Source organism: Syzygium oleosum, unplaced genomic scaffold, assembly GCF_021117445.2.
Source record: "Syzygium oleosum isolate NSW1041296 unplaced genomic scaffold, Sole_v2.1 Sole_v2.14, whole genome shotgun sequence".
Taxonomy (NCBI): domain Eukaryota; kingdom Viridiplantae; phylum Streptophyta; class Magnoliopsida; order Myrtales; family Myrtaceae; genus Syzygium; species Syzygium oleosum.
In genome coordinates, this window is record NW_026607498.1 from 8,379,057 (window position 1) to 8,448,890 (window position 69,834).

General features: G+C 40.9%; 6 protein-coding genes and 1 pseudogene across 7 annotated transcripts; 3 read left to right on the forward strand and 4 right to left on the reverse strand.

The window, feature by feature from the left end:
• Positions 1-373: 373 nt before the first annotated feature.
• LOC115688506 (uncharacterized) lies at positions 374-1,084 on the reverse strand. Its single transcript, XM_030614331.2, has one exon. The coding sequence runs from the start codon at positions 986-988 to the stop codon at positions 491-493; it is 498 nt and encodes a 165-aa protein (XP_030470191.1). The 5' UTR covers positions 989-1,084; the 3' UTR covers positions 374-490.
• A 5,867-nt stretch (positions 1,085-6,951) lies between these two features.
• On the reverse strand, positions 6,952-9,708 carry LOC115688529 (high mobility group B protein 6). Its single transcript, XM_030614356.2, has 9 exons — positions 9,177-9,708; positions 8,716-8,838; positions 8,341-8,615; positions 8,135-8,240; positions 7,961-8,026; positions 7,663-7,833; positions 7,503-7,585; positions 7,315-7,399; positions 6,952-7,214 (listed from the first exon to the last, which is right to left on the reverse strand). Exons 1-9 carry the CDS (start codon positions 9,651-9,653, stop codon positions 7,083-7,085), a joined length of 1,518 nt encoding a protein of 505 aa, XP_030470216.1. The 5' UTR covers positions 9,654-9,708; the 3' UTR covers positions 6,952-7,082.
• A 793-nt stretch (positions 9,709-10,501) lies between these two features.
• On the reverse strand, positions 10,502-15,603 carry LOC115688460 (uncharacterized). Its single transcript, XM_056317617.1, has 5 exons — positions 15,216-15,603; positions 12,026-14,975; positions 11,899-11,959; positions 11,579-11,802; positions 10,502-10,981 (listed from the first exon to the last, which is right to left on the reverse strand). Exons 1-5 carry the CDS (start codon positions 15,331-15,333, stop codon positions 10,930-10,932), a joined length of 3,405 nt encoding a protein of 1,134 aa, XP_056173592.1. The 5' UTR covers positions 15,334-15,603; the 3' UTR covers positions 10,502-10,929.
• A 10,920-nt stretch (positions 15,604-26,523) lies between these two features.
• LOC115688479 (mitochondrial adenine nucleotide transporter ADNT1) lies at positions 26,524-30,877 on the forward strand. Of its 2 annotated transcripts, none has more exons than XM_056317730.1 (8): positions 26,524-26,914; positions 28,540-28,588; positions 28,892-29,055; positions 29,292-29,328; positions 29,754-29,816; positions 29,925-30,038; positions 30,178-30,522; positions 30,748-30,877. In XM_056317730.1, exons 1-8 carry the CDS (start codon positions 26,760-26,762, stop codon positions 30,829-30,831), a joined length of 1,011 nt encoding a protein of 336 aa, XP_056173705.1. In that variant the 5' UTR covers positions 26,524-26,759; the 3' UTR covers positions 30,832-30,877. The 2 variants fall into 2 exon arrangements, with proteins under 2 accessions (XP_056173705.1, XP_030470167.1); XM_030614307.2 differs by having other exon boundaries at positions 26,525-26,914; positions 29,292-29,329; positions 29,704-29,816.
• Positions 30,878-32,047: 1,170 nt separating this feature from the next.
• Positions 32,048-46,906, reverse strand: LOC115688467 (COP1-interactive protein 1-like). Its single transcript, XM_056317644.1, has 6 exons — positions 46,776-46,906; positions 45,223-45,333; positions 41,861-44,488; positions 38,687-38,788; positions 37,072-37,170; positions 32,048-36,890 (listed from the first exon to the last, which is right to left on the reverse strand). The coding sequence occupies exons 2-6, from the start codon at positions 45,305-45,307 to the stop codon at positions 32,341-32,343; spliced, it is 7,464 nt and encodes a 2,487-aa protein (XP_056173619.1). The 5' UTR covers positions 45,308-45,333; positions 46,776-46,906; the 3' UTR covers positions 32,048-32,340.
• An 11,302-nt stretch (positions 46,907-58,208) lies between these two features.
• LOC115688446 (uncharacterized) lies at positions 58,209-62,943 on the forward strand. The gene is made up of 3 exons (XM_030614263.2): positions 58,209-59,329; positions 61,209-61,866; positions 62,357-62,943. The coding sequence occupies exons 1-3, from the start codon at positions 58,441-58,443 to the stop codon at positions 62,541-62,543; spliced, it is 1,734 nt and encodes a 577-aa protein (XP_030470123.2). The 5' UTR covers positions 58,209-58,440; the 3' UTR covers positions 62,544-62,943.
• Positions 62,944-66,367: 3,424 nt separating this feature from the next.
• On the forward strand, positions 66,368-69,362 carry LOC115688490 (uncharacterized; annotated as a pseudogene).
• The last annotated feature ends 472 nt before the right edge of the window (positions 69,363-69,834 follow it).

The following is a 69,834-nucleotide window of genomic DNA, read 5'->3' on the forward strand; positions in this document are numbered from 1 at the left end:
TTTAGAAATATATGACTAATCCAAATGAATATGGTAAAAGACAAATTCGGCAAATCATAGTTTAAAATCTTCATGAAATGAAAGCTATAGTGGAGCTTACAGCAGTAACTTTTGTTAACGAAGTGGTGATACCACAACCCGAGCACCGATACACATCAATTCAAATTCTTCATTTTTAGCTTTTGTTTGTTCAGCAAGTATAAATACGAGATAGTCTGACCCGGATGCCGAAGTTAGGTGAAACTCCAAAACAAACGTGCCACCAAATTAGACTAGTATCAAGCAACAAGAAATTCCAGCGGACATATCATCATCTCCATGTCAAGACCTCAACCTTAGCGATAACCGATATGGTGGACATGATCAATCACGGTGGACGAAATTTTGGATCACGACTCGATAAATTGACTTAACCTATAGAATGTACACATCTCAAGTTCTCAAACCAGTAGGCACTTGTTTCACTAGATCATCTCCTCACGAAAACTAATTAAGCACAAGAAATACCGACTGGAGCCGCCGCGAATCTCTCCGACGCTGTTCTCTGCACGAACGAGCTCACCTCCGGTGACAACGCTGCGAAACACTCACTCTCCGGGACCTCCGGGATCGTCGAGAGAGCGCCGGACTTGTCGTAGAAGAAGAGGAAGTTGCCCTTGTGGGCTTCACGTCGTTCGACCCCGAAGATGGGCTTGCTAGGCTTGAAGACGGACCGGAGGAGCTTCTGGAGCGAGCGCGAGATCTTGGAGCCTCTCTTGGGAGGCGGCGGCGGCAGCAGCGGAGCAGACAGTGGCTGCGGCCGCGGTGGACCGGGCGGCTCGAGGCGGCGGCCAGGGAGGTGAGGCATGGAGAGAGTGCGGGAGACGATGGCGGAGTCAAGGGTGCGCTTGAAGGATCGGAGCTCGAAGGAGTCGTAGAGGGTGCTCCCGCAGTCCCATAGCTGTGACGACTTGGCTCGTTCCATTTGAGTTTGCTCATGTTGATCCATTGTCACTGTGTTTTGCGGGAGAGAGAGAGAGAGAGAGAGAGGAAGGAAGGAGAGTAAGGAAGGAGAGGAAGGGCTTTTGTAGAAGTAATTGGGTAGGTGATGGACGATACGCGAGCTCACGTCCGTCGCATACTGACCACGGAATTCTAGCTTTCGTTAGGGTTGTGGCAAGCCGCGCATTTATTGGAAATAATAGAACAAGGAGAAAACAAACTATAAAACAAAATATACCTTTTTTTTTTGTTGGTCGGTAACAAAATATACCTTTGAAAAGTAAAAACAAGAAGAAAAACTTTTAACTTTTATGGCTTCATTGATAATCGCTTCTCACAACTTTTTGTTGAATCTCTTATCGGAAAAGTCGGAATCGACCATGGCATTTCGGAAAGGGACACGGCTCTCTTCGTTCTTAGTTGAGGCCGGCAATTTTTTCTTACGGGAATGAAGACGTTTTGACACGATCATTTGATAAATTCAAAAGTTACACGACTTAACACAAATTTAATATACATAAGTTTCTATAGTATGATTAGCAAGAATAGAGGGCTTTTGATTTTTTCCCCCTATTACAAGTCGTTCTAAAACTCATTAGAAGGGATTTTTGCCTAATAGGCCCTCTCAAACCTGTGTAGACTTAGGGCCTATTTGGTAAGAGTGCGTTTGGTAACTTGCAAAATAGTGACTGATTATATTCTTTTGTTCCCAGAAATAAAAAAAGAATAGAAATCCGTTTATTAAATTTTTTGTTTCTAGGCACAAATTTGTTCCTATAATCAGTTTTGGAACAAAATCCAGAAGCAAAAAAAAGTTATTTCTTAATTCTAGGAACAAGAATCAGAAATAGAAGATGATTTTTTTTGCTTTTTCTTCTTTCCTTCCTAGTTGTGGCCGATTCTTCTTTTTTCCTGGCCTGTGGCCGGTAGCCGACGACTGGTCATAACCTAGTGCCGGCGAGGGCGAGGGCTGGACCCTCGCAGCTTGGGCGAGGGCCACCCCCAAGGCTCACGGACTAGGCGAGGGCGGCGGTGAGGGTCCTCTAGCCCTTGACGAGGGCTGGACCCTCGCCGCCGCCCTCGCTAGATCCGGCAAGGGTAGCCCTCGTCCAGGCCGCGAGGGTCTAGCCCTTGCCCTCGCCCTAGCCCTCGCCGGCCCTAGCCTGTGGCTAATCGTCGGCTAACCGGCCACAACCGACGACCTGGCCATGGCTAAGAAGGAGAAGAAAAAAATAATAATAATAATAAAAGAAATATTAAAAAATTTATAAATATTATTGGGTGCGTTTAACAACCATTCTGTTCCCGGAAATAATTTCTATTCAGAAATGATTCTTTTTTATTCCGTGCCCGGGAACAATTTCTAAGCATTTGAAGGCGTTTAGTAACTGCCCAATATTTCCATTCTTGGAATAGAAAAAAAAATAGAAATGCATTTCGTAACTGCACAAAATTTCTTTTTATTAATAATATTTTTGAATTTTTTAATATTTCTTTCTTTTTTTTTTCTTTTTTCTTCTTCCCCTTCCTTGGCCATGGCTAGGTTACCAACGTCGACGATCGACCACAGGCCAGGGCCGGCGAGGGCATCGCGGCCCTTGCCAGATATGGTGAGGGCTGGACCCTCACCGGCTTCGGTGAGGGCTGGCGCTTGCGACTTGGGCGAGTGCCACCCTCGCTACTGCCCTCACCAGATCTGGCGTGGGCACCGGCCAAAGGCAAGGCCGACGAGGGCGTCACAGCCCTCTCCTGATCTGGCGAGGGTTGGACCCTCGTCGCTGCCCTTGCCAGATCCGGCGAGGGCGGCAACGAGGGTCGCCCACACCAAATCCGGTGAGAGCGGCCTTCACCTACGCGGCGAGGGTCTAACCCTCGCCGACCACAGGCTAGGAAGAAGAAGAACAATAACAACAATTTTTTTTTTCTTTTCCATTTCTTATTATTGTTCCCAGAATCAAGAAACAACTTTTTTTTTCTTCTTGATTCTATTCCAAAACTGATTCTGGGAACAAATTTTTGCAAATTTGTACTCGAGAACAAAAAATTTATCAAACGGATTTCTATTCTAAAACTGATTCCGAGAACAAAAGGATAGAAATAGTTACTGTTTGACTGGTTGCAAAATTTACCAACTGGCCAAACAGTGCCTGATTCTATTATTTTATTTCAGGGAACAAAAAAAGAACAGAAATCCGTTTGGTAAATTTTTTGTTCCCGGGCACATATTTGTTCCCAGAATCAGTTTTGGAACAGAATCAAGAATTAAAAAAAAAGTCGATACTTGATTATGGGAACAAGAATAAAAAATGGAAAAGAAAATTTTTTTTCTTCTTTTTCTTTCCTAGCCTGTGGTCGGCGGTCGGCGAGGCAGCCCTCGCCCAGGTCGCCGCCCTCGCTAGATCTGGCGAGGGCTAGACCCTCGCAGCCTAGTCGAGGGTCGCCCTCATCGGACCCTCGCCATATTGGCAAGGGCGGCCCTTGCCCAGGCGGCAAGGGTCTAACCCTCGCCCTCATCGGCGAGGGTGGCCCTCGTCTATGGCCGGCGAGGATCGCGATGCCCTTGCCGGCCATGGCCCAAGGAAGGAGAAGAAGAAAAAAAGAAAAGAAAAAAAAAAGAAAGAAATATAAAAAAATTCAAAATATTATTAACAAAAAGAAATTTTGTGCAATTACTAAATCCATTTATGTTCTTTTTCTATTTCAGGAATATAAATTTTGAGAGGTTACCAAACACTTTCAAATGCTCATAAATTTTTTTCAGGAATGGAATTAAAAAAATCATTTCGGAGCATAAATTGTTTCCGGGAATAGAATGATTATCAAACGCATCTTAATCGGCTTGAAGAGTAAAATAGACTGACCCGGACAGATAATCGTTTTCTTATGTTAGTCCGTCCAAATTCTATATAATATAAGGATTTTAAACCATGGACGAGTCTTGATAAGAACTTTTCTTTTTATGTCCGTTATTAGGCCTAATCTGTCCAAGTCCTCTAAAAAAATAGGAAAATTTGAATAACTTTACCAAGTTCTTGATAGCGGATTGAATCTCCCCAATAGAGCATTTTTGAAGGAGAATTCAATATCAAACTTTTATCTAAAATTCAATGAGACCCATGTTGGTTAAGAAGCATGGACAAAATAGTAATTTAAAGTTGAAGTAAATACAAGGGCTTCGACTTTCTCAAATTTTCTAAAATTGAAATTTGATTACTTCCAATTTCGCAACAATTGAAGCCCATTTTTATAAAATAAAATAAAAATCTTTATGTACTATTTTACTTTCACTTTTATATAAAAGGGCTAAAAGCATGGAAGGTAAGTAATAAGCTGTTTCTTTGGAGAAGGTAAATATAAAGCTTAAATAGCCAACTTGCTGTATACAAAAAGGAAGAGTATTCATACAATGATTAATGAAGACGAACATACCATTCTCACTTGTTCACATTGCAAACTATATGAACTAAATTGGAATTTTCGTACCACCACGCAAGAAACTGTTGCTTTTTTTGCCATCTTAAGAAAAATTATCTTAAACCTAAAAGATTATGCAACTTCGCATAAATCTTTGACCCGAGCACAATTTCTAAGAAATCTCGCAAGCGTTCTGATAAGTTGAAATCTATTAGGCGGGACGGCGACAAGAGCTCCGGCAATGGAAGTTTGAGGACAATTTTAGAATTAGAATTAGAGTTAGCGGATGTTGTGTTCTTATGATTTTTGTTTATCCCTTTTTTCCACTGCACCTATCTCTCCAGTTATGGCTGTTTTTTACATGTGTTCTTCTTTTAGATTTCCGTAATTCTTTGTTTGTCAGCGGTTGTTTCGAGCACCACAGAAGTTGTGTTTCCTGTTGGGGGAGCGTAAGGCCATTGGCATAAAGCAGTATGCGAGGAAGCGACCGCGAGTGAAGCAAGCGGACATTGGCCATTTATGTAAGAAGACTTAGGAGAGGTAATTGTCACGGTCTCGAGATTTCCCATGTACCAAGGATCCTGTATGATCAAAGAAGACTGAGCCAAATCTCCTGGAGTTTTTGGAACATTCCCAGGTACGGGTTATACAGTAAATATACCGTGTTCTAGAGACTTCCTGTATTAAGTGTTGGTAGTTGGTGGATGGGGAGATCCCACCTCCACTGTAAGATCAAAAGAGCATTAAGTGTTGTAATGAGAAGGCGTCTAGTATAAATGGGTGCTATCTCTCTCATTTGTATTCATCCAAACAATTGAGCAATAAAAAGCATTCTCTCTCGGAGTCGCTCTTTACGATTTGGGCAAGTGAGCGAATACTGACTTAGGTGCTCCAACAATCCAAGGAAGCTTAAATCGCCGCATGGTCCCAATCTCAAACTATCAGCCCATGACAAGTGGTGTCAGAGCGAAGTAAAGAGGAACTGTTCAAAGAGATCGATGAGCACATCAATTGGTCGAGAGAATGTCATACTAAGAAATTGCTTTAGTTAGTGTGGATGACAGGGCTCCTAGGAGAAGGTTGTACAAGAGAAGATCCGCGAGAGATCCAAGGAAGCCTAAGTTGCCGCACGATCCCAATCCCAAACTATCAGCCGTAACAAGTGGTGTCAGAGCAAAATAGAGAGGAACAGTTCAAAGACATCGAGGAGCACATCAACCGATCAAGAGAATGTCAGGCTAAGAAATTACTTCAGTTATCGTGGATGACAAAGCTCCCCAAGAGAAGTCGTACAGGAGAAGACTCGCGAGAGATCCAAGAAAAAAGAAGTTTCATCGGATGCCATGCCGCCCTCAATAAGAAGCTCACGAGGATGAGAACCACCATGGTGAAGTTCATTGAAGAACTCGATGAAGTGAAAGGCCGAATCAATGAGGTCAAAGAGACTCCCCTACCGAATTCACAATCATGTCATGAATGATGTCACGGCCCCTTTACACATGAAAGATGAAAACCTTGAAGCATGATTGAGGCCTTGAAGATGGAAGTCTGAAGATGGAAGTCTTGGAGCTCAGAGAGGACAACCTCACAATCGTGTTATGCTTCTTCAACTTGCACATAAGCTGGATGTGCCAAAGCTTAAGGAGTTCAAGGGCAACCGGTCCGCCAAGGAGCTGGACAACTTCCTATGGAGCATGGAATAGTACAGTGCCATTGGAATCCAAAATGAGTTGGCGAAGGTACGAATTGCTTCCACGTTCCCAAATAATAATGCAATGCTTTGGTGGGGCAATAGGGGCAATGAGACCAAGCTAGGTGCTGATCCCAATGAGTTTAGGGATTATGAATTTCGGGATTACTTCTTCCCCAAATTCGCTCAACAAGAGGCCCGCACAGCAAGCACGGTTCGAGTGTATGTGGAAACCGAACTCAAGCTCCAAATTCCCAACCTAGGGGAGGAAGAGGCTCTCGGAGCATTCATGGATGGATTAGAGCCATGGGCACAACTCGAGCTCAAGCGAAGAATGTCCGAAGTATCTCGAGGGCACTAGCCGTAGCCGAGTCTCTCGCTGACTTCACCAAAGTTGAGGAGTCCGCGACCCAGTCAAGCATGAGATGGGGATGGCCAAACCGAACGAACCAAGTAGCCAACAAGTCGAGAAGCCAAAGACAAAGCGGCATCCGCAACGTCCCAAGAAACCACCCTGAGTCGAGCGAGAGCGTAGAGGACGTGGCTCGAATGGGTGGTGAGGGGGAGAACGGTGCCAAGGTTTTCCATACACCAGGTCGTGTATGATCGAAGAAGACCGGGGCAAGTCTCCTAGAGCTTTCGGAAGGGAGAGCGATACGGTAAATGTATCGTGTGTTCTAGAGACGTTGGTGGATCGATCTCATCTCCACCGTAAGATGTAAGATCGAAAGAGAACGGTTGTAACAATAGAACCTCTAATATAACGGGCAACAATTTTTAACTGAGTGAGGTTTATAAACTAGGGGGCAACAATTTTTAACTGCAAGGAGGGCCACAATTTGCAGTTAAAATATATTTGAACTGGGCGAATATACTCTGCTCAAACAGAGATTTCATTGGAAGTTAGAAGAACAACCTAAAGGAGAAAGAAAATCAATGAGGTTAACCGATATTCGAAAGCTATCAAACCAATAGCCAACTACCAACGCGTCTAATTTCACTGCTCTAGCTCGTCAACAGTGGCTGCTGCCGCCACATTCTTGTTGTACTCTTCCAATTCCTTCTTGTACGCCTCCATTGCTTCGGCTGCTCTCGCGTTCCATATCCCTCTCTCCTCTTCGCTCATTTCCTGTCAAAGCCAGCCATCAAATGAATAGAATCATTTTGATATGGTGGAGAGATTTTATCGGTCTTCTTAATCAGAAATTCGTGACAACAGTATAAATTACCTTCCATTTCACTGATATCAGTGCATTCAAGGTGGAGTTGCTGATTCCGGGCCTTTCCTCCATTAGGCTCTTCCTAGCTTCTTTGCTGGAAAATCAGAGAAAATTTTTAAATGAACCGTCACCAGTCAAATCTCCAAGTTAAACTTCTTTATATAAACTAAATGAAGGTAGATGGAACTTTTATCAACCTGAAGAGGATGAATGAGGATGCCGGCTTTTTAGGCTTGTTGGGGTCTGCCTTCTTCTTTTTCTGGTGATTTTGTTTCGTTTTCTGCACATTTTCGCGACTTTAGTTAGCTTTTGGGTAAATACTATTCTCATAATCTGAAAGAAAGTATCATTAGGCACCTTAATTATGTTTTCAGTCTTCTCCTTCTTCTTCAGCAGTTGCAAGGCTTCTTGCTTCTGAAGCTTCATCTGCTCTTCCTCTTCCATTCTAACATTCTCAGCCTCTTCTTGCTTCTTCTGTTTATACGCCTCCATTTCTTCCATATATTTCTCCTTGTTCTTCTTAGCCATCTGGGTAATCGAAACAACATCAATTCAATGACCATGTAATCGAAATAACATCAATTCAAGTTGAATGACCATGTGTTATACTAAATTTGCTGTGGAAGACCCAAAGGACAGAGAAAAATTAACAAACCTCTTCATAAGGCCTTCTCTTTTTCTCTGACAGGTTCTTCCACTCCTCTCCTGTGATCTTTGCAACCTACCACAACCAAACAACAGAAAATTTTAGACTAAATAGAAAAAAATAAAAGAAAAAAGAAAAAACTCTTAATTTGTTAAAACATCAGTGCATTATAGTCTGCATTACCTCCAACACATTCTTGCTTTCAGCAAGCAAAGCAGCCCTCCTCTCATTGGAGAACAAGAAATATGCCGACATGGGTTGTTTTGGCTTCAATGGATCTTTTTCCTTCCTGTAGAAATTTACAAACGAGATTAACAATTATCCTATGTTTTTAGCTTCAACCATACAAAAACTATTAATAGCATGACTAATGAATTCAATTTGATTACTTGGTCTTCTTGTTATCCTTCTTTTCGGCTTCCTGTTTGAACTGGAGATACTGGTCAAGCAACTCCATGGCGGTCCTCTGCTTGTGCTCCTCTTCAAAAAGCTTCATCGCCTCGGCCTCGCGCTTTTCTTTCGCAATTATCTGCAAGTAAGCTGCCTTTTCAGCTTGGTACTTCTCCTCATAGGGCTTCTTCTCCTCAGCAGTGACACTCTTCCATTTTGTCCCCAAAATGTTTGAAGTCTCTTTAAACTCTGCTTCCGGGTTCTCCTTCTTAATCTGTTTCAGAAAATCCAAAATTTTATTGTCGTTGATGCTGAGATAACTGAAATTCAATTCTCACAACAAACAATTTGCTGATTTTTCTTTTTTACTTTACCTCAATCCATTGATCCTTGCACCACAGGATGTAAGGTGGAGATGGCCTCTTTCTCTCTGGGCAACCTTTCTTTTTCTCCTTCTCGTGTTCCTTGTCTCTTCCAGATTGAACATTCGGGAATGTCTGAAAATAAAACTCGACAAGAAAAACCCATTTCAATCCCTACTCTACTCCCATTTCTCTATACGTCGGCTCAAATCATACTATACATCCATTTTATGCAACTATTTTAGAGAACTGACATTACATATGAAGTAAATAATGCAGCTTTATAAAAAATGGAGCGAAACTGACAATTTAGCATATCTTCGAACCCCATTTCTGTACACTTCAACATAAACCGTATTACGCCACATACTATATGAATTTCTCTCGACGATTTTAGCGTACCTAACATTAATTGTGAAGTAAAAGTGGCACCTTTATCCAAAAAAAGAGAAGAAATGTTGAGCGAAACTGACCATAGTGGGCTTGAATTCCTTGATTTTCTGCAAGTTCTTGAGCTCGCCCTGGAGCTTCTCGTGCTCTCTTCCTTTGACCTCGAGCTCCTCCTCCTTCTGCTTCAGCATTTCGTCCCTCTCCTTCAACATCTCCTCCGTCTTCGCCTTCTCGATTCTCAGCTTCTCCATCATCTCCTGCATCTCCTGCAGCTCCTTCTCGAAGCCGCCTGCCATCGTGGCTGCCGCTTGCTTCTTCGAGTTCGCCCTTGGCTTGCCCTTCTTCGGGGACGAGCGGGGCTGCGAGAGGCTCTCGCTGTTCTCCTTAAGAGCCGAGCCAGAGTCATCGTCGCCACTGGGCTGCAGAGGGAGGAGGGTTTGTTGCTGTGGGGCTAAGATGTTGGCTTCATTCGGAGACGGGTTCTTCTGCTTCAGCGCCTTCCGGGTGTTGTTCCTCGATTTCTTAGTGGGGATGGCTTCAGAAACTGCGGTATCAGCCATGGCGTTTTCACAGAGAGAGAGAGAGAGAGAGAGAGAGAGAGAGAGAGAGAGAGAGAGTTAAAAGAGGATTTTGGATCTGGGGAAGAAGATGGAAGGAGCTTTATAAAGGGGCCACGAAGGGGAAGGGCAACGGTCGAATATTTTCAAATTTTGAAATTCATTTGGGGCTCATGTTACCGTTGAGAAGACTGAAGATCTTTTCATTTCCCAAAAAAAGGGGAAATTGGTTTTACATTTCCAATAACAGCACAATAAAATCATTAATGTGGATTATTATTTCCACTTACGTGCAACCCAATTTGGGAACCAATGAAATTGCAAATCTGTACGATGACTAGATTATAGTGATAGAAATTAATTTTTCCTTGCCTATTAAGGTTAGAAATAAGTCAAATTCTTCGGTCTCTTTTTCGACAATCGGAATCAATGAGTTCCTTTTTTTGATAAAATTATTTCTCGTCTCTTATCATATTTTGCATAAAATCAAGTACGTGGAATCTAAAATTCTAAATTCTGAACAAATCATGGCAAAATTGTATCATAAAAATTGCTTGTCGTGTTCTGTTGTACATCAATATAAATCGATGACGACTTGTCTTGTCTATAGATAAACTCGACATTATAAGACTAAATTATATCGGTGTTCCGCATTTATACTACCGGATTATAACAATCGATCACCTACCTACCATATTAATCCTTCAATGTTGGGTATCCATCATTTTAAGTAATTAAGTGATTTGTAACTTGAATTGTTGTCTCTCGTCGCATCAACAGCGATTCCTCTCATTCCCCTCGCGTCGACAATCTGTCGGTACATTTCAAAATCTAAATAGAGGTCATAAAAATGCTTCGAATCGCGTCGAATTTGGGAGAGGAAAAACACAAATTTTTGTGTCATAACACAGGGAAATCAATCTTGATGACCAGGAAAAAAGAACAAGGATATATATCGTGGAAGTAGATTTTACAATCAACATATGTTGCTTTGCATCAACCGTAGGAAATGAAGGCGGCTTCGGACGTTACGACCACAAAATGAAAGTGAAGTACTGTGGTCAAAAGTCGTCGTCATCGTCTCAAGAAGCTCAACTCTCGCGGCACATGGCCCCGGTAACCGGGGGTTGGGGTCGCAACTTGGGACGCAAGCTATTGGGTTCGCGACTCTAACCCCACAAACTTCACTAAGCAAGAGGCAAAACAAGTTCAACAGAATAACCTCGACCATGGCAGCTGCACAAAAACACACGGGACGACGGACAATTTTTTAAACCGTTCACGCTTCTTCTGGAACTCGCATGCCGAATCCATGCTGCACTCTCTCAACCCTGTTCAAGCAAGCAAGAGTAAATAAAAAAAGATGACAGCACTGGAAATTGAGATAGCTATATGCGAAGACAACATCAATGGCTACTTAGAAGGTGACTTTATCAGGATCATGTTTCTTTCTTCACCAAGATAGAAAGCGCAAGCAATGCATTCTAGACATTACAACCATTCGATCTAAATGAAGTAGTTAGCTAAGAAATATTAGCTGTTTAAGTTGCACTGTATAAAATTATAAATAATACATGCCTCATGTAGATTAATCTACAATTTGAATAATAGCTAGTATGGTACAAAGAAATATATTAATCTTTCCACCATACTATGGGATCTCATAGAATACTATACCACTAATTTGAGTCCACTCATTTCATTTAAAAGACTTGAGATGAAAATCCTTTTGATTTCTTCAATCATTGACTAAGAAAAGAGGTACCATGTTATGAATATCTCAGCAGAAATATGACAGATCACAGTGTAACTGGGGTTATGTGGTAACTGATCTTAAGGGTGCACGACGGATGAGTGAAAACAAAATGACACATGAAAGAAGTTTACAAAAGCATGTGCTACATAATCATCGACGTGTTACAACTTACGTTGGGGCAAGTTTTCCGAGGTTGTATAGCACTTCGCCAGTTTTCTCATCCTGGACTATCCCAGAGATGTCAATAGCATAAAACCTGTTTCTTGTTCTCGGTAGTCCTCTGCTAGTAAGTAAATCGAGATCTCTCTGATTTAGCTCTCTCCCGTTCATGAAGATGCCCGTGTTCCCAGCCGCACAATTTGACGGCATCGGATGTTTGAACTCTTCAATAAATGGCTGCAACGAAAGATCACGGTGTCATTTATAAGCAGGTAGCATAAAAACCTGCCTGCAAAGAAAGTGTTGGTTGAGAGTAAGGATTTGACAACTTACTGGAATTATGCCGAGGCAAGGATGGTTCATGACGCCCCAAAACCCAGCTTGGAAATCGTACCTAGTGAAGATAAACAAATATAAGAAGACAGAGATAAATGCAGTTATTAGCCCATAGATAACTTACCAGTAATCTCCAGGGAGAACAGGACCGGCAAGCTTTTCGGCCCTTTTAACGATGTCGTCCGGTATCAGATGCCCGTTCACTGTTACTTTAGGCTTTTCATTTTCCAGGTTTCGGAACTCTCCATAGCTCTTTATAAGGCCTCCAAGATAAGATTTACTTCTCTTCTTCCCCTTCTCTTTGGCTTCTTTGCTGGTATCTTTAGAGTCTTGGGATAATCCTGCATGGGGATACTCATTAAGAGGAACTTCAACTTCTGCCGTTGCAGAAGCATCATCGCTAGTACTTTGGCAAGCATCGTTCTTCTCTAGAGAAACGCCCTCTTGGTTGATCTTGCTTTTCTCATTTTCGTAAGACGATGAATTATCAAAATGGTTTGGAACATGTGAATTTTGCAGTTTTGGAGAAGTGTTATTTTCAGATTGAGTTGAGACATTGCTATGAGCAATCACACTGTCTGCATTCTCTTCTTCCTCTGAACGAAATGATGGTGAAGAAGAAACTGGAGAATGGAGGCCCTGCATCTTTCCAGAGTCGCTAGCATTCTGTGGCTGCACTTCCAAGAAGGATAGTCCTGTATACGGATACTCATTCAGAGGAACTTCAGCTTCTGTCATTGCGGAAGCATCCTCTCTAGTACTTTGGCGAGTGTCATTCTTCTCTAGAGGATCCCCCTCCTGGTTCATCCTGCTATTCTCATTTCCATCAGTCGATGGATAGTCAAAATGTTCTGGAACATGTGAATTTTGTGGTTTTGGAGATGTGTTATATTCTGATCGCGTATTGCACTGGACAATCACACTGTCCGGACTCTCTTCTTCCTCTGAACGAAGAGATGGCGAAGAAGAAGCTGGAGAATGTAGGCCCTGCATCTTCCAGGAGTCGCTAGCATTCTGTGGCTGCACTTTCAAGAGGGATAGTCCTGTATGCGGATACTCATTCAGAGGAACTTCAACTTCTGTCGTTGCGGAAGCATCCTCTCTAGTACTTTGGCAAGTGTCATTCTTCTCTAGAGAAACCCCCTCTTGGTTCATCCTGCTATTCTCATTTCTGTTAGTCGATGGATTGTCAAAATGTTCTGGAACATGTGAATTTTGTGGTTTTGGAGATGTGTTATATTCTGATCGCGCATTGCGCTGAGCAATCACACTGTCCAGACTCCCTTCTACCTCTGAACGAACAGATGGCGAAGAAGAAGCCGAAGAATGTAGGCCCTGCATCTTCCCAGAGTCGCTAGCATTCTGTGGCTGCAGTTCCAAAAGTGAATTGTCTCCCGTTATTTTCCACTTAGAAGATCCATCATAAGAATCAGAGGAAGTTCTCGTGGCACTCAGATGAGCGTTAGAGTTTAGGCCACCAGAGTTGGAGCAAGAGGAAGAAATTTGAATGTGGACGCCACCGTTTTTTGCAGCCCCACCAGAAGATCCCTCCTTCATAGAAGTGACAAGCTTCTTATTTTCGATCTCAAACAAGATTATAACCGAACACCCACCGCATCTAAGTTTTTGCTTGTCACTTTTCTCCTTGATGACCAGTTCCTTAGGCAACTTCAGCAACTCCAAGCAGTTTAAGCACGTTATAAAAGGTACAGCGCCCGCAATGGGATGGCAATGCTTCTTTTTCCGGTGAGAGACCATCGACCTCTTTGGTTGAGACTGAACAAAACTTTCAATGTCTAAATCAGCATCTTCTAGCCACATTTGAAGCGGATGCAGATATTTAGAATTGGATGAAGAGGTACTATCACCCAACTGTCTAGTATGTTGTGGCCTGATTTTGACAGAATTGACTCGACGGTAGAGATTGGAGTCAAGTGGACCTTTGAAAGTCTTCGATGAGCTAGAGGCATTAGGTAAGAATTGTGGAGGAGGAACTCGCTTGTACTTGTAATGGCAACTCGAACAAGCGCACGAAGGGTGGTGATGAGGGGATTGGTTCGGATACATGACCAGAGGATCTCTGTCAAAACCCAGGAACCCTTCCGCGTGGTGTCCATGAGGTGGCTCGTGTGCATATTGACGGAAAGGCCTCATGGTTTCGGGCCAAAACGAGCATTGTGGGTTCTGGAGAAGATTTAATTGGCCATCCCGAGGAGAAAAATATGGGTTCGACATTTCCATCTCGTAGCTCTCCATAGAACGAACGGAATCACGGCCTGGTCTCGCATCAGGAGGCTTTCTAATGGAACCCTTGCGGACGAGCGGTTCATCCAGAATGTCATTGCCAGCACGAGCATAGTAAGGATCAACAGAAGCTATTCTTTTATGACGAGGAACTGCTTCTCCAGCCTCAGGTTCATTCTCCATGTCACTGGATTGATTGATTTGATTCCCCAACTCATCCAACTTCCTGAGGAGCTTGACCCGCTCACGCTCTAACTCTCTGACTCTGTCACGGTCAGTTACATCATGACCACTGCCTAAAAACTCGCCATACCCAAGAGAGGGAGACCTGTAGTAGTCGGAAGGCCCCTCTTTGGGAAACGAATACCGGCGAGTCCTCTCGTGCTCGGTGACGATCCTCGAGTCCCTTAAGAACCCTTCTAGATGGTCTCCGGCGAAACTCCGCCTTCCTCTCTCTGCCCGCGAGTTCGCCAAGTCCAAAACCTGCTTAAACCGAGGAGAGTTTTCTCCAAAACCTGTTTCCACAAGTTTGTTTACCCGGTCTTCTGTGTATTGCTTATAATCGAAGGCATAACCAGTTTCCTCTTTGGCTCTTCTCCTCTCAAGCCATAAACCGGTGCTGTCATCCCTCACATTATCTCGACGAGTGCGTGCAGATTCCTCTCTCTTTTCCATTGCAGAATTGCTTATCGAATCATCAGCTCTGGCTCCAGAACTCAAAAGCCTCTCATATTTCACATTCCTATCCCTATCGTGCTCACGGGCATCACCGAAGCTCTCGCTTGCCTTCACCGAATTCTCGGCATCACTAGTAGGCTCTCTCTTCTTAGCTATCAGAGGAAACCAAATTAAAACTCCGATCATTTTGAAAACGGCCTAAATTGCTGATTTTAAGTGTGCATAACCATTAACACAATCAGAAAGGCAAGGACCGAAAACTACAATCTCAAACATTTCTTCAAACATGTGACTTTCATCCTCACCAAACAATTCCCATCGGTTGGTTTAATGAATGAAAAACAAATGAAAAGAGAAACGGAGAGAGAGATAATGAAAGAGACAAGATTCACCTTTGAGAACAGCACCACAAGCACCACACTTGAACACAGAGCAGCCATGGGGCTCTTGCAACAGATTTGCACATTTTGGGCAATGGACCAACCTCAAATTTGATCTCTGAGCCATCATTACAGCTACTTAAAGGCACAAATCAAGAACCCCAAGAATTCCCTCCTGACCTTTACGAACCAAGACCCTCATATCTGAAAATCAAAAAGAAAAGAGAAGAAAAGGAAAAGAAAGAACCAAAGACATGCAGATGTTAAAAATTCGTCCGTCCTCGCACGATCTCATCCCCAGAGAAACAAACAAACTGCTAGACAACAAGCTGAATACGGATTGACATCCCCTGTTTTCTTTTTATTTTCTTTACTTATTATATCTGCCTCGAGACACGACTGATTAAAAGCTGGACATCAGCTTGTTTCGATGAAAAGGACATCTTAGAGAAGCAAAAAGCCAAAGCCTGAAGTCAGCGCTCAGATTTCTGACAGACGTCATTCCAAAAACGTCCAGTGCAGCCAAAACACAGCGGTAAAACGTCCCTATTGCCTGCCACGGCCCGGGCAAGACTCGATCTCCTCCTCCTTGTTTTTTCAAAAAACAAAAGGCTCTAGCAAGTACGCGATCGCCCAGATGAAACATGGACATGGTCAGGTCAAATCCCAGGACGAAACCCGATACGGCTGAGGACATGTCACGATCAAGAAGCAGGGACCCCTCCACCAGAATAATATATAAACGACTTTTGGTTTGGACTTTGAAGCCGGATTATATGAGCCTTTGGCGACTGAACCTGTGAAAGAACAGTGTTGAAAAGTGAAATGAGTAGATCAAAAGGAAAACGTTAAAGGGCCGTCTCTTGTATTATATAGGTTTAGATTAGAGCGTCTCAACCGCATCCTTTGAATTTTTCTTGCGGACGGGACTCTGTTGTCTCTCTAATATAAACTGCAATTTATTTGATTGGGCGGCACGATGTCGACCCCTTTCAGCAATGCCCGGCTAGGCATTTAAGTATAGGAAAGGGAAAATGATACAAATAGTTTCTGAACTTTAACTTGATGTGTAATATGATCCCTGAACTTTTAATTTTAATTTGTTCAATATAGTCCCTGAACTTTAACCCACAGTGCAATGTAGTTCACGAACTTTTCATTTTTTCAATGTCATTTATGAACTTTTAGTACATGTCCAATTTAGTCCCTGAATTATATGGAAATATTTAATGTAGTCCTTTTTTTAATTTAAGTTCAGGAGCTACACTTAACATTTTCACGTAGTTCAATGACTACATTAAACATGTACCAAAAGTCCAAGAACCACATTGAACAAATTAAAAGTTTAGATACCATATTGAACATTAAGCTAAAGTTCAGGGACCACATTGAACAAATTAAAAGCTCAGGAACCATATTGCACATTGGATCAAAATTCATGGACTATTTGTGTCAATATCCCTATAGGAAAAAAGCCTCAAAAAACTTTAAATTATGTCCATGGTGATCCATTTATCTAGAACTTTTTTTATTGACATCAAAAACCCCAAACAATGCCTACCGTGACACATTTACCTCAAACTTTTTCTTGTGACGTAAAAAACCCCCCCAAACTTGTACTTATGTGATACATTTAGCCTCCGTCAAGTTCCGTTAGATGATTTTTCGGCCAAAATAACGTCTTTTTTTTTATTTCACTTAAACCACGGGGGCGTGCCAACACTGTTTGCTTTCTAGCGTCCATCCATGTAGGCAGACTTTTAACAATTCTCGTTGACAGAACTTTGACAGAGGATAAATGTGTCACACGTGTACAAATTTGAGATTTTTTGCATCACAAATAAAGTTTATGGTAAATGTGTCACAATGTGCATAATTTAGGATTTTTTATGGCTTTTGTCCTTAAGCATATTGGTGCATGTACCGTGATGAGCGATCGTGAGTAGTCGGACAAATGCCAAACGTGGGTTTCTTAGGTTTTTTGATAATCTAAATGGCCCCAAGCAATAAGACGATCCGAACGGAAAAATTCGACCGTTGTTCAACTCCGGCAGAAAGAGCGGGGTGAATTGGGTGCATTCAATAATGGATTGTCGAATTGGATTTCGTCCGCAATGATAATGAGTGCAGCCCAACTTTTTGTCTTGAACAAGTAAGATCATTCAGAAGTCAAATTCACTCATCATCCATGTTAAAATTTCCTTCATTTTTTTGCAAAAATTAGGTGATCCTAATGCATGATTGGTCATGCCTTTTTGGGCCATATTGTCAAAGCATGTATCTTTGTTTTGTTCTTGTAACAAGGTCCTCCTTCTGGTTGTCAGCCTAACCACTATAGAAGATGCAGCTTCGGACCCTAGAATTTTTTTCTTAGGGACCAATGAATTTTTGTCTTCTGGATAAAGAGATTAGACATGGGAAAATTGTTCCACAAAGTTTCTATTGGAGTGTTGTCGCGTATTCTCCTAAACAGAATAAAAAAATTCAGATCCATCCAATTTGTTTCGCGAAAACTTAACGGCAAAGATTTTCCTAACGATAATTATTTATACTGGGTTCGGAAAATGAGTTAACGGTTTCACTGTCGATGAAAATGTTTAAGTACGGATTGATGCTAATAACGAAGACATCGTAATATCAAGCAGTAAAAGCAATTCGTATTAGGAAAACAATCTATGAATTTGCTGATTTTCTATCAAACAAAACGGAGTTTATTGAAGATATTCAATTCAATGGTGTTCTCTCTTTTCTCACGTTCATCTTTTTGAACTTTTATACTCTCCGCAATCACGTCAATACGTCCTGCAAATCGCGGAGTTAAACCCTAAACAACTTAAAGATGTAAACACAGAGAAGCTTCTTCTGATTAATCCTTTTTCATCACACAACGAGCGAAAGCACCGAACCCGCTCCTGAACATCCTCGCAACCTCTTTCCTGCCCCTCATCTTCTTCCACGGGCTCTTGGTCGACCGCTTGGCCGACGATCTCCGCTTGCATGAAGCTTCCGCTTTCGTGGCGGACCTGGAGTCGTCGATCTCCGACGAAGGTGACAGCTCCGACCAGGGCGATGACGCCGACAAGGCCATCGTGTTCCGGTCGAGAAGATGGCCGAGCGAAGCCAGTTCGTAGGAATCGTACAAGGGACTCCCACAGTCCCACACGCCCTCCAGTTTGTTTCTCATCGTGTGTGCTGATGAAAGTCCTGGAGCTTCTCGAGGGGCCGTCGCTTGAGCAGCTTGCAGAGACATCGCTCCTGAGGAAGGAAGTATCGGCTTCACGTCGTTTGATTTGGTTGAGCTAAATTTGGTGGAGAGCTTGACATGTGACGTCGCTGAGCCAGGAATTGCCTCGCTTTGGTGCATCGTCAATAGTGCGATAATGCTTTTATTTTGAACTTTCAACTAGACAGGCATTCGCACGCGTTGGCATAATTGTCCAAAAAAATTTAAATTTATTGTACGGCGGCTAATTCAGTTCTAAATTTATCAATTTGGCCAGATTAGTTATAAACCTTTTGATGATTTGTCATTATAGTCACTTCGGCTAATTAAGGCTAGAAATCGCTCACGTGGATCTCGACCGTCCTACGTGGCCGAAAAGAAAGGAAAAGGAAAAAAAATTACAAAAATTGTCAATGTCGGCAATTTCCGGCCAAAATTGGCCAAGACAACTATTTTCAAATTGTAAAAAGGTTGGAACTAAATTGGCCAAATTAAAAAGTTTAAGATTGAATTTGCCGCCATACAATAGGTTTCAAACTTTTTGAATAATTTTCCTCACGATTGGGCATTGTTTGTTTGGTTTAAGGAAATATTAACTCATAATGAACTTGCCAACATTTGGAGCTAAATGGCATATCTAGCTACCGTTAGAGATGCTTAATTACAGTAAAAGTGACGATATGGTATATATATACATATTATATATATTTGTGTGTATATGTATTCTGGTCTTGAAGGGGAGATTAAGGGTCAATTTATTTCACGCCTCACTTTCCGACGTTTGGTTTGTTTAGAAAAATGAGCTAATGAAAAATGTTTTCCCACCCAAGCTTAAATTCAGGAAAATGATTTCCTTTTTAACAAGATTGGAAAACGTTTTCTGAAATATGACTTGATGTTGGTGTTTGGATCCGAAACTCTACGCTTAGAATGCGAATGATAACCATTCTGTTTTGCTGTTTTTCTATTTTTTTTTCCCAAGAACAGGTTTTGAATAGAAATCCATTTGATAAAATAATTTCATTTTTCTATTTTCGGGACAAATTTTTAGCCTTGAAATAAGTTTGGAATAGAAATGAAAAGTTAAAATTTTCTACTTTTCTATTTTTGGAACAGAAACATAAATAATAACTCTCCTTTATTGCTCACCCTCACCATCTACCACCGGTTGTTTGTCATCGCCGCTCGCCAGCCGCTCGATGCGCCCACTGACCATCCGTCGCCCCTCGCCTAGCGCCCACCCCCACCCGCCCCGTCCACCGCTCACCGAGAATAGAAATTTAAGAATAACCAATCAAATGAATTTTTATTCCGAGAACAGAAATTTCGTGTCGTTATCAAATACTACTTTTTACTTAGAAACTCGTTCAGAGAATATAAATGGATTTTTCTGTTTCTAGCCAAAAATAGAGCTGGAAAAGAGAAATTTTATCATTCGTGTCCTTAGGCACGGAAGCCCCAACGTTGGTTTCCAGGTCCCCATGTTTAGGACCAGGTTTCTGGGGGCTGGGCTGGGCCCCCGGTGCTCATGCCCAATCCATCGAGGCCGAGCCTGAACCCCTTGTGCCAGTACCCAATGCTTCGGCACCTGAACTCGAGTCCATAAAGGCTGTGCTTGGATCCCCGGTGCTCGAGCTCTGGTCTCGACGCCTAGGCATGGGTCCTTGGTTAATAAAACGTTTGTTCTTATAAAAATATATTTTTTTTAAAATTCTAATTTTTAATTATTTTTAAAAAACCAAAATTCTTTATTATTTTAGAAAAATTGAATTTTTTATTGTTTTAATTTTTTCTTTTCTTTTCTTCCTTTTTCTTTTTCTTCTTCCTTGGCCAATCGCGAGCACGGCCACGGCCGACGAGCTCTCGCCGGCCTCCGGCGGCAAGGCTCGAGCTATAAATTTGCTGATTTTCTATCAAACAAATGGCGTTTATTGAAAATATTCAATTCAATGGTTCTCTCTCTTCTCACGTTAATCTTTTTGAACTTTACAATCTCCACAATCACGTCGACGCATCCTGCAGATCGCGGAGTGATAATCCTAAACAACCAAAAGATGTAAGCCCAGAGAAGCTTCACGCTCGACCAATGAGTAAATATACTCGATCCACTAACCCTAGAGCTTCTCCGATTAATCACTTTTTCATTACAGAACGAACAAAAGCACTGAACCCGCTCCTGAACATCCTCGCTACCTCGTTCTTGTCCCTCATCTTCTTCTTCTTGCCCGACGATCTCTGCTGGCAGAAAGCTTCCGCTTTCGTTGCGGACCCGAGGTCACTGTTCGCCGACGAAGGTGACAGCTCCAACCCGGGCGAGGACGGCGACAAGGCCATCGTGTTCCGGTCGAGAAGATGACCGAGCGAAGCCAGTTCGTAGGAATCGTACAAGGGACTCCCGCAGTCCCACACGTTCTCGGCTTCTCCTCCTCCTTCCACCTCCGGTTTGTTTCTCATCGTGTGTGCTGATGAGAGTCCTGGAGCTTCTCCTGGGGCCGTCGCTTGAGCAGCTTGCAGAGATATGGCTCCTGAGGAAGGAATTGTCGGTTTCACGTCGTTCGATTTGTTCAGCTAAATTTGGTGGGGAGCTTGACAAGTGACGTCAATGAGCCAGGAATTGCCGCGCTTTGGTGCATCGTCAACGGTGCGATAATGCTTCTAGTTTGAACTTTCAACTTGACAGCCATGCGCACACCTTTGGGGATAATTGTGTAAAAAATACTAAACATATTCTACGGAAGTCATTTCAATCTCAAATTTGGCGAATTCAGTCCTAAATCTTTTGATAATTGCCAATGTAGTCATTTCGGCCAATTTTAGCCAAAATTTGGCGCGGCCAACATCTGACATGAATGATTTTTGTAATTTTTTTATAAATTTTATGATTTTTTTAATTTTTTTTCTCTCCTTTTCTTTCGATGGCTCCGGACCAGCTGAGAGAAATAGGAAAAAAGGAAAAAAAAAATCAAAAAGAAAGAAAAAGAAAAACTCAAAATTTTTGAAATAATTGCAAAAAAGTCAACGTCGGAGATTTCCTACCAAGTTTGGCCGAAAGGACTAAATTGACAAATCTTCAAAAGAGTTGGAACTAAATTGGCCAAATTTAAAAGTTTAAGATTGAATTAACCTCCATATAATAGGTTTATGACTTTTTGGATAATTTTTCTCATATTTGGGCATTGTTTGTTTATTGGTTTAAGGAAATATTAACTCATAATGGACTTGCCAACATTTAGAGCTAAATGGCCTATTTAGCTACTGTTAGAGATTCTTAATTATAATAAAAGTGACGATATGGTATGTTAAATGGGCAGGCCAGTCCCAATATGATAAGGTATATATATATATATATATATATATATATATATATATATATATATCCCACAATCGGCAGGTTGTGTATATATATATTCGAGGACCAGCAATAGTTGACTAAGGTATCGATAAATCTAACAAAAAAAATTCATAATATGATTTGGCCAAACGAGTCAAATATTAAGTTCATGTTAACGCATTGGAATTCTGTATAATCGTCACACATAATCAATATCAACAATTAATCAAGACTAGTTCGGTAGGGTTGGCCTCCATTTTTGTAACAGCAGAGGAAGAGAGGGTCGGTGGATTGGCCGGCCTTAATGGCTTTTTGTGATGGGCTTTCCGCTGCCGCCCAAAGGCATGTTGTACATCAACTGATCTCAGCCATATCTTAGACTACATACATTTCTCAAATTGAAGTGAAGCTTATAGTTTTTGCCCGGTTTCGATTGATTCAAGGGATCGTTTTGGATCACGAAAAATTACCAAAAAAATTCCAAACCTATTATATTTTTGTCAATTCATAAACCTTTTAGGACTCTTTTTTGGTAATTTTCCCTTTTGGATCGCCTAAACGATTCTCCATGTATCCTGGACTCCATCCATCTCTTACTTCGACAACACTCACCTAATCTAGCTTTTTCTTAGATTCCTCAGGAGTCAATGGGCGCCTGTTGCTTTCCCAAAGCAGTGCATTTCAGGGGGCCAAAAATCTACATGCTGATGTTTTCCCTTTCTTGTTTTAAGGGCATTCAACGGTTGCCGCTCCAGACAACCTTTCGAAACCAGGTTCGCACGCCCCTTGGTCCCAGCGTAGATGATCGGTCTCTCATCGGGATTTTGGCAAAAGCTGGTTCAGGATATTACATAAAGGAAAAGAAATAAGGTTATGATCTAGGTATGGCCTGATATCATCGATCACCATGCGAGTATTTTATATGTTGGATCTCACTTTTTTCGATAGCGATCCTGCGCACATATTTCTCATTAAGTTTTTGAACTTTTTATCTGTCTAGTGAAGCATTTGAAACTAGATTGCAATTTCTAATCGAATCTCTTATACACCGATTCCAGTCGATCAGAGCTCGTGGCCATCGGACCACGCCGATTGCCGGAGTATGACATGTAAAGACTTTGCCGCTGCAGAAAATCACTTCATGTGTCCTCCTGGACTCCATCGATGGCCTTGCTTCTATTCAGATGCCTCAGGAGCCGGTGGGCGACGCTGGTTGTCTCCCAAAGCAGTGCATTTCAAGGGGCAAAAACCCCACACATGTTGATCCTTTCCTTTTCTTGTTCTAGAGGCATTCAGCGGATGCTCTAGGCAACGTTTCGAAACCAGGCCACGAGAAAGTAATTCCTCCCGCGCGTCCCTTCCCTTGGTCCCCCCAGCGTAGATGGTCGGTCTCTTATCGGGGTTTTGGAAACGGACTCGGCCCGACGCACAAAAGCTGGCTCGGCATGTTACCCGAATTTCGCGTAAAGGAAGAAAAAAAAGAAGGTTATGATTTAGGCACGGCATGATATCATCACCATGGCGATATTTTATAGGTTAAAAAACACTTTTCTGACAGCGAACCCCCCGCGCACATATTTCTCATTAGATTTTTTAACACAATTGTATTTCTCTAATCGAGTCTCTCGTGCACCGACTCCAATCAGTCCGTGCTCGTAGCCCTCGGACCATGCCGGAGCATGACATCTAAAAAAAGCTTTGCCACCATGGAAAATCACTTGGGGCAAATGAATATTTTTACGGAAGTCCAAAGACAAATTTTGTCCACGGTGGCTTGTCACCACATTAGACAAAGTTATCTTTTCCAGTCGTGCTCCGGCATGGTCGGATGGCCAGTTAGGCCCCGAATTTAACCAAAATCGGTGTTTGCGGGAGCTGACAAAGGCGGATGGATCACAAATCCAAGGACTTAATTGAAAAGAGCGCGCGAGTTTGGGGTCAAAAATCAGAATTTTCACCTTACTTTTGATCTGCGCTCCTGTGGATAAGAGAGGCGATGTACGATGTTGACAATGGGGGGGGACTCTGTGGACCTGAAAAATCGAGATTTGCCTAACGAATTTTGTCTCCGTTTTATTAGACCTTGACGCCGTTCTGAGGGCAAATTCAAGACAACGACACTCCAAAACGAACCCTTTTTTTATCCCTAGAATCTTATCTTAAAAAACTCGATATGTTTCATTATCTTCCACTAGGATAATCAAAAGGAAACATCTAATTCGAGGGACTAATTGCTTATTCGAAAGGTAAAACGAGAATTATATTCCATGCATCAGTAAGAAAATTAACCAGCTCCTATCTAGTTATCTAGATTTACTGCGATATATCTAGTCGATCTGCTTCTAAAATGACCTGAACTAGCTAGATCTGCTTAATGTTGGATCCACGCATGATTGAGTCGATGAGCAACCTCACCTGAAGAGTTCTTTTTCGCAAGATAGCGAAACGTTATTAGTGGTTTGTTGCCTTACCATGTTGTATTTCTTCAATTCGAAAGTATGGGTCGTTTTCATCCTCAATTCAAGACAAAACTATCATAGCTTCATTGTTGAAAATATCTATGAATAAGCGATAGCTTGGTGAGACGCACACAATGTTATTTATTGCCAGGTAAATAAACCCTTTTACCCTTTAAGGGCATTTGGGTAAAATATCCGACGAAAGACAGCTTATTCGATGGGGAAAGAATAATGTAGTTTTCCAAAATTCAGAATGTGAATAAAGCTGCGTAGGATACTTGCGTTGTGGAATTAGAATAAGACCATAGCTTATATTCCTAGATAAGAATATAATGTATTGTATTGAATTTTTGGAGGTTGCAAATTGACAGTTTGGACAGGGACGTTTGCGTGAAAATTTTGTCAGTAAGGGGGGCGGAAATATAAGAGCACAAAAGTATTTACAACACATATAACTCCGAGGAAGACTCGATCGTTGATGGATTGCACAGTATCGCACGCTTAACATGCGAAAGAAATAGAGTTCCCCTATATATTTATAACACATGAAAATGCGTCTGGACAGATCAAAGCACGTCGAAATAGATGCAAAACGGCGTTTCGACACGTCTGATACATTATCGCGTGCCTAGTGAAATGTGGCCACGTGATTACGAACACGTGAAAGGGTTCTGGTCCACATACGACGCGGTTATTATTCATACATAACTCCGATATGTTCATCCCACGAATGCAATTGACCGTCGACGCTGTTAATGTGACTGGAAAGAGATCACTATAAAATGTCCAAGCTTATGTTTTTCGTTGCAATTTAGGGTTTCTCGAGCTCTAGTTGGGTATTCGACCCAAGAAAAAACTCTAGTCGGATATTCGACAAAAAAAAAAACTCGAGTAGGATAAACTTGTGGTGTTCAAAAGTTAGTGGGGCCACTGACCAAAAAAAAAAGTTAGAGGGGCCAAATTCGCAGTGATTTCGAAAATACAGGGGCATAACAGAAAGTTCTTGAAAATGCCCCCGCTGAAGAAGCTTCCGTGGCGTCCTGTCTATGGAGACCACTTTTTATTTTTATTTTTATTTATTTTTTCTTTGGCTATCTGCGTGGATACGATTCAAACTTCAAAGAGCTAATAATCTTAACGGATAATGACACAAACAGTCCCTGAACTTTATTCTAATATATAATTTGATCTCTGAACTTTTAATTTGTTCAATGTAGTCCCTGAACTTTAGGTTAATATTCAATTTGATCCCTGAACTTTTATTTTGTTCAATGTCATCCCTACATTTTTTGTATATGTTCAATTCAGTCCCTGAACTACGTGAAAATGTTCAATGTAGTCCATGAACTTGAATTAATGGAAAGGACTGCATTGAACATTTTCATATAATTCAGGGACTGAATTGAACATGTACAAAAAGTTCAGAGATGACATTGAATAAATTAAAAGTTCATGGACTACATTGAACAAATTAAAAGTTCACGAACTAAATTGCACATTGATTTAAAGTTCAGGGACTGTTTGTATCATTTTCCCTAACCTTAATATATGTATTTTTTGGTCTGATAATAACCTCAATATATTACTTAAATATCAATAATAACCTTAATATAGTACTTAAATATCAATAAAGATGAAAAAATATATGTACGAAACCCTCACTTCGGATGCACTAGCTAAAGAGCCGTGGAGGAAAACATTAAAACGTATGAGGAAAAAAATATTTAAAAAATAAATAAGAATGTGCCGCAATTTTTCCGAGAAGCAAAAGATCAGAAGTGAAAAATCACTCCGAACAATTTTGTTCTGAATCGCAATTTTTCTTCATCTTCTAACATTGCGTGGGGTCACGATTCATCATAATAACAAAGGCGGGCTTCTTTTATCAAATTTATTTTACAATACAGGAAGGAAGGAAGATACTCAAATCACGCAATCATTTCGAGAATTAATTTAATAACAAGAGCAATCGAATTTGAATATCGAGATACCCCACCCATTTGAGCGGGTCCCGCTGCCATTGTACGATTTCCGAAGCTCGATTTATAAAAAAAAATTTACATACGCGGGAATCAAATCCGTTTCTTTCAAATAAAAATGAAAAAAAATAAAATAAAAATAAAAACAGAAGAAGAAGAAAAAAATTGGAAGGCAAAAATTCAAATGCTAATGATCAGCTGAACTTCTTAGACCATATACAGTCTCATGATTTGACTTTCTAATCAGTATCGACTCTTAAAACGACGCCGTAGAGATAAGCAGCGCCCCTCGAAGCTTCACCCTTCGTCGTTAGCTCTTTCCCCTTCCATTTTGGCATTCGCCTCCATCTCCAACTCCAACCCCCCCGCGACGGGCAAATCTCTCCCTCCCTTGCGAGCGCGCGCGCGCTCCCCCTCGCGTAACGACCTCCGCGATCGCCGGAGATATCGTCGGCGGCCGGTGAGCCTAGAGTTCCGGCGGTTCCTACCCCTCTCTCTCTCCCCCCGTCCCCCCCTCGCTCTTGCTCTCGCGCGCGCGCGGGGGCGCGCGGTTGCGGTTAGTTTATGGCGTCGGAGGACGTGGTCGGCGAGGGGAGCGAGTCCGCCGTGTCGACGATCGTGAACCTGGCGGAGGAGGCGAGCGAAGGCGTGAAGGCGCCCAGCCACGCTCTCCTCAGCATCTGCAAGTCGCTCGTCGCCGGCGGAGTCGCCGGTGGAGTGTGAGTTCCTCTCCGTTGCCTCTGCGGGACTGAGTTTAGATGCATTTTAGTTTTTGCTGCGGGCTCATTTCGTTTAGGTCGGAAGGCTACCGTGTCGTGTCTGTTGTTTCGTGTCATTTGGTTTATTGTTGATTCCTATGCGTTCATTGATATCTCCGCAGTATTCATTTTTCGTGATTTACGTTTGATTTCTGGTTAGGGGACGAGTTGCTCGGCTGTAATTAGGTTTTCATGCAAATTAGGCTGATTGAGTTGATGAGTTTGATCCACGGCAGAGTCGCTGATGGATTTTTTTCGGCCGTAACCCTGGTGGATTAGTAATGTTATTCCAGTCAAGACGACGCGGTTTATTTTGCTCTGGCTTGAATTCTACTTGTTTGTTGTGTATGTCGTCGGTTTCGTTTGGTTCGTTTTGTCTGTTATGATTCGTCGATGTCCTAATATCAGTTTTCCTTGATTTTTTCATAGCGATTTGGCTGTATGTTTAGGGTTTCATTTGGTGTCAAATTGAGACGCACACCTTTACTTGTGAATAAGATATTGTGGCTCTAGGATTTTGGCTGTAAATGGTCACCGCTTGACGCTTGGATGTTTCGTAGTTCCTTCACTTAATTGTTTCTGGCCCTCTGGTACAGTAGGAATTTTAAATGAATTCTAATTGTTCAGAACTCCGCATCTCTTTTAAGGTGCATAGCATTTTTTCTCGTCCATGAAAACCACTAACTTCTCAAACTTAAACTTACTTCAGCTGGAAAGAATGTGAACTGACAAATAGTTGGGTGAGGAAAGGATAAGGGAGACTAAGCATATATAACAACAGCAAACAATGGAATTTGTTTTTCGGCTCAATCCTTTATAAAAGATTAAATGTAGAGTTGGCTTCAGTTTGGCACATCTTCCAAACAAGAGAAATGTAACATGACAAAATTCCCGTGTCCGTGCTGTCAAGCTCGATTGATTGATTGATTGACGCTGTTCATTTCTTTTCTTTTTACATTTCTATCATGTTATTGGGTTTTACTTGACCTCTCATGATTTGCTTTTCTCTTTGTGGGTTGGGGGGGTTCATAACTTCAGAATTTAGACATATGTCATCATTATCCATTACTTCTTGTGCTTTCTTACAGTGTCGTTAGCTTTGCCTGTTCAACTTAGTTTTCCTGTTTGTGAGAAGCATTGTTCTTCATTCCTTTGAGAACTCTTTCCAAGTTCTATATGAAGGGGAAAGCACATGGACTTCATTAGAGACATGAAGGAGATTTTTGTAGTTTTCACATGCTTGGCTTAAAGAGTCCTTGTTCTGAGTTTAATAAATTTGTGCCAATCACCAGGAGACCTTGAGACAGCTCCAATTTGAGACGGAGCGTCATGGTGCTTACTTCCACGTGGTGGATTTCCTGGAGATAAGGAAAATAGGATCAAACTGGTTTTTTGTTACATAAGTATCGTTATAAACATAAATAGAGGATAAATTAACTAGCAATATTGTTAGAATACCCTACACCGTAAAATAGAGGGATCATATGAAGACATTTTTTGATAGACTCATTTGTTCGTGTATACACTATTTATGACAAAGTTTTCTCCAATTTTTCGTGTTAATTCTTCTAATAATCCTTGTTCAGGTCACGTACTGCTGTTGCTCCATTGGAGAGATTAAAAATATTGCTGCAGGTACTCTTTTGGGTGATCAACTTCTTATTTTTGTACTTTTATCTACTTTTGTTTTCTGTGCATGGAGGTCACATAGTAGGTGCATCTTCCTTTTGATTCTAAGTTGACACTTCCCAACAAAAACCTTCGCTGAGGTGCACGGATGCCTCGGCATTCATATGAACAGGGATGGCTGGGAGGGAGGGAGAAATGGAGTGATGATGTTTCTTTCATCTGCATCTTAAAAAGTGGGATTCTTTTAATGCTTACTCTCTCCTCTGCATGCTTTGGCTTGTCTTAAGTGGGATATGCCTCTGGATGCAGGTTCAGAATCCTCATAGCATAAAATACAACGGAACAATGCAAGGCCTAAAATATATATGGAGAACTGAGGGTTTCAGGGGATTGTTCAAAGGCAATGGCACTAATTGTGCTCGTATTGTTCCCAATTCGGCCGTCAAGTTCTTCAGCTATGAGCAGGCATCTCAGTATGCTAAATAATTATTGTTCCGTCCTACATTCATTTATTTTGTTGCAGCATATATTTATACAATTTTAGTATACTGTAAGACATTTGAGCTTCAGGAAAAAGCGCAAGCATTGGTTCTTAAGTGCATGCTTCTGAATAATGACCAATAGAGTTGTTAATACTATGAATGCTTCTGCATAATGACCAATAGAGTTGTTCATACTTTGAATATCACTATATGTTTTTTTTAAACAGCGGAATTTTGTGGCTTTATCGGCAGCAACCTGGGAAAGGTACGATCTTCCTTCTTTATATGAGTAATATATGTTTTGCAGTATGCAATTATGCTTTACTTATGGATCTGATTGATTCTGAACAAACACTAATGCTCCTAAGATAGATGGACGACTATTCTGGTCTGACCGTTGATTACCATACTTAAACTAAACTTGCCATTTTTATGGTGACTATGCTGCATACTGGTTTTCAATTTGCCGATTATTTGAGTTTTAATGTGAAGACTTTGCTATTGTATTAGTGTTGTCTATAACTCCCTTTCTTTGTCTGCCGAATCTTGTTTGAACACTATTTGCTTATTTCATTTTTGTGACGATTCTCAGCTGAATTTCTTATGCTGATGACTTGCTACTCTTTTATTTTTACGCAGAGGATGCGCAGCTAACACCTCTTTTACGCCTTGGAGCTGGTGCATGTGCTGGAATTATTGCCATGTCTGCGACATATCCAATGGACATGGTACGAGGTCGGCTGACCGTCCAGGTAGGGTTTCGAATTTATTTCATTGATGCATTCTTGGATTCATTTAAGAATGCATTTCTTCTTTTCTATGATATCAATGGACTCACCTTCCTGCTTAAAAATCTTTAGACAGAGAAGTCTCCTCGACAGTATAGAGGAATTTGTCACGCCCTTTCAACTGTCTTGAAGGAAGAAGGCCCTAGGGCATTGTACAGAGGCTGGCTTCCTTCTGTAATAGGAGTTGTAAGTATGATCTTCTTTGTGATGAAATTCATCTATCCATTTATAAGTAACTCAGGAAATGAATATGCTTGTATACTGCTATGCTATTTACTTCTGAGATTGTACCTTATGAATTGAAATTGCTTTTTGGTATGTTCAGGTTCCTTATGTAGGTCTGAACTTCGCTGTGTATGAATCCTTGAAAGACTGGTTACTTAAAACCAATGCATTTGGACTGGTTGAGGACAACGAGCTGAGTGTGACGACGAGGCTTGCATGCGGTGCTGCTGCAGGGACTGTTGGTCAGACAGTAGCTTACCCTCTTGATGTCATCAGGCGAAGAATGCAAATGGTTGGCTGGAAAGATGCTTCTTCAGTTGTAATCGGTGAAGGGAGGAGTAAGGCGCCGCTCGAATACACTGGCATGGTCGATGCATTTAGGAAGACTGTTCGTCATGAGGGATTTGGAGCATTATACAAGGGTTTGGTCCCCAATTCAGTAAAGGTGAGTTGACATTTTTAAGAACACACCCGCGACACTTTTAGTTAAAATTTTTGTCTCCATATTTATTGAGTATTCTCTTTGGACAATACCTTCCGAATCTCGGTAAAATCTTGCTGATTAAACTTACATGAATGCTAGATTGTAGTAAATGTTTAGTTATTGTTTCCAATCGTGTTCAATTTTCTCTACAAGAATCCTGTTAACATTTCCTGCTATGATGTCTAGGTTGTTCCATCGATAGCCATTGCCTTTGTCACATATGAAGCGGTTAAGGACATTCTTGGAGTGGAGATGAGGATATCCGACTGAAGGGAGAAGCATCCAAGTAATTTTTTCTTTAAATTATGGATTATTCCGAGGCTTGGTGGGAGTACATTCCGAGATTATTAATGATCAGGTAGAAAGGAATCTAGAGGTTTGTCGATATATATAATTGCCGTCCATATTTTGTCCCTCCATCTTAGGCTTTTTTTTGTCCTCTTTTCCTTTTCTCTCTTCTTACGTGGAAATAAATTATTTGCTGGGGACTTTCTAGCAGGTTCTGTAGGATTGAATTCCCGGGTTTTATGTTTGTGATAAAAATTCACAGCCAAGCTTTCTGCGTACTGTTTCAGTCTGCCACTGGATTGTTTTGTATCTTATGTGCTTGTGACTTTGTTTTGGCTGCTCCGTGTGTGCTGATCAACATGCGCATATGCGCACAGAGCCAAGTGGATAATTTTGGTTCATAGATTGAAGATTCGCGTATGCCAGAGCGTGAATAGTGAATTCCATATCATGCATGTACTCAGGAGTGCATGAAGAATCTGATGTAGTCGGGACTCTGTTGATTGCAAGTGCGGGCGTCGCATTAGACCGATTCTTTCGGGATTGAATGTGTGATCGAACACGGCAAGGAGCATTTGAACTCAGTACTTTTGATTCCTCTTCTGCAAGGCCTCATTTACGTCTTGCAGATGTTTTTTTATTCTTTTTTCTTAGCATCACTAGGCTTAGTGCAAGCCTTGTGGGACACCTTATCTTTACCATGTGATGCCTGCAGCGTTATCGATCTCTTTCTCCCGATTGGATTGGAAGAGCTGACAATCCGTACCGTGTCTTGTTTTTGCTGTAATTGGCAGACTTCCTCCACATGAATATAGCACAACTAATTGGGCAGTTCAAATGACGCTATTATAGATTAATACGAACGTTTCTACGAGGTGCGCGCAAGCACATGTTAGTACGTCTCTACGCATGCGATCATTAGCCAAAATCATTCACTTTATTAAAAAGTTTTGGGTTATTGAAGCAACGACATGACCGTTGATGTATAGAGCGCTTTGATTGAATGGCTAATACCGAATTGCAGAAGAGAAGGGAAAGACCATTAAAAAGTTGAATTCCCAATAAGGTTGATCCGACGCACTTCATTGATCGGAGGAATAGAGTCTGGAGACAAATCATAACGATCATAACGAACCATGAACAAGAAATACAACAGATTTCCCGACGAGCGAATCAGGCCGCTAAAAGTGCCAGACTCTTTCCCAGATAATTTGGTGTTTTATTAATCAATTCATTTTCTCGGTTCGTGAACCGGAATATTGTAGAGTCTCATGTAATAGTTTTCCATGTCTACACAAATGCTCAATTGATGACCGGTAAAAAGGGCATCAACCAAGAGTTTTATACAACATCCTGACTATAAAATGTCCAAACAACCATCACCCAAAAAATCTATCTACAAGCACACTTTGCCTAAAAGGAATCAACAATCAAGAAAAAAAAATGTTTGAGACACCGGAACGAATCTGCAGATAGAAATGAATAAAAGTTTTAAGAGCCTGCCCTCTGGCCTCTGGCTGGTCTCGTCTTGGCTAGCATTTCCTTGAGATCATCATTGAGGCCGCGATGATAATCGATCCAGATGCAGAGTTGCCTGATTGCCTCCCTCTTCTCTTCCCCGAGACCGAAGATCGCCTCGTCCTTGTCCTTCAATGTCGTCTCGAGTTCCTCAGCCTTCTTCTCGATCCTGTTTAGAGCTATAGTCAGTTTCCCCTTTTCAGCTTCTTCCTCGCTGGCATGTGCCTTGACCTTCTCAACCTGATGTTTCAAGAACAACTCCTCTTCTTTCTTAACCTTCAGCTGCTCCGCTAATTCACAAACTTCCTTCCCTAGCCGGCGTTTCGCGTTATTTGCATCTCTTACCCAGCTCTTCACAGTGTTCAAGTCATTGTAGACTTCCAAAATGCAGTTTCCGTAGTTGTTAAATTCTGTGTCGAATTTCTGGACAACAGCTTCCCATGCAACGAAGCTGCCGTTTACTACTTCGGAGACTTTTGTAATCATTTTCTGATAGGCTTCTTTGTTTGAGGCAATTGTTTCACACAAGGACGCGATCCTTTCTTCAAGAGCTCTCTGTTCTAGTTGGAATTTTGCTTCAGCTTTCCTGAAGCTCTCTTCCTTCTCAGTCAGCAATTGCTCTGTGACCCGAAGCTTCTGGTTCGAGAGACGGAGCTTAACCTCGATATTTCGTACATTCTCAGTTAAGGAACTGATTTCTTCTTCTTTTAAATCTTGATCTCTTCTCAAATCTTCAACCATTTCTTCCAAATCAGCCACTGTCTGGTCCCTCAAATGGAATTTTGAGCGGAACTCAGCTTCCATTTCTTTCATCCTACTTTCTGCCCGCTCGAGGTTTTCCTTGCACTTCTGAAAGAAGCTTCCAACTAGTGTATGTTCCTCACTCAACGTTTTGTGCGCATCCTCCTTCTCTTTAAGCAATTTCCGTAGATCTTCACTCTGATTAGCTACTTCACTTTTCTGATTCTCCATTTGCATCATGCTTTCTGAAGATTCTTGTCTCTCCTTTTCGAGTTGTAGTTCCAATTGAGTTTTCTGACTCTGCGAGAGATCCAAATCCTCTCTCAGATTGTTAATCTGTGTCTCCAAAGCCATCATTTTAGCCAAAGCTTCAGTTTCTCCTTGTTCAAGTTTTTCACGTAGAGCAGAAAATTCATCCTCTTTCTCTGATAGCTTCCTCTCCAATTCAAGAACTCTATCCTGTAGTCTTCTCTTTTCCTCTTGCAACCGATCACTCTCAACACTTTTGCTTCTTATCTGCTCTTCCAGTTGACTTCTGTGGTTGATTAGAGAATCCACCTCAAGCATGAGGTCCGCACTCGACGTTTTGTGCACATCCTCCTTCTCTTTAAGCAATCTCCGTAGATCTTCACTCTGCTTGGCTACTTCACTTTTCTGATTCTCCATTTGCATCATGCTTTCTGAAGATTCTTGTCTCTCCTTTTCAAGTTGTAGTTCCAATTGAGTTTTCTGATTCTGCGAGAGATCCAAATCCTCTCTCAGATTGTTAATCTGTGTCTCCAAAGCCATCATTTTAGCCAAAGCTTCAGTTTCTCCTTGTTCTAGTTTTTCACATAGAGCAGAAAATTCATCCTCTTTCTCTGATAGCTTCCTCTCCAATTCAAGAACTCTATCCTGTAGTCTTCTCTTTTCCTCTTGCAACCGATCACTCTCGACACTTTTGCTTCTTATCTGCTCTTCTAGTTCACTTCTGTGGTTGATTAGAGAATCCACCTTAAGCATGAGGTCCGCACTCGACGTTTTGTGCGCATCCTCCTTCTCTTGAAGCAATCTCCGTAGATCTTCACTCTGCTTGGCTACTTGACTTTTCTGATTCTCCATTTGCATCATGCTTTCTGAAGATTCTTGTCTCTCCTTTTCGAGTTGTAGTTCCAATTGAGTTTTCTGACTCTGCGAGAGATCCAAATCCTCTCTCAGATTGTTAATCTGTGTCTCCAAAGCCATCATTTTAGCCGAAGCTTCAGTTTCTCCTTGTTCAAGTTTTTCACGTAGAGCAGAAAATTCATCCTCTTTCTCTGATAGCTTCCTCTCCAATTCAAGAACTCTATCCTGTAGTCTTCTCTTTTCCTCTTGCAACCGATCACTCTCGACACTTTTGCTTCTTATCTGCTCTTCCAGTTGACTTCTGTGGTTGATTAGAGAATCCACCTCAAGCATGAGGTCCGCACTCGACATTTTGTGCGCATCCTCCTTCTCTTTAAGCAATCTCCGCAGATCTTCACTCTGCTTGGCTACTTCGCTTTTCTGATTCTCCATTTGCATCACGCTTTCTGAAGATTCTTGTCTCTCCTTTTCAAGTTGTAGTTCCAATTGAGTTTTCTGACTCTGCAACAGATCCAAATCCTCTCTCAGATTGTTAATCTGTGTCTCCAAAGCCATCATTTTAGCCGAAGCTTCAGTTTCTCCTAGTTCAAGTTTTTCACGTAGAGCAGAAAATTCATCCTCTTTCTCTGATAGCTTCCTCTCCAATTCAAGAACTCTATCTTGTAGTCTTCTCTTTTCCTCTTGCAACTGATCACTCTCAATGCTTTTGCTTTTTATCTGCTCTTCCAGTTGAACTCTGTGGTTGATTAGAGAATCCACCTCCAGCATGAGGTCCTGTATCCGGGCTGTCATGCTGTCTTTCTCTTCCGTTGTCTTCTGATGATGATCTCTATCACTTGCTAGCTGCTGTTTCAAGCCCTCCATTTGAGTAGAGAAATCCGAAAAATCTCGAGTCTTGGTTTCAAGCTGCAATTCTAATTCACTTTTGTGGCCTTGAAGAGAATCGAGAGTCTCCTGAAACTCGAGAACATTTCTCTGCAACTCTGCCTTTTCCTCTCGAAGCAGGTCGTTCTCCTTCTCTATAGTTCTTATTCGTTCTTCCATTTCATCCTTCTGGGTGCGTATCGTAGCTGTCTCCAGGTCCAGGTCCTTCACCCGACATGCTAAACCCTCCTTCTCCTCCATAATCTTTTCTCGGTCAATAGTTTTTCTTGTCAAATCCTCCTTCAATCTTTCTGTCTGAACCATATTTTCTGAAAGCTCTTGAGATTTTTTCTCAAGTTGCAGCTCCAGTTCAGCTTTCTGGTTTCCTAGAGATCCCAGTTCTTGCTGCAATGTGTTGACCTGACCCAATAGCCCGGAGAGTTGGGTGGATGCTTCATCGGTTTTCGAAACAATCTGTTCCTCCATTTCAGCTTTTTGAGCTTGTAAAGATTCCAGATCGTGAAGCAAGGTCTTCATCTGCGTGGTCAAATCCTCTGTCCTAGAGAGAGACTCCTTTTCACTATCCTCAAGCTTCTTCTTGAGAGCCGACATTTCATCTTCTCTGGCTTTCAACATTTCTTCAAATTCTGCAGCTTGGGCTCTCAGTTGCATGTTTTCCTCAGCCAATTGCTTTGCTTCGACTGTTTTTGTTTCTATCAGCTCTTCTATGTCCCTTTTCTCAGTTTGCACAGTTTCAAGTTCCAATTCGAGATTTGCTATCTGTGCTTTTAGGCCTTCCATCTGAGCTGATGCATCGTTCTGATGGACTTGATGCACTTCTGTCAGAGCCAAAAGTTCCCTTTCTTTTTCATCCAAAGTTTTCCTCATTTCTCCTGATTCACCAATGACATCTTGAATCTTTTTCTGTGCATTCTCAATGTCATGTGAAAGTTCCGACACTTTAGAAGCTAGAGACTTGTTTTCTTCCAAGGTGACTTCTAGGGAGTGGCTTAACTCTGCAATTTTCTGTTCCGCTGATTCCTGATGCTCTTTCATACCTGAAACATGACCTTTCATAGATTCTAGTTCCAGCTCCAGAGCTGCCCGTTCATCTTTAATCTGATCAATTGAGTTTCTCAAGTCAGTGGTATTTTTTTCTCCCTCTTCAATCTTTTTCAGAGCAGCCTCTCTCTCTGTGATCAAGGTCTCTTTCTCAACTGTCGTGTCCTCCAGTCTTTGTTTTTGTTCTACTTCAAGCTTACCAAGCATTTCCAGTTTTTCAGTCAGTTTCTGGTTGTCAGCAAAATGCTTGGATCTTTCCTCCTCTAACCTTTCAGCTTTGATGTTCAACTCCTGGATACTGTTTTCTGCTTCTTGTACCTTGCTCAAAGCTACTTGGCACTCAGACTGCAGACTTTCTCTCTCTTCTGTCATGCTTGTTAACTTCCTCTTCAAGTCAGCAACTTCTAGATTTGCTGTTTCAAGTTCTTGCTTCATGTCAGCTGTGATTTTTTCCCAATCATTTTCTAATTGCCCATTTTTACTGCCTTTCTTTGAGGAGTGATCTGAGTCTGAGTCTGAATCAGAGCTTGATGAATAAGGTCCATCGTTACTTCGTTTGCTACTAACCTTTTTCCTGAGCTCTGCTGTGAGAGAATCATATCGTTCATACAGGGACTGATATTTTCTGTGGAATTCGCTCACTAACTCTTCAAGCGATCTTCTTTTAGAGTCCCCAGCTGGATCCTGGTTGTCTTCTTCAGGATGTTCATCTCTGATAAGCTTCAAGATCCTATTCACTTTGGCCTCAATTTCTGCAGTTAACCAGCAGTTTCTCAATCCAATTATTCCAATTTACCAAAAACGGGATGAATTAGCATGACACGATCAATAACTTCAAGATATTATGGAGATCCTGGTTATGATCCCAATTTTTTTTTTTTCATGAGCGTTCATGCTACTGATGAAGAACCATTCTTGCTGACTAGGAATTACCTGATTTAGTTCCTTTCAGCTGTTCCCCCTCCTCCGGATCAATATGACTCCCGAATAAGGACTTTATCGAATCTCTGAATCGATGTTTAGTCATGTCTCCTTCGGAAGATTAACCTTTAATTACAAGGGTGCATTGCCGCATACCATCTTGTCCACAACGACTGGAAATCATAAGAGAAATTCATCAAGTTTCATCCAAATTATGAATGAGATGCTCTCAGATAATTCTAAATATATTTGGCAGAGAAAGGTATATAAAGCACTTCATAGGGAAAGCCCATTTCCCCAATTTATTCAGATTCATTAGTGTCCCATTTGTAAAGATAGATATGACTGTAATGCCAAAATTAAAACCAATCGGACTTTATACTCAAAATAGTGGTATGCAGTAGGGGTTCATCGACTATACAGGCATTTCAAATGACATCATATTAGCTTTCAACTTCTTTTGATAGTTTCCGTATACAATAACAATAAAGAACGAATACACGCTCCATCAGGAAGAACTGTCCAAGATCATCTTATAATTCAGATGACTTTTAAAATATATGTCCAGATTATTTTTACTATCCTAGAGACATTCACTGGAACCTTAACTAATCTAAACTAAACCAGTTACTTTCATGTTTACGTGACGTTTACATTTAGTTGGGCAATCTGAGATGCTCTGGTGTCTTAACAGAATCTTGGTACTTCCTCTGGTTAAAATGGATTTGATATTTTTGGCTTTCTATTACACTTCATGTGCAGAATATATGTGCAAAAGAACTATTCCTCTGAATTTGGATTTGAATAAATCCTTTTTATATTTGAATGGTATGTTCCGCAATCAACCTCCGGAATTACATAAAAAAAATCTAATCGAAAGCACAGGATGCTATATTATCCTCCTGAAACGGCAATAGAGACAATTATCAGAATTGTCTATGATAATCCGCTTCACTCGGTCACTTGTTTCTTCATTTTTCAAGAAGATACTTATCGAACAGAGCAAACATAAAGACAAATGAATGTCAAGTTCATGATTTTCCAAAAGGAAAAGTTGGCCTTTAATAAGATACAACAGTTAATGGGAAATGATTAACATCACGAAGAAACTTAAACCCAATGTCCCTGGTTTGCGTTCTAATTTACATCGACCAAGTGAAACACAGTTTCTGGGCAAGCCTCAAGAACATGAACCGATCGAGAACATTGATTGGTTGCAGCTTCACTACTTTCAAAGGGACGAGAGGACCACAAATTCAAAAAATAATCAATGTTTGTTTCTCCAAAGTTGCTACTGCTACGGCACCATCCTATTCTGGTGCCATGAGGGGGGACCACAGCTCCAAAACCAATCAATATTCATTTCTCGGAAGTTGCTACTGCTAAATAGTACGATCCTATTCTGGTGCCAATTCAGCAGCATCACCAGGAGGCTTGATTTTGAATTCCAACCTCATTTACGGAAAAACGACCCGCTGCTTTTTTAATTGATGTCCACGCAAAGGTGAAGACACTATTTACTACTCGCATATCCAAGTTTTGTTTTTTTTTTTTTTTTTTTCTTTGCGAGCACTTCGGTCGATGCAAATCGAAATCTGGAGCTTAAGAACAGAGGAAGAGCACCAACCTGACTCGATCTCCTTCAATCTCGTCAGCCTTCCTCGAGCAGCCTCAACCGATTCGATTCGCGCAGATTGCGGACGCCGAACTAGTCCGTCGAAAGCAAGGCCTGCGGATTCAACAAAGAGGCTTGAGCAGCGAATCCGAAGACAAATCATCAACACCGCCAATTCACCAGAGCTTCAGACAGTAGTCAGTCTACCTAACTACATCCAACAATCAAATCCTAGTCCCCTCAAAAAACCGAGACAGCGAGAGGATCGCCAAAACGGAAAATAAAAGCAACAACAACTCCGTAACGGTCTCACTCAAAAAAAAACTCCGAACTCAATCACGGTTGCGCAACATCCAGGGCCTCGCGACGGCGGCAGAATCCCCCGGCCGCTCGAGGCGGGAGCTCGCCCCGACCAATCCGAGACGGAGACGGAATTCGGAAGATTGATCAGAACGGACATCGACTCCGGACGACGATGAACGCTCAGCTCCCCGGAGTCAGAAACTCCAGACACCGAAGCTCCAGGCGACAAAACTTTCGAGAGAGAGACAGAGAGAGAGAGAGCGAGCGAGCGCTGATCAGCTCAGAGCAAGGATTACCTGAATCTCCGACGTCGAGGAGCTGGATATCCTCCGAGACGCGCTTCGACGGCGAGCTTCTCCTCCGATCACGCGCCGCGCAGAGCCGAGAGATGGAGATGGAGATGGAGGTGGGAAAGGCCGCGATGAATTTACAAAAGAGGAGGAAGGAACGAGGGATAGAGCAGTTTTTGTTGGTGCTCGGGCTGGGGAGCGCTTTCGCACACAGAGAGAGAGAGAGAGAGCGAGACAGAGCGAGAGAGCGACCGCTACCGTGTCCCACGGGGCGTCAGAAAAAAACTAAATGTTTTGGGGGGGGGGGGGATCGGGGGGCCGGAGGAGGACGGAATCTTTGGGAGCTTTCTCGGCGCCACTTCGACCCCCCGATTCCGCAGTTAATTGCGGTTGTGCCACCGACCTCCACGCGGGACGGGACACCCTGGCGCGTGCCGAGCGAGCTGGCCGCTCGCTGGCAGGCACGGCCGCCCCCCGACCGTTGTTTGACTTTGGGGTGAGCAACTTGGACCGCCCAAACTGGGATCGCCCAAACCGGGACCGGACCGACGGGTTTGATCCAATTCTCGGGACTATCGGTCCAGTTCCCCGTTCCTAAAAGCGGAACCAGTTTCCGGGCGGTCCGGTTCCCGGTTCCAAGGGGGAACCGGACCGACTATTTAATATATATTTTTGTTATTTTTTTCTTTAAAAAAATTAATAAAATGTGAACTAAACTCTAAGTGAACTTCATTATCATAAATTCATTGATAAAAATTAGTAAAATATGAATTAAACCCTAAGTGAACTTCATTGACAAAAATTAGTAAAATGTGAACCAAAACTTAAGTGTTTAACCAAAAAAAAAAAAAAAACTAAACTCTAAGTGACCGGTTTTATTGGATCGGACCGGAATCGACCGAACCCGGGCGGTCGTCCGGTTCGGCCCATGTACCAACGGTCCGGTCCGCGGTTCCCAAAATTGGGAATCGGTTCTCTCGGTCCGGTTCCCAGTTCCACCTTGGAACCGGACCGGACCGGACCGGGAACCGATCATCCCTAATTTGACTCCCTCGTGCGCGGGAGAGGGTCGGTCTCGCGAGATATTGGCCCTCTGGCCCCCCGTTTTATCTCGCGTCTCGTGATAAAAATGATTAGCCACTGATGGAGGGGCGCGCCACGTGCGATGTGCAGGTTCCCGCGCTTTTTTCCTTTTGTTGCCCGCGGCGTCTGACGTGGCCGTTTGGGATTGGTGCGGGGGTGCTACGGGGTTGAGGATTTGGTTATATTGGCACGCAGAAAAGGTCCCCCCCAAAAAAATAATTTGTTTAGTTCTTATTTTTTCTAGATTCTACTTGACATTTTATCCATGAATTTGGTCGGCCAGGTTAAGAAGAGGTACGTTTTCCTGAAAATTTCTCTTTCCAACAAAACTAATTTTTGGGGAAGTAAATTAAAAAAAAAAAAGAGATGATGCCTTTTAATATACATGGGAACTTTGTATTTTTTATAAGTAAATCCTACCTACAAATAAAAAGGAATTAAAAAGGAAAATAAATAAAGTTGGGATTACCAATTTCAATTGCAATTGAATGACTAATGGCGATTTTGTTTATTTGGTAGAAATTGGATGGATTTAGTCCAAAGGGTTGGAACTAAAGCTGCCCCCAAAAAAACACACCTTTGCTTGTTTTGTATATGTGTTATCATGTGAAAATGTGGTAGCTTATAAAATATGTAACTATATTTTATGTAGACATGTTAAATGTGTATCATTTATTTGTCTACATATATTAATTCATATAGAATCGTGTTATTAGATGAAGCGATGGGTTTAATAATTGTAAGTTTATCATTGATTTGAAGTGCTTTTATTAAATATATGGGGGTGCCGTTCTCCGATGAACGGGCAGGGGTCCAGGGGCTGCCCATGCTTAAATGTCCTTACACAAGTCTGCTCATGCTTCAATCTGGTTGAACAGGCCCAGGCAAGCCGAGCCAAGACATTTTAGCATTGGGATGACAAAAAACTACTCGATCAACAAACAACGTTTTCCTATTCTGACAAAAAGAAAATTGTTTTCCTTAATTTGTCACTTTCTATCTTCTCGGCTCTCCATATCTCATCAATTATTTTTTTCTTCGTTTTTCACGATAAGTCTTAGTTACTTCACATTGTTTTCAGCATGAATGCATACTGGAAAATGGTTCGCTTTCTCTAAAATTGAATTTCCTAAAAACGTTTTCCAGCGACAGGAAATTTTCAATAAAACAAATGAATCCTTACAATGAGTTATGTGTACTGCCAAGCTGCTTATAAAGTACCTGTTAGAAGAACAAAGTTTTTGCCAGTGAAACCTCAAATTGTGTCTTGGAGCTAACAAAAACAATCTCCTGTAAGGTTCCTCTCCATTTGACCAAAAATAAAAGGACCACTCCAAAGGATTTTCAAGTAGTTGACGTTTGATTAGCAAGCTTGCCCGACTAATCAATGGTTGATCAAAGTAGCCAATGCCCACTAAGCCACATCTGAAAAGGAAGAACCAGATAATAAGCACTGCATGCAATGCCGCATCAAAATCGTCTTATTGAGATGAGATCACAACTCAGGTCGAGCGCCTCCTGCTAGCAGCAATCTTCGAGATCACCTCCCGGTATTGAAGACAGCGATCTCGGTAATAGTTGATCGAGAGACACAGTTGCCTGATGGCCTCCTTTTTCTCATCCACAAGCCCAAACAACACTTCTTCCCTTACCTTCGCAATGTTCTCTAGTTCCGCCACCCTCTTCTCGAGTCGATCAACGGCCTTCATCATAAGCATCTTTTCCATGCCCTCATCGTCTACTTTTGCCATTAAAGCCCAGCTCTCCTCACTAAGTACAACATTCTTCATGGCTTTGGTGTCCACTGCGGATATTTGATGGATAGCGTCGCTTGTCACACATCTTACTTTGTCTTTTGTCCCTGAAACCTTGTTTCGCAGGCATTGGATCTCCTTCGAGACTTTCGACATGCGGCTTAAAACGTTCCCATTTTGCTCGCCGAATTTCGAGACTATCAAGTCCAACCGGTGAAGTGCATTGCTCACCGTCCGCGAAGCGTCCGCTATCTTCCCCATCTCAGCTTTGAAGATGTAGGACCGATCCTTGAGTGCTCCGTGCTCTCGCTGGAACCTCTCTTTCATCATCTTGTAGCTATCCTTGTTCTCCATATGTAGCTGCTCCAAGACCAGGATACGTTGGCTCATCAGGCGCACGTTATCTTCAAAGTGCATGCGAAACTCGTCTGCCAATTCTTCCATTCTCCTTTCTAGGAACTGAGCATCCATCGGTTCTTGCAACGAACTCCTAGCTTGTCTATATTTCCTGGCCATCCTGCGAGGAGTAATAACTTCCTGCTCGCTCGACTTGCTATCTTTCAGAACAACGTTGAACCTTGGCGAAGATTCTTGTCTGTCTTTCTCGTTATGCAACTCCAACTGCCTCTTCAGGGCCAGCAAGGAATTGACATCCTCTTGCAATTTCTTAGCTCGGACTGTCAAGGCCGAGATATGTGAAGAGTACGCATCCCCATCGGCCTTAAGTTTCTCCTGCAGAGCCGAGAGCTCGTTTCCCCTTTCTATCGATTTGCTTTCCAATTCGACAAACCTGACCTCCAATTCCTCCTTTTCCTCTCTACACTGATTGGTCTCGTGGACGTGGTTCCTTATCTGCTCTAGCAGATCATTTTCCCTCGCAGACAGAGCATCCATTTTTAGCTTCATGTCCTTGACCTGTGCGGCAAGGCAGTTGTTCTCCTCGGATACTCTTTCTTTTTCTTCAAAAGTACTTGCTAATTCTTCTTCAAGAGTTCGTATTCGAATCAAGTTTTGTTCGATTACTGCTTCCCTTTCTTGAAACTTAGCTATCTGGCTTTCCAGGAGCTTGACTTCTTCATTCAGAGTGTTAATCTGATCTAAATCCTTTTCGTTAGCAAGTAGTTTGTTCTGTAGACGTTGCACAGTTTCCTCCATCGTGCATTTCTCAACATGCAGAGATCTCGCCTCCATTTGCAGATTCCTGACTTGTTCCTCCAACTCTGCAAATCTAGACTTTGCACTGTTCTCGTTGTTGTCAAGTTTCTTTAGGAGATCAGACATCTCAATTTCTTTGCTTTCAGATATGAGTTCAAGTTCCATAATGCGAGCTTGAAGCTCTTCATTTTCCAGTTTCAGCTGTTTGGCTTCACTAGCTTGGCTTTGAATCTCTGCTTCTAAATCACTATTGTGGCAGTGCAGAGACTGTAATTCAGATTTCAAGCCACCTATCTGTCCCTCCAGCTCCTTCGTCCTCCGCGATGCTTCAACTTCTAGGACTTGATGCTTCTTTGAAAGAGTCGACAGTACTCTCTTCCTCTCGCTCACTTCTACCCTCAGATCTTTGATAACATTCTCTGCTTCTAAATCACTTCTGTGGCAGCGCAGAGACTGTAATTCAGATTTCAAGCCACCTATCTGTCCCTCCAACTCCTTTGTTCTCCGCGATGCTTCAACTTCTAGGACTTGATGCTTCTTTGAAAGAGCCAACAGTTCTCTCTTCCTCTCGCTCACTTCTACCCTCAGATCTTTGATAACATTCTCCGCTTCTAAATCACTTTTGTGGCAGCGCAGAGACTGTAATTCAGATTTCAAGCCACCTATCTGTCCCTCCAACTCCTTTGTCCTCAGCGATGCTTCAACTTCTAGAACTTGATGCTTCTTTGAAAGAGTCGACAGTTCTCTCTTCCTCTCACTCACTTCTACCCTCAGATCATTGATAACATTCTCCGATTCCTTGATCTTGCTCAGGGCGGCCATATGCTCTGTACTCAAAGTTTCTCTCTCTTTCCTGATAGATGCCAAATGATTCCTTAGGATGATCATTTCCTTGTTATCATCCTCAAGCTTTTGAGGAACAGTTTTTGCCGCCAGTCGATCATGCCTTGATTCTCCTGAGTTGTTATCGACATCCTCAGAAGAAAAATATTCAGAGTCGGAGCTGGAGGTGGACGGAGAATTGTCTCTCTTGCTTCTTCTGGTATCATTTTTATCTCGTTCCCGCATAAGATTATCATACTGTGCATAGAGCGACTGATACTGTCGTAGGAAGTCCTCAACGAGCCCAACAAGTTCCGAATCTCTCTTTGAGTTCTTTGCCCCACGTTTTCTGCTTTGGCTTTCATTCTTTATGAGCTCCAAGATTCTTGCAACTTTTTTCTCAGTATCTGCAGATTACCAACATTCTGAGTACCTCAGAATCCGAACATGATCAATTCAGGACAACGAAATCGAGTGATTCCTTCATTCTACCATCCTAACAAACTATCAGCGATTCCTTACAGAACAATATGCCTAATTTTGAAGTCCGTACAAGGTAAAGGTGGATGATTATTAGCTTAATATTGCATTACTCGCCAACATCATTTAAAAGTTACAAGAGGATAACCGAGTGTAACTGCTTTTGTCTATTAGACATTGTAAGAAAAGTCATTATCAAGTGCAATCAGACAAAAGGCTCCCATTGTTTAGACATTCACAGGGGATTTTAGCACGCTCAGTGCAATGTTACAGAAGGTAACTCACAAGCACTGGAACTTTAAAAGGAAGGAAAGGAGAATCTAAAAGTAGGATTTAGCCAAATGATCGACAAGAATAAAAGGATAGTAACATTGTCAAATGAAGACAAGCAGAAAGTTCACTCATGGTACACATCTCAAAACCAACATCCAGCGAAAGGGAAAAACACGAGTTCTTAGTTTGGTTAATAGGTGAAATTAAACTTCTCTTTCTTTCTTAATTTGGAAAATGTCAAGAAAATCACAATAGTCACCGGACATCATAAATTGTCAGCTCTTGTTTAAATGAGCATTAGATACACATTATTCTCTTGTTCCCAATAGTGTTCTTGAGACTCGAAATTGTAACGCCAAGAGAACTGATGCTTCGGATAAAAGTTCACCTGCTTTAGTCACTAGTTCCACCTTCTCTGCATCAATTTCTCTTGTGGAAGACTTCGTTACTTCATTCTGCTGAACCCGTCTCATCTCTTGTTACAGACTTTTAGCTCACTCTGGGAAGAAACCAATTACACGAGTCATTTGGAGCTCAAAAATCATGACATGAAATGAAAATTAATTAACTGAAAATTCAGTCTTAAGAAAAAACCAATTAGGACTACAGCAACTATTGCTGGGAACAGTTGCTCCCGGTCTTTGGCAGCGTCAAATAAGAGAGTTCCTATCTTGATGCCTATCATTTAGGCAATTTCTACACTTTTGTCACGCGAAACATTTTTTAGCCACGGACTTAAAATTTGGGGCCTCAGAAAAATTACTCTCGATACACAATCTCGAAGGGCATATCGAATTAAGACTCGGCTCTAAACGTGAACATTTTCAGAAACAGTAGTGTTTGCTATTTTCGTCCAGTCCACCACCAGTAGGAAAATCAGCTTTCACAGATAGCTTTAGACCATTGACGAGCATGACAAGTATATTTAGGAGGAATAGTTGATTTCCTAAATCTTTACTGATAACTTGTGGCTCAACCTCCACACATCTCTTGCGGTATTTCTTCGTCCAACGGCATACCGAATAAAAAACTCCAAAATATAAAACACGTATACTCGGCCGACCCAAAACATGGGTCCAATTCATATCAGGTGCTTTTTTTTTTTGTCAGAATTCATATCAGGTGTTTGAAGAGCAAAAAAAGGCATAAAAATGTCAACTTCATACCAAAAAAAAAGGATGAAGGGGTCATCAGATCCATGCAATAATTTTAATAGCCATACAAAGGACATCTTTATTCTAAATGCACAGACAAAAAGCCATGTGCCCATTTGCTCACGTAGCAGACTCAATACCACGATTAAAATAAAGCAGCCAGCCGCTCTGGGGCCACGTTAAGGGTGCAATTTTCTAAGGAAAGCCAGTCCTTTACGGCATCAATCAAGCTTCGATTCAATCTTCAACACAACCAATAGTGCTCGACCCCCCACTCTCTTTTTGTTTTTCCTTCTTTCTTGGCCAGGAAAAATCTTCAACTTGCCACATTCTTGTCCTCATCCTCTCCCTTCCGACATCATTAAAAGACCCCCCAATCATACATTAAAAAAAAAAAATTTAGGAAGAAAACCGAGCATTTCAAAACTCAAACACATGGTGGGCTCGATCTGTAACTGTAATAACCACATGAACTGGCTCCCTGAATTTCGTTCCCCCACCACCCCGCACCCAATAATTTCGCCCATCATCAAAACCCGACAGGTCAATCGTGCATGCTGGATTCAAAGCACTTCAATATCTCCCACCAGAGAGAGCATCCATCAAATTGGACAAAAATTTCGACCCCACGATTTGAAAGAACCCCCACATCATCAGGATCAAACAGAAAAGGCAACAAAAATCCTCGTTCCCCATTTCAGCCAAAAATCCCTCAAGGCGCCAAAGCCAAGGTGGGATTCACACAAGAAACAAAAAGATGAGCAGAAATGCCGAAGATGGAAGGTACCTGGGAATTGGATCCGTCACCTCAACAGATCTGAAAGCATGTAATTAAAATTTAGGGGGAAATGATTTAATTAATCTGGCGAGATTTGGCAAATTGACAAACTGGGCAATAATTGCTGCAGTCCCTTTTTGTCCTCACCGGTGGGGGTGGTGGTGGTGGTGGTGGTGGCGCAGATATAAAGACGCTTTTGGCACTGCCTCGAAGGAAACTGCCCTCCGGTTCCGGGTTTATTTACATCTCGTGCCACTGTAACGGCCCTCAATTTCTCGTGATCTCGAGATAACAGACGTTGGCGGGGGTGGGGGAAGAAATATCGCGGGACATGCTGTCGGGTCGGGCAGATGCCCCGGGAATATTACCGGGGATGCCAGTTGCCACGTGGCTAACCCGCGTCGGGGGGAGGTTCTTCCCTAGAACCGTTTCTATCGGAGCGGGCGGATCGCGAACGTTGATCTCGCTCAGGGCCCCACGATGCGCAGCCATATTTGTTGATTTTCAAATTCAAACTCCAAGATGCACCAAAGTTGGCTCGGGTACGATCTGACGGCTGAATAAAATAATACAATACGATCGTGGAAGAACACTTCCGTTTTTTTTCAAAATCTAGTTCCAACGATAAAAAAAATTTGCCAATCACGAGGAGTCATCGTTTGGGTATCTAATTAAACAAAAAAGAAAAAATCGAGACTGTTTGATTAGGCTCGGTTTTATTGGGAAAATTACATGTCCTTAAACTTTAGTTCAATGTGCAATATGATATTTGAACTTTTAATTTGTTCAATGCGGTCCATGAACTTTTGGTACATGTTCAAGTGGATCCATGGACTATATAAAAATGTTCGATGTCGTCCCTAATATTAAATCAAATGAAGGACTACATTGAACATTTTCATATAATTCAGGGATTATATTGAATAAGTACCAAAAGTCCATGGATCACATTGAACAAATTTAAAGTTCATGGACCACATTGAATGTTAGACTAAAGTTCAAGGATTACATTTAACAAATTAAAAGTTCAAAGATCCTATTGCACATCAGACCAAAGTTCAAGAATCATTTGTGTTATTATCTTTTTTAGTTTATAAAAATCGTACCAAGTCGCGTTAAAAATTTTGTTCAATTTTCAAGGTTTGTGTTAAATAAAATGACTCGATTCGATTCAATTCGATTATATTTAAAAATCGAACCAGGAGGTCCCTTGACTTTGAAAAGTTATTCATATAACCTGAACTTCGGCGCTATTGCACGATTAATCTAAAACTTTGAAAACTTACGGATTACCCTCCAAACTTAAATTTGTTGAGGCCATTAGTTTTCCAGCTGCATAATTGTAAAGTGTCGTTTGAAAGTGGACTAACTCATTTTCTTCATCCATTTTCAAGTAGCGTTCATGATATGCATATGGAAAAGCTAGCAATTGTAAATAAAAGTCCTAAAACCTATCACAAAAGTATAATTGAGTTCTAAGACTTTCAAAAAGTGCAATTAATTCCTAAAACTTGTTGAATTAGTGCAATCAAGTCCTTCTGTTAACTCCATCCAACTTCATTAACAGAAAATACTGACGTGACTTTTTTTTTATTATTTTCTCTCTCCTACATGACGATAATGTGGCTAAAACATCAAATGTAAGGCTAAAATGGCGTTGTTTTAATCAAAATTTGATTTTCCAATATTTTTTATTTGAATTATATTAAAAAAATAAGCAAAATTTCAAAAATACAAATGAGAAAGCTTAAGAAAAAAAAAAAAGAAAGAAGAGGCAAGTGAGAGCTAGCCCTCGTTGCCACCCCACCACTGCCAGGAAGGGCCGGCGATGGTGGGGGAAGGGTTGGCAAGCATCAGCTAGGGGCCGACGATCCTCATCAATCGCGGGCGAGGGCTCGCATGCTCTCATCCAGGTCTAGCTGACACTGGAGGCGTACCCTTCCCCCACAATCACCCACCCTTGCCTGCGATGGTGGGGCGACGGCGGCAACAAGGGCTATAAGTCCTTGCCTGCTTCTTCCTCACTTTTTTTTGTATTTTTTAAATCTTGCTTATTTTAATATAATTTAAATTAAAAAAAGTCGCATTAAAAATCACAGATTGACCAAAACAACGTTTTAACCACGTCAGTGCTACATAAAAGAGAGAATAAAAAAAAAAAGTCACGTTAGCATTTTTTGTTTGCCAAGTTGGACAAAGTTCATTGAAGGACTTGATTACACCAATTTTACAAGTTTCGGGACTTAATTGTACTTTTTGAAAGTTTTAAGATTTAATTATACTTTGTGAAAAGTTTTAAGACTTACTGGCACTTTTTGAAACTTTAGAACTCAATTGCTTGCACTTTCGTAACAAGTTTTATGATTTTCAGTATATTTGGGACTTGGGTGCTTTCACTGAGATTTGTCGTTGGGAAAGAATGCCAGCGACGAGGAGAGATGATCGAGAATCACAAAAAGCATTTTTACAAATATAACTGATAACTGAAAATTCGACAACAACGTTCCAAAGGGTAAGTCTGCATATTTGTGAAATGGCGCGGGCGCTCGTGAAGTCTAAAAACATCTCCCTTGGAGACGACGGACCCAAAGGACTCGCTTCATCTCCGAGGGCAAGCTCTTCTCCGGGTACGTGCTCAACCACCTTCTCTAGCGTGTAGAACATGAGCACCGTCCCCGAGCTCGTTACTTCATTGAGATCCTCGTTCAGGCCTCTCGAGGACTCTCACAAGTTTCCGGCGGCGGTAGAGGAGAGATGGGAGCTAGAAGCTGGGACGACCGAAGCTCTGAGGAAGGAGAGCGATGGTCTGGGCGCGAAGTTGGTGGCCCTGACGGAGGGCAACGAGCGTTTGGCGTCGAGAACGAGCGTCCGAGGGCCCAGTTGGTGGCTCTGGGGGAGGAGAACGAGCGTTTGAGGGTGCGGATTGCGAGCCTCGAGAGCGAGCGCGAGGCGAGGTAGCCAGGCGGAGAGAGGGAGGAGCTGCGGAGGTGGGACTCGCTCGTGAGGGAGAATGTCAAGCTGAAGAGGAAGAATGAGGCGTTGGAGAGTAAAGTTGAAGGGAAGTACGTGGAATTAATTGGACTTGAGGGTTTTGGAATTAGAGGTTAGATTTGGCGATGCCGAGAAGCAAGGAACTGCTGCGAAATGGAGCGGGGGAAATGGGTGTTCCTGGTGAGGCCAAGCCGCCAATGGCTTCGACAAAGACGATGAGGATGGCGGGAACGGAGACAGTTCTCGGGGAGGTGGTAGTGTCTCTCGTCCTTGGCAAAAGGGGGATTTCAGGAATGGTGCCCGCGGTCTGGCATTGCCGGGTACTAGCCACAAAATCCCCAGTTGAAGACGGTGCAGTCTTGCGTGGTGAGGGAATTACAACGTTGTTCTAATTTTGACGGTGTTCTCCATTTTAGTGAATGAATGTAGATGCATAAGCTCGATCGTGCGAATATATTCTTCTCTTGTTCAACTTTTGAGCCGTAAATTAAACTTAATATTGTTGACACCCGAATTTTCGTCGACTATCCAAGCCTCCGTTTCTTTGGCAAAATTATAAAGATAGAAATTTTCGAAAAAAGAAAAAGAAAAAATAATAAATCATTTGGGCCTAATTCATTCGTTAGCCCATTCTTTTTTCAATTTTACTTTCCAGCCCAGCCTTTCCTTTACTTTATTTCCTTTCAGCCCAAGAAGGGTTTCTTGGAGCAGACAGCGTTCGGTTCTTCTACTCGCCTAGAGGAATTCCGGCAAATCTCTTCCCCTTCTTCCGTCATCTGTTCACCGTTGCCGGAAAACGATCCCAGTTAGGGTGCACATGGAATGCATTCCGGAATAAAAATTCTGAAAAATTCATAAAAATTTCCAGAAAATAAAAAAAAAGTCAGATTTCGGGAAAATGTGAAATTTGGTGAATTTTTTTTAAAAAATAAAATAAAATCCAAAATTTCAAAACTTCACAGAATAGCTTAAAACATATGTGGCCACCCACTTTGAGTGAAATTTAAATTTTTTGAGGTGCCTAAAAAAATCAAAAATTTCAAAACTTTATAAAATGGCTTAAAATACATGTGGCCACCTATTTTGAGTGAAATTTAAATTTTTTGAGGTGCCCAAAAAAAAGAAAAATAATAAAAAAATAAAATTTTCAAAACTTCACAAAATGGCTTAAAATACTGTGCGCCACCCACTTTGAGTGAAATTTAAATTTTTTGAGGTGCCCAAAAATAATAAAAATTTCAAAACTTCACAGAATGGCTTAGAATATCTCAGTAGCCACCCACTTTGAGTAAAATTTAAATTTTCGAGGTGCCCAAAAAATAAAAATAAAAAAATTCAAAACTTCACAAAATGTCTTAGAATACGCATTGGCCACCCACTTTGAGTGAAATTTAAATATTTTTAGGTGTCCAAAAAAATTTTAAAAAATCAAAAATTTCAAAACTTTACAGAATGGCTTATAATACATGTGGCCACCCACTTTGAGTAAAATTTAAATCTTTTTAGGTGCAAAAAATCAACAAATCAAAACAAATTTCTGTTCTAGAAATCAATTTCGGGGCAGAATTAGTCATGTTTTACTAAACAGATTTGTCCTTCCAAATCAATTTCTGGTAAGAATTTAAATCTATTTCGCGTAATTTGATTTTACGGAGCGGAATGTACCATTCGCACCCTTAATCGCCATTTCGGATACACGAGATACCGCTGTTCATCGCTTCGGACGTACGAGCCATTCTTGTTCATCGTTTCCTTGCCGTGCCGGAAGACGCCCAGTTCCGTTGCGGTCCCGTTCGTAAGCTACCGTGAAGGTTTTGTGTTGTCCACGAATTAGGTAAACCTTCTGCTTCCAATGCTTTGTTTTCTCTGTTACACTGAGGCATAGAGCGGCGAATTTAATCAATAATTTCTGGTCAAAAATCATGTGAAACCGAAGCAGATTTGTGGAATATATTGATAATTCAGGACTTTGTATGCTGTGTTTAAACTGAAAGTCGTTTGGAAATCAAATCGGAAAATGGTTTCCGAAGTTGCATATCATATGTTCGACAAAATGCTTAAAAGAAGAACCGAATTGCTTTTTGTGAAATCAATGCGTAGAACTCGTTCTTTTATGCTTGATGTGTTCTTAGGTTGATGAATCAATACTGAATCTATATTTTTTTTCATTGATTTTCTTCTGGCATGAACATCGTTGTTTGAGTTGGCCGTGCATGCACTTCTCCTTCGCCGGAAATTCATCCCCTCGCCGGAGTTGCCCGCGGTTTGAGGCCGCTCCAGTCAGTCCGTTTCTCATTCTCTGATATGTATATGTATGTTCTGTGTGCTAGAGTTAATAGAGTTTTAGTATATACGATTTCCGAGTTTGAAAATCTCTCGCCGGAGTTTGTCTGGCAATGTAGTAACCATCGGCCAACTAGTGGGCGGCGGCTTAGCGTCGGAGAATATTTTGGTAGTGATTGAAGTGTCGTTTTAAGATTTTTGGCGAAGCTCAGTAAATGCGTGAGAAAGGTAAGCCCTCGGTGAACCTTCGGTGAGAAAGGTGAGAAAGCCCTCGGGGCAGAAGACCAGAAAAAAAGGGAATAAAGAAAATGAAATAAAAAGAGTCAAATATAATGGAGACCATATCACATTCTAATTTGGGTGGAGCAGAGGTAAAATGGGCCATAGGTCAAGTCAAGTGAAGGGGCTGAACTCGAAATTGGGCCAAAATGAATTAACAAAAGAAGTTAGAAATTTGGGCTTGATTTGTTGTGATGGCCCATCAGAAGAGACCCAAATTTAGACTGGGCCCAAAGACTGGTCCGAATTGCAAGTCTGACCCGGATGCTAGAGTCCGGATCAGACCGGCTAATCGGGCCGGGTTCCTTGACTGGGTCCAAAGTCCTTTTCTATTTTCAAAATAAAAAATTTCAGAAAATTCAAAAAAAAAAAAAAATAATGTGAGAAAAGCTAAAACAAAAAATGTAGAATTCTCTTAGTTTAGGGCTTTCAATAAAAATTTTAGGCTTGAACAAAAATTGAATGAGCCTTTAGGGCTTTACTTTAGGAAATTTTGATTGCTTTTTCTTTTAGAGATGACGCTAGGTCGTTGTTTGTGCATTTTCATTTTTAATTTCAATTGATTGTGCATTTTAAATACTTTGTTTGTTGTTCTCTTTAGAATGGTTAGGACAAAATTTCAAGATTCTCGATTAGTAAAAAAGACTGTCCCGGTATGTTGGTTAACAAATAGTCGAGTTTAGATATCGAAAGGGCCGTAGTTGAAAAACTAGTGTAATCAAATCTCCGATCCCTAAGAATCTCTGGTTGCGTATGCATCGAGACGATACTCCCAGGTCACAATTTTAGGGTTTTTAGCCGATCTTTAATCGTGGCTAGTGGCGACTCTAAATAGAGCATGTAAATTTAGACAACCAACGTCATGCGAGGTACGGATTTAGGGAGTGTCTCGTAAAGTACCTCTAAACCTACTTCTCCCGATGAGGCCCTCGAGGGTTAGGTCACGACATAATACTCAATGGCTCCTACAAATTATTAACATGAACTTGATGTCAGCGGTTTTCAAAGATCTATGATTTTGCATGTTTTAGTGGGATTGGTGGCAGGATCCTAGGCAAAAAAAATATGTAGTGAAAGAAAGAAGAAGGCCTGCGTTCCCTGTGTTCATCAAACGGCACTCTTATTCTCTTAATGAAGTGTCCAATTCAGAGAATATATTAGTTGGCTCTGTAAAATAACCAAAACTGTCACTCATAAACTACCTAAACCGATCAGCAAGGATTTCATGCTTTGGCAGTCACCCTTCTTCTGTGCATTTTTAGAAATTTTGGGATTTTTACATGGACGAACTGCCACTTTGCACTTCAAGTGGCCACCAGACTTTGTGCTGTGCAGTAGATGGACAGGAGTAGCCCATTGCTTGGGAATCTGTAGTTTTGGACTTTGAAATTGTACGAAAGCTTATGAAATTCTGCTGATTGCAGGGGCATGTCATCTCGCTTTTACTCGATGAGAAGACAGTTCACACTTCTTGTGGTTCTGCCGGTATTAGCCCAAAATCCTTAAAATCTCTTTCATATTTTGCTTTGTCAGGTGATGGGAGACCCGCATTGAAGGAACTTGTTGAAATTATTGATGTTGATGATGACCGCACTGGGCCAGGATGTTCGAGTGGGAATGATCTGCCTTCTCCAAAGCTTACTGGTGAAGAACATCTTGGCGACAATAATCAAGAGAAAGGGAAAAGCGAGCTCAAGAGAAAGAGATTAAAGTATCGATAATATTAAGTTTGAAACTGAGACAGCCTCAGCTTCTGCTGAGCCAAACAATGACAGTTCTTCCCTATGTCAGCATAAAAAAAAAATCGAAAGTAAAAGGATCAGGGAAGTAGGTAAGCTATACAGACTTGCTTCCAGAGTTTTTTGCCAGAAATGATGTGCGGACTTTACACATTGCATAGTCCTAGCCCAAACTCAGTGGAGAGTGGTGGTCTTCAAGGGCATTTGAGAGTGCCTCCATTCAGTAAGGTATCAGACTATAGCATTCATGCAAGCACAGTCATGACCATTATCGTCGGTCATTGATGTTGTTTTCTATGTTTGTTCATCCATATGAAATGACAGTCTGCGAGTTTACTCCAAAACATGTAGAGTCTTCATTGCACGTTCAATAGTTTGTTTCTGGATAGAGATACGATTTCCATCCATGTCAATGAGAACTTAGTAGCTACGTGGAGTTTTCATTGCACTTTTGTAATAAGTTTTCGGATTTGATTGCACTTTTCAAAAATTTTATAACTCAGTTGCACTTTCTTAATAAATTTTAGGACTTAATTATACTTTGTAAAAGTTTTAAGACTCAATTGCACTTTCATGATAAATTTTAGAATTTCAATTATACTTATCTCATATATTTTGTTTAACTCATTTTATTAGATCAAATACGCAAAATATCAAGAAATAGGAGTAGTTGCTTTGGGATTCAATAGAAGTACCTCTTCATTCACATAGAACGTTGCAATCTGATGCCTTTCTCTGTCATTATTTTGACTCAATACGATATTCTCGATGAGCAACGCTAAAAAATATCATAAGTTATTTACATGATAATATGATTGATTTTTATGTGATGCTAAGTTATGCCTGGCTATTTAAAATCTCAACTCATGCTCTTTCTTTGACTAGGGCTGGCAACGCTAGAAACAATCCAGCCGTGTGGCACGAGCCGCGGGAAAAATGCAAATCCAAAGAGGAAAAATCGGATATAACACAAAAGACGTAACTCTATGTCATTGATACGAATTAACAAGTTCTCGTCGTGATTCGTTTTTTTAATATGTAGAATAAAAATCAAAATATTTTGGATCAGTGCCAGTAACACGAATTACAATTAGACCAATAGGAATTACCAGCTCTATCCACAACTTCACCGCTTACACAGATAAGACGTGGTGTTCCGTGTTCTTCCCCTGCGATGGGAAGATACTCCGAATTAAAGCCAACTTTATCAAAGCAAAAAAAAAATAAAATTAAAGTCACCAAAAACTCTAAATTATGCTAGTTGTGATATATTTGCACAAGTTTTTTTCTTTAATACTAAAAATCTCAAACTTGTTCCCGTGTGACGTATTTATCCCGTCAAAGTTCTGTCAATATGAACCGTTAAAAATATGACTATATGGACGTTATAAAGCTAATAATATTGACATGGTTTAAGTGAAATAAAAACGATATTGTACTATTGAAAAATCATGTAACGGAACTTTGATAGAGGGTAAACGTGTCATATAGTTACAAGAAAAAATTTTATGGTAAATGTTTTATAGTAGGAATAGTTTGGAATTTTTAATGTCATAAATAATTTTCAGGATAAATATGTCACGGCGGGTTTAGCTTAAAATTTTCCGTGGCTTTTTCCCAAAACAAAATCGGGAAAAGCGATTTTCCTTTTGGCCGACTAGATGAATTTGCCGAAAGGCCACTTTGACCAAACCCATTTTGCAGAAAAGGACAAAAACACAAAATTAATCGAAATAAATTACCCCAGAGTGGAAAATATTTGGTAAAAAAAAGAGAAGAATACTCCCACGTTAACCTATTCCGCCTGACTCGATCGATCGTGTGGGAAAAGCCCACTTTGACCAAACTTATTTGGCAGAAATGGACGAGAAAAAACAAAATTATTTGAAAGATTAAAAAACCCCTAAGTAGAAAATATCTGAAAAAGAAAAAAAAAACACTACTCTCGCGTTGAACCGTTCGATCATGTGCGAAATTAGCCACTAATAAATCAGAAAAAGCTCCGGCCCATCTAGAAAAAAGTAATGAAAAAATGACGTCAATGATTTTCAAACTTTAGTACAATATCGCCCCTAAGCTATTGCTTTGGTATAATGACATATGTGGTCTCTGAACTTTGGCTCAATATACTATGTAGTCTCTGAACTATTAATTTGTTCAATGTGGTTCGAACTATATGAAAATGAATAATGTTGTCTCTGAACATTTAACATTTAATAAATTAAAATCAGCGACAATATTAAATATTTTCATATAGTCTAAGAACTAAATTGAACACGTACCAAAATTTCAGGGACCACATTGCCCATTGGGGTAAAGTTTAAGGACCACATTGAACAAATTAAAAATTCACGGACCATCTATGTCATTTTCCCATTATTTAAATGCCGAGGTATACCCCATCCTCGATTAGGCGCAATGCTAGAAATAGTCCATTTGCACGACATGAGTCAACAAGGTAAAACACAGATTACAAAGAGAAAAATCGAATATTACACGACATAGCTAATTTCAATGATATGAGTTAACAAGTTTTCATCATTATTTGATTATTCAACATGTAAAATTAAAATTAAAAGGGTTAATATCATGAAAAATCTTAAACTGGTATACATGTGACAAATTTAACCAAAAATAACTTTTTGACCATAAAAAACCCTAAATTGGTACACATGTGATAAATTTACCCTAAACTAATTTTTTAACCACCAAAAACCCCAAACTGATGCATTTGTGATAAATGTACCATTCGTTAATTGGAATAAAATCACGAAAAACCACAAAATGATATACTTATGACGGACGAAGGGTAAAACCTCAATCTGGTATACTCATCAACTGTCACATGTCATCCAATTTAGAAATTTAACGGAAACTAATTTGTCACAACCGTATTATTTTAAGATTTTTTGTGATATTAGCCCAAATTAAAATACTTTAGATTGACCCAAAGCGACACGAATTACAAATATAACGATCACACGCCGATACGATCCGATTTACCAGCAACTAAACGCGTGACTTTATCCCGTTGAAACAGCTGTACAAAGTGATCCTGCTACAAATAACAACGGTACTGTTTTTTTTTTTTTTTTGGTTTCTTTCCCCGCAATGGGAAGAAACTCTGATCTCGCGGCCCCACATGGCAACAACGGGAAAGGGCAGACTCACTAAAGCCACCGTCTTTCCCCCAGGAAACCTCAAAAATAAAAGCCATTTTTATCAATGCCAGGCCTAATTCCCTAAAAAATTTCAAGTCTAAATTTATCAACTTTCACTCTAATTTTAAATCTATTAACGCGTCCAAAAATTGCCCCAGTTTCCTCGAAATTATCAACATTAGATTTATTATTAGAACTTGCATCTTTATCAACATCCTCACCTTCATAAGTAGGGGCGATTTTTGGACTGCGGTTAACTGGGGTTACCATTTTCTAGTTGAAATGGATAAGCAGATGATGAAGTTCAAACAGAAGTAATTGCCTCGTCCGCAACTTTTTCGATGGGCAGAATGGTTTTCAAAATACTCTTTTGAATCCAAAATGATTTTATATTTAAAGTATGAGATTTTTTTAAGGAAATTGGGCTAAAAAAAAAGAAAAGAAAAGCCGCTTTTTTGGCCAACCAAATAAATTTGCAGACAAGCCACTTTGACCAACTGAAGGACCAAGTGATAATAACATAAATGGTCATCGAACTTTGGCTCTATATGCAACGTGATCTCTCAGCTTTTAATTTGTTCAATGTGGTCCATGAACTTTTTCCTAATATGTAACGTGGTCCCTAAACTTTTAATTTGTTCAATGTCATATTTGGTACCTATATGTTGTCATTTCATCAATTCAAGTCTAGAGATAGCATTAAATGTCTTCATATTGTCCATAGACTAGATTGAATATATACCAAAAGTTCAGGGATCGCATTACACATCAAATAAATTAAAAGTTTTAGGATTATATTTTTCGACGTCGTTTTCCAAGGGACCAGAAAAGGGCGGGCTTGCAGCCTAACGTAGGACTCGGAGAATTGCAAAAAGCAGGCACTAAAACAATCAAAAAGCTGCGACCAAAAATAAAAAAAAAACAATCAAAAAGCTCCTGGCAACAACAGAGAGCAACATTCGACCAAAAAAAACAAAAAAACAACAGAGAGCAACAACAGTAAAGAGAGAAACCCGCGAAAATCCTCTCCTCCTCCTCCGCCATCTCCGTGCAGAACCGCTTCTGCTCGAGTGCTGATCACTCCACCCCTGGTTCTTCGTCTCCTCGGTCCTCCCTCTGTTCAAGCTCGCTCATGCAGCAGCATTCAGCCTCGTCTCGCAAACCGCGAAGAGCTTGAAACTATCATCTCCGAGGGGAGGATTCAGTGTCCCACCGGCAGTCATGAGCTGCGATCCTCGCGTTCGCTCGACGCGTAGCGAGGACGTCGGTGAAGTCCCCGACGGGTCGGTTCCTGACCTCGTCACCCCGTTCAGGTCGGCGTTCAGGCTTCCCGTCGAGGACTTTCAAAAGTTTTTAGCGGCGACGCAGGAGAAATGGAAGCTGGACATCGAGGAAACGGAAGCCCTGAGGAAGGAGAGGGAGGCCCTGAGGGCGAGGCTCGAGGACGAGGCGAGGAATTCGGGGATCCTGAGGGAGGAGAACGAGCGGTTGCGTGCGGAGGTCGCGAGCCTCGAAGACGAGATGCGGAAGGCCGAGGCGAGAGGGAGGGACGAGGCAGGGATGTTGAAGGAGGAGAACGAGCGCTTGGCTGCCGAGGTTGCGAGCCTCGAAGACAAGATACAGAAGGTCGAGGAGAGAGAGAGGGACGGGGTGGGAATGTTGAAGGAGGAGAACGAGCGCTTGTGTGCGAAGGTGGCGAGCCTCGAAGACGAGATGCGAAAGGGCGAGGCGAGAGGGAGAGAGGTGGAGATGTTGAAGGAGGAGAATGTTAGGTTGAGGAGGAACCAGGAAGTGTTGCACAAGATCAATAGAATGTTGGAATCGGAGAAAGCTGTTGGATTGCTGGGAAATGAGGAGGGAGTGAAGAATGCGGAAGGGGAAAAGGGTGTGCCTGGTGAGGCCAATGGCTTCAACATGGAGAATGAGGATGGTGGGGATGGCATCGGTGCGGGGAAGGGAAATGATTCTCGGGTTGGCGGCAGTGTCTTTACCTCGCGAAAGGCGAGGACGATGTTGTATCTTGGAGAAGGTACTTGTGCGTCTGCTTCAGCTTCACCATCGGCGGGTTCAAGAGGCAAATCTCTTGTGAAAGATGGTGGGGTTTCACAAGGTAAGGGAATTGAAAGATTGTTCTCATTCTGGCGTTGTCTAATCTTATGAATACAAGTTGTTGAAATATGCCAACTCGCTTGACAATGGGTTTTATATGTTCTTTATATATACGCAGTCTCCTTCTACCTGTCGGTTTAAGTTTTTGAGTTTGACTTTCTGACGAGCAATATTCCGAGCAATGAATTGTTTTACTCCGAATTATCAACGACACTCTTATGGGGAGGTTTCATACATGTGCTACACACAGAATTAACAGCAATCCGGTGGCCAGATCCCACGCAAGTCCTGTCTTTCTAGGATAGTTTAGACAGTTTCGGCTTATTTGAAAATGTAATGGGGCTCATCGTGAATCGCTCAACTCCTTATCCCTTTTGAGGGGCGTAATGTCAGCTCATGTTAAGAAGAGTAGAGACTCACACGGGCAAGACCTTTTCAGTCACATTCGAAAATGTTTACTATGAAAACCCCTTCATTCATTCCTTCAGGGGAGAACTCTATCAAGGGCTTTTGCTTATTGCTTGCTGTGTGCCTCTCTACCTTAAATACTTCAGGGGGAGAACTCCATCAACGATTGAGAGTAAATCTTGCTCCATTCACTTAAATACTTCTTCTCAATTCCTCTGTTATCCAGGCCAGAGTCGCTCAACTCCTCAACCCCTTTTGATGGGCTTAATGTCAGCTCATGTTAAGACAAGTAGCGACTCACGGGCAAGACCTTTTTTAGTTACATTCGAAAATGTTTCCTATGAAAACCCCTTCATTCGTTCCTTCAGAGGAGAACTCTATCAAGGGCTTTTGCTCATTGCTTGCTGTGTGCCTCTCTACTTTTCAACTGCTAAGAGTACATTTTGCTCTCTTCACTTATATACTTCTTCTCACTTCCTCTGTAATCCAGTCCAGCATCGGTGTTTCTGATACACTTACTCTGTAATCCAGTCCAGAATCGCTCCACTCCTTATCCCCCTTTGATGGGCTTAATGTCAGCTCATGTTAAGACGAGTAGTGACTCACATGGGCAAGACCTTTTTCAGTTACATTGGAAAATGTTTACTATGAAAACCCCTTCATTCATTCCTTCGGGGGAGAACTCCATCAAGGGCTTTTGCTTATTGCTTGCTGTGTGCCTCTCTACATTTCAACTGCCGAGTATATATCTTGCTCTCTTCACTTATATACTTCTTCTCACTTCCTCTATAATCCAGTCTAGCATCGGTGTTTCTGATACGCATCAATACACTTACAAGCAAGAAAACTTGTCTACAATGTTTCTAGTGTATTTTCATAAACTGTATCGGGATATGTAGGATTTTTCTGCAGGTGATATGTTCAGCAGATATGCATTGTAGGCGAATGCATACTGGCACGAAAGAGAGTACAAGAGACTTGCATCCTTTGCGATTCCAACAACACTCCCTAATTCTTTTTATGGATTGATGAATTGGGAGAATATGGGCATTGGCTCTGTCGTAAATTAATTATCAAGACTGTCTCTAGTAAACTACTCAATGTGATCGTTGATCTGGATTCTTTGGTAGTTGCTATTTCTATGTATATATTGGTAATACTTGACAAAAAGGTATTCTGAGCACCACCGCGGTACTTTGGCATTTTCCTACGCACAAACTACTCTATTTGTGCTTTGAATAGCCACAAAATGAGTATCGTGCAATCAATGCACGGGAATAGACTATCGAATCGGAAGTTTACGGTTTAGGACTATAGAAATTTTTTTTTGATATGAAACATTCTGGGATTTTCAAGATTGCATATGTGCATGTCAACTTGCTTTCAGAATGATAAGATCTTCCTAGTTATCTAGATTTTGCCGATTTAAGCCCATTACATTTACAATGTCTAGCATATGTTTCCTTTTTCAGGTGATGGGAGAACCCCATTGAAGGAAGTTGAGGTATGCATAATCGATGATGACGTAGCTGGGTCAGGACATTTGAGCAGAAATTATTTGTCATATCAGAAGCCTACAGTTGGCATGCATCTTGGTGGGAGTAATCAAGAGAGGGAGAAAAAAGAGCTTAAAAGGAAAAGAGGTTTGTGTCTCGATCTAATTGAGGGGAAGAACAATTATAACCATGCCAATGGTGCTGGTATAAGCCGGACTCAAGATGATGGAAGAAAAATGATTCAGAATGGTTCCATTGAGATTTGCTCATCAGCTCCTGTTTCTTATGGGTTCCACAAATCTTTTACCCAGTCTGTTCGGAATGTAACAATTGTCAAACAGCATGAACGGAAGAATATCAAAGGAAAAGACTCCAAAAACAGCTCGAGTAAGTTAACTGTGGTTAACTCTATTGCACATGAAAAAAAGGTCAGCTCAGGTACTGCTAAGCCAGCCAATGTCAGTTGTTTGCATGGAAGAGCATGGGAGAATGTGGAAGAGTTGCAGTCAGATTTTGAAAGGGATGATGAGCTGTGTGTGAAGGCTGTCTGTGCTCTTTACAGACGGCAAAAGTTAGCCCGGACGGCAATGGAGAAGAGCATAAGTCAGGGCTTTAGTGGCCTCCGATTGCTAAGGTATTAACATTCACACAGTGGCAGCAGCGACATCAATTATTGCTTTTTCCTATTTTGTTCCTCTGTCTGCAGAAGTTTGAGTTCTAATTTACCATGATGCATGTTGAGTCTTAGTTACTCATTAGATACTTTGTTCTTTGAAACTGAACAGTCGTTTTCTGAACTCGTCATTGTCAACCGGAACCTATTAGCTGCATTGATTGTTTGTAACATCACTTTATGTGATTCTGTTGGAGTTGGTAACTAGGTGGCTAAACAATGTTTTTCTTCTAGGTGCATCTATTCTGAAGCGGTGAATTGGCTGTTGAATAAACAAAACTTTGACTGAAAAATATGGTTGAATAAATAAAACATTCAAGCGCCAGTGGGTGAATGAGTTGTCTCCTTAACGTCTTACTCTTTTTCCCTGTTTTCTCACTGATATGTAGATGATCGCTTCTTCAATCTAGTGTAACAATTCCACCACTGATTTAACACTTACTGGTTGCAGGGGAAACTTTTTGGGCGAGTTTTTGACGGATCGAGATCCACAATGTAAGCTGAAAAGGTCTGTCGAGGATTTGCAAGATCATTGCCCGCGAGGCCTGAGTGACTGCCGAAATATAGCTATTGAACACTGCCACCAGTTGTTTGCAATGTATCAGAAGAAAGAGGATCCCTATTTTCCAACAGAGTGAAGTTACGTCTTATTTTCCGGAGGTTCCCGAGGCTAAATGCTGCTCGAGGTTTTGGCGAAGATGGTTCCTACGGGTCTACTTGTTAGTAGCTTTTTGCTTGACCCATATGCTCCGTTGCATCCTACACTGTAGCTCGCTGCTCAGACATTTGCGGAGTGTTTTCTTCTATCTCTTCATCACAGGAAAGTTGTCCATTATCGCTCTTACTTGTAAAAATACAGAATTATAGCAATTGGTCTTAGCATTTAGGATTCTCACGTCGTGCTTTTAGTTGTTGCAGAGCAGCTTAAATGTATTTTCCAGTTTTCATAGTTGCCGGTCCTTTACTGAGGCTTATGTATATAGCTCATGAATACTGCAAGGAGTCTCTTTTGAAAATGTACCACAAGGATTATTGGCTCTTCTTAGAGTTGGAGGATATGAAGAGAAGCTGCTCTACCAGCGCTAATTTATTACTGTCCTCGCATTTATCTGAAGTTGCACTAGAACAAAGATTATGTTAGTCTGCAAGCTGTTTCATACAACTTCCACGCGACAGTTTCAGCTTTGAAAATGAGTACTGTAGCTTTCACTTGGTGTTTAGCATGCACTTAATCACCGTAACACCTAAAGTAGCAGCAAGAATTTTAGAGAAGTACTAAACATTATCCGATTCTTTCAAATTGCCAACTTTTTCCAAATATTTACAAATATTTATTTTCGTAGGCTACCGAAGTGTTAAAATTATTATATGGTATACAAAGTTGCTAATATTGATTTGAGTTACTTGCCAAAGTTTATTTGATTTTTCCAATTTTATAACGATTAAATTAATAGTTAATGGGTGACTCAATTATTACATGCTAAGCTAAAATTGGTTGGGAACTTTATAGGTGAAAACTGATAAATCAGTTGGTAATATTAGAAGTACAAATAAATGTTGGTATTTTTGAAAACATGTTGGTGACCTGCAAATAAGTCATAGTTCAAACAAGTTATTGGTCAAAATTTAGTTGTCAATGCATTTAAAAAATTACCAAACCTTTCATCCATTTAACACCACGGAATAGTAAATATGGGGCCACAATTGGTGGTTTTTTATATTCTTTATATGACTACATCCACCTGATACAACTAATTTTGGTACGATAGAATGAAATGACATGAAAAGAATATTGAAAAAAAATGGGATGTAAAAAAGAATGAAATGAGATGAATAAATGAAATCCTATATTTGGTCGAGTGTAAAGAAAGATATGAGACTCCCAAAGAATGAATGACAAATACCAAAGTTCTTATAAACAAGTTTTATAAGGGTACTTTGGAGATAGGATGCTTTTGTGAAAAAACACAGAGAAGGTGCATTCTAAAGGTAACGCCTAGTCAATGCATGCCCAAAATCATAGAGCAAGTATTGCTCGCCCTTGATGCATGCATTGACAGATTGGGCAATTTCTTGTGAGGCCCATTTCATCTATCGGTGAATATTGTTGAGGAAAACTCCTATTGATTTTGAAGATGACAAAACTTTCTATATTATTGTAAATCTGATACTTATTCTGAACAATTTTATTCCAGGTCTGTATATTCTGGAAGCTCAGAAGAAAGTTATTTAGACTTTACAAACTGTCAAGTATGTTTTTAAAGACCCACATAATCGAAGTTCTGAGATTCAGACGCAGAAGTTATTCAAATGCAGAAGCAAAAGTTATTCAGATGCAGATGCAGACGAAGAAATTATTCAGACGCAGACGCAGAAGTTCTTCTGATACAGACGCAGAATTTCTTCAGACGCAGAATTCAGAACATAACACAACAGCTAGTGATCTGGCATGGATTTCACAGAAGGAATGTTCTGATTGTCTCAATCTTAATCAAATTGATTGACAATCAAACATCACGTGAATGCATTACAACGGACATATCTCTACTTATGGAAACCAAGATTCTGATTGTATGGGCGACCAGAATCAGCGGGATTCAGAATCTGTTATCCAACGGCTACTCAATCCTTTCTATACAAATCTGTCCAATGTGAAGATTGGAAGATGATCCTCTGAAAGCTGTCCAACGGCTAGTTTGGAAGTAGAGGAGTATTTAAGGAGATCAACGAGCAGCAGAAGGAAGTACAGAATCAAGAATCATCAAGTCCAAAGTCTGAGTATACTCCAAACATTTCTCTTGTCGTTCTGAGTAAAACATTAAGATCGTGAGGGACACTTTGTAAGAGTGATTGTGTGAGATAAAGAGTCTTATCATACACAAGAGTATTAACACTCAGAAGTTGTAATTCCTCTTGATTACATAGTGAAATCCAGCCGGTAGGCTGTAAGCGTGGGAGAGTGGACGTAGGCTTGCTATAAGCCGAACCACTATAAACTTGTGTGCAGATTCTCTATCCCTTATCTCTTACTTTACATTCTGCACATCAAGAGCACCGTCTATATAATCTGTCTTGAATCTGAATTTTATTCAGACTCTTCTGTGATTTACTTTGTTTCCGCATAAATTATTAAAATTGTTTTAGATCACCTATTCACCCCCCTCTAGGTGATCCTTGCTAGCTACATCAAATTTGTATGAGACAAAAGTTGAAATACCAATCTATTTTCTCTAGCAAAAAAGAAAAAGAAAATTCCTCCCTATTTTTTTATCACGAAAAATCTCAAATTAGTATATCTGTGACAAATTTACCCTAAACTAATTTTTTGACCACTAAAAACTTCAAATTAGTACATTTATGATAAATTTACCTCAAAATATTTTTTTGACCACAAAAACTCCAAAACTGGCATATTTGTGACAAATTTACCCTCCGTTAGTTTCCGTTAAATTAGATTAATACCACGAAAAATCACAAATCGGTACACCTGTGACAAACAGAGGGTAAGACTCCAAACTGGTACATTCGTCAATTGCCACTCATCATCCAACTTAGCAATTTAACAATAAAAATTAAAGCAAACTAACGGAGGGTAAATTTGTCACATGCGTACCAGTATGGGATTTTTAGTGGTCAAAAAATTAATTTGGAGTAAATTTATCATACGTGTACCGGTTTGCAATTTTTTGTAGCATTAACCCAATTAAAAATATTATTGTAATTCACAAGAGCCAATTTTCCCATGAGGCACCTAAAATTAAACATAATTTCTATTTTCTATGTAAAAATCTATCTATATTACATGATAAAGCTACATATGTAAATCTGGGATATTATTATAAAAATCAATTCTAGAAAGTAGTCTCAATATGCGTAATGGCTAATGTTAATTTTTCGTAAAAAATTTCTCTATCTAAAACCAGAGGAACTATACGAGTCACACCACTCACTCATCCCAAAAGCAAGAAACATAAAATATGAAAAGATAAAAAGAAATCTAAAAGCGAGAAATTAGCCACTAATCCTTAATTAATTTAGCAGAAAAAGATCTGTCACCATCTCCGAACCCCGTACACCGCACGATTCTACATGCTCTCTGCATCTTCGTCTTCGTCTCCTCCGCGAATATGAAAATTGGATAAGCGCACTCAGAAGTGTTAATACTTATTACCGACTCCCAAAATTTTTATAAATTCAAGTTCTAAATGCAATAATTAAGTTCTTAAACTTTAAAAAAAGTTACCATCAAGATCTAAAACTTATTATCAAAATATATCGAGTTATAAAATTTTTAAAAATCCAATTAATGAAATGACTTGATTGAATTAATTTAATAAATTTTTAAATTTAATTATACTTTTTAAAAGTTTTAAGATTCATTTACACTTTCGACATAAATTTTAAGATTTGGTTATACTATTTAAAAGTTTTGGAATTCATATGTACTTTAGAAACAAGTCGAGAAAGCGAATCAGCAGCAGTTCTGGGAGAGATTGGTGGCTTGATCAGTGTGGGTGCGTGCGGCGATCGGGGCTCTGCTTGGCATGGAGATGATTCCAAGGATGGCGGGACTGTTTCCTTCGCGTGCGATGCGAGGAAGAAGCTGGATTTTGGCACGGGTGCTTGCTTGTCGCCCTTAGCAGGTTCAAGCGGTAAATCTCCAGTGAAAGGGGATGGAGTTTCACAGGGTAAGTGAATGAGCTCAGATGTTGGTAATTGATGTGACAGACACATCATCTTTACTGGTGATGATTTTAGTGTATCTTTGGCAACAATATGAGGATAAACAGGAGTCGTATTGCTGTGCTGCGGTCTGATGTGCATGCTGGCAATAAAGATGATGTAGAAAGAAGCAAGAGGGTTGCATATATTATAGTCAAAGAAGCTTTCCTTGTTTCTTTTTGTGTTATTGTTAAGTATGGCTATGGTACAATTTAACAATCAGGGCCTTCGCCGAGTGTATGACTTGCAGTGCTAGATTCTTGGTAGTTGCATTTTCCACTTCAATTGTGAGTGATACTTAAGTTGTTAGGGTTCCGAGCTGAACACATTGTGTTTTTGGCATTTTGACTATTGAGTAACAGTAACTTCCTGCTTTAAGTAAGAATTAGAAGATTATGTGCTCTTCACCGTACTTATCAGAATGAGCCCTCAGCTCCGAATTGCCCAGCGTTGTGCTGATTCAAGCCTCAAATCTTGATTGTCTCAAACGTTTTTTTATTTTTTTTTTGCCTTACCAGGTGATTGGAGTTTCCCATTTGTTGAGGTAAGTGATAATGATGACGATTGCGGTGGGCCGTTAGGGGATGAACATCGTGGTAGAAGAAATGATGAAAAGGGGCACAAAGAGCTCGAAAGGAAACGAGGTTTGTGTCTTATCTGATTGAGAAATTACAGGGTGCTTTAACAATCAGTATTTACACTGATATAAGCAAAGCAGACCAAAATCTGCTTCAAGAGGCTAACAATGTTTCTGTTAGTATTTGCTTATCAGGTTCCACTTCTTCTGTTCATGGTGAAACGTTTACCCAAACTTTGCGGGTTATGGCAGCTGCCCTCAAACAATGTGAACAGAAAAGAATGAAAGAAAAAGACTCTAATTACAGCTTGAGTAAGTCTACTGGGGTCAATCCTATTAAGCATGAAAATGGGGCTGGTTCAACATCCACTAAGTCAGAATATGGAAGTTCTGAACAGAAAAGAATGAAAGAAAAAGACTGATAACAGCTTGAGTAAGTCTACTGGGGTCAATCCTCCTAAGCATGAACATGGGGCTGGTTCAACATCCGCTAAGTGAGATTATGGAAGTTCTGAACAGAAAAGAATCAAAGAAAATGACTCTGATAACAACTTGAGTAAGCCTACTGGGGTCAACCCTATTAAGCATGAAAACAGGGCTGGTTCAGCATCCGCTAAGTTAGATTTTGGAAGTTCTTTGCACAAAGAACGTTGGGAGTCTGAGGCCAATATGCTTTTGGATTTCACCCAAGATGATGAGCTATGCATGAAGGCCATTTGCACACTTTATAGATGGCAAAGTTCAAAGTCAATGCAGAGGAGTGTCAGCGGGGCCTTCGATGGCCTCCTTGCACCAAGGTATTAGCATACACATGCTGCTGCAGCATCATTTTATTTTCCATGCTTGTTCATCCATGTGTTATGCACTTGTTTATTCATGTGTAAAGGTGAGTCCCGATTTATTCTAAGCATGATGAGTTTTAACTACACCATTCAAACATTTTCTGTGGTTCCATGTCAACCAGTAGTTGGTAGATGCATGTGGCTGTTTATAACATGCTGACATCATTATGTAATGGTCTCCGCTCATAACTAGTTGGATGAATAAAAGTTTGATTAAAAAATTTAACGTGAAGGATTAAAACATAAAGCACCAATGGATGCACATGTTGGATTGATGCTTTGTTTAAACTGGAACCAATGTACGTTGGTTTGACCTGATGTTTGAATATAGATGTATGTGATTTCGCTTGGGAGATGGTAGAGCAGCTGCTTGAATATTCTTCTTGAAGTGTTCGCTGCCACAATTACAACTCTCCATGGATGGTTTGTACCTCCTGTGACCGTAGAATTGTTCCTCAACTATGGTATTCTTTTGTTGATTTTCGTCATAAGAGTACAAATTTGTATTGTTGAGAGGTATAGCTTTTGGGGTTGTGTCACAAGAGTTAAAATGAGCCTTTTGCCCTTTCTATCAGAGTTTTCTGCTATCGAGTGTTATATGTGTCAAAAAGGGCTTGTATATGTGGGCAAAGGGGCGCGCTCTTGAGCATTGTGAGGGTGTAAGAATGTTAATGTGCATTTCTGGTTCTTGGTGGAATGGGAACTTGCACCTTGTCATTTGTTTACTTGAGTCACTATAATAAGAAACTCTCTCGTGTAGATTATAACTTGTTCAGTAGTTTAACAATACCTTGATTTCACCCTTGTTTGCTGCAGGGAAAACTCTTTGGCTGAGTTTCTGATGCGTGGAGATCCAGAGGGCAAGCTGAGAAAATCTGTCATGAATTTGTGTGATCGCTGCCCAGAAGGCCCGAGTGTCTGCGGGAGTATAGCTACTATACACTTCAAGCAGTTGTTTACAATCTACCGGAAGAAAGAGGATCCCTTTTTCCCATCCTCATGGCATGTACATAAATCCTTAAATATTTGTGATCTGATGCCAGGAAGAGCTGCAGTTGTTGAAGGGCCACGTATTTGGTCAGCAGGTCTCGTGTTTTTGTAGCCTTTTCCGTTTACCTACTTGCGCCATTGCCTGCTATCTGCAGTTTGTGCCAGTTTGGTGCACACAGATTTTTTTTCCTCGTCTTTTTTGTTAGTTTCTTGAACATGTTGTGCATAAATGAACCATCTTGGATCTGGATTATGGATTATCAAGTATAGATCTGTTAGATGTTTTGCAATCTGTCCCTCTTCATCTGTGCTCGTTTGTTGCAATCTATCCCTCTTCACCAACCATTTTTGTTCCGTCAACTCAGATTGGTAACGGATTATCTCTTTTGTTCTTCTGCTGAACAATCAAGACGTCACTCGATCATCTTCTGTGATGATGGTTGTTCATTCGGTAGCTGCATTGTCACAAGTTTGATTTCAGAGACTAGTGTTAGTTAGGCCTGTTAAAATGGGGTTAATTCCAAAAAAAGCACCAACTTTAGGTCGAGAAACAATTCTGGCCTGAATTTTTTTATCTCCCGTAAAAAAGCACCAATTTTAAGTCGAAGGACAATTTTGGCCCAAACTTTTTTTTGTTCCGTAAAAAAACACCAACTGTAGGTCAAGTGACAATTTCGGCCCCAACTTTGTTTGTCTAGTAAAAAAACATCAATTTTCACTTAAATCCCAAATCTGGCTCCTATTGACTTAGAACCATTGATTATCTAACTTGACTATTCCACTTTAACAATAAATCCA

Coding starts and splice junctions, on each gene's coding strand:
- LOC115688506 (XM_030614331.2), bottom strand. CDS start 988: ATGGATCAACATGAGCAAACTCAAATGGAACGAGCCAAGTCGTCACAG.
- LOC115688446 (XM_030614263.2), top strand. CDS start 58,441: ATGAGCTGCGATCCTCGCGTTCGCTCGACGCGTAGCGAGGACGTCGGT. Junction 59,330..61,208: donor AGATGGTGGGGTTTCACAAG/GTAAGGGAATTG, acceptor TTCCTTTTTCAG/GTGATGGGAGAACCCCATTG. Junction 61,867..62,356: donor AGTGGCCTCCGATTGCTAAG/GTATTAACATTC, acceptor TACTGGTTGCAG/GGGAAACTTTTTGGGCGAGT.
- LOC115688529 (XM_030614356.2), bottom strand. CDS start 9,653: ATGGCTGATACCGCAGTTTCTGAAGCCATCCCCACTAAGAAATCGAGG. Junction 8,241..8,340: donor AAGGATAACAAGAAGACCAA/GTAATCAAATTG, acceptor AAATTTCTACAG/GAAGGAAAAAGATCCATTGA. Junction 7,586..7,662: donor AGACTGAAAACATAATTAAG/GTGCCTAATGAT, acceptor GAAAATGTGCAG/AAAACGAAACAAAATCACCA.
- LOC115688479 (XM_030614307.2), top strand. CDS start 26,760: ATGGCGTCGGAGGACGTGGTCGGCGAGGGGAGCGAGTCCGCCGTGTCG. Junction 29,330..29,703: donor TCGGCAGCAACCTGGGAAAG/GTACGATCTTCC, acceptor ATTTTTACGCAG/AGGATGCGCAGCTAACACCT. Junction 30,523..30,747: donor TGGTCCCCAATTCAGTAAAG/GTGAGTTGACAT, acceptor TATGATGTCTAG/GTTGTTCCATCGATAGCCAT.
- LOC115688460 (XM_056317617.1), bottom strand. CDS start 15,333: ATGATGGCTCAGAGATCAAATTTGAGGTTGGTCCATTGCCCAAAATGT. Junction 11,803..11,898: donor CTTGCCTCGGCATAATTCCA/GTAAGTTGTCAA, acceptor CTTTCGTTGCAG/CCATTTATTGAAGAGTTCAA. Junction 10,982..11,578: donor CTCGGAAAACTTGCCCCAAC/GTAAGTTGTAAC, acceptor TTGCTTGAACAG/GGTTGAGAGAGTGCAGCATG.
- LOC115688467 (XM_056317644.1), bottom strand. CDS start 45,307: ATGAGACGGGTTCAGCAGAATGAAGTAACGAAGTCTTCCACAAGAGAA. Junction 44,489..45,222: donor GGAACTAGTGACTAAAGCAG/GTGAACTTTTAT, acceptor GGTAATCTGCAG/ATACTGAGAAAAAAGTTGCA. Junction 38,789..41,860: donor TGCTGCTAGCAGGAGGCGCT/CGACCTGAGTTG, acceptor TTGAATCCGCAG/GCCTTGCTTTCGACGGACTA.